Below are 72,089 nucleotides of genomic sequence, written 5' to 3' on the forward strand. Positions count from 1 at the left end.
ACTTTCATGGGAACTCTGGTGCCCCATTTTTGACCATGTCTCCTTGATGGGGAGGCCTGGTGGCACTCAGAAGAAGGATGGCAGGTTACCAAGAAGAGACTTGATACCCTATGAACATATACAGGAGGAGGAGGTCCCCCTCAGTCACAGACATAGGGGAGGGAGTAGGGGAAAAGCGGGAGGGAGGGAGGAATGGGAGGATAAAAGGGATGGGCTAACAATTGAGATGTAATAGGAATAAATTAATAAAAATTAAAATTAAAAAAAAAAAACAGAGAGAACCAACTAGAAATAGGATGAGGCTAAAACTCTGAAACCTGCCTCCAGTGTCACACTTCACCCAGCTTGTCTCCACCTGCTGAAGATTCCACATCAGGCCCTCCCCCAAACAGCGCCACCAACTGGGACCAAATTTTCAAATACCTGAACCGATGGAAGACAGTTTTCATCCAAACCTGCTAAGCCATTATCACTACCCATCCTGCAGTGGTTTGAATAGGAATGGCCTTCCATAGACTCATGTTTTCACAAGCTTGACACCATTAGGAGTGATGGTATTAGAAGGTTTAGCCTTGTTGAAGAAGGAGTATCACTTGGCAGTGGGCTTTGAGGTCTCAGAAGCTCAAGCCAGTTCACTTCCTGCTTGCCTGCCAATCTAGATGTAGAGCTCTCAGCTCCCGATCCAGCACCATGTCTGCCTGCACACTGCCATGCTTCCCGCCATGACAATAATGAATGAAACCTCCAAACTGTAAGCCAGCCCCAAGGAAATGTTTTCCTTTATAAGAGTTGCCCTGGCCATGGTGTCTCTTCACAGCAATAAAACCCTAACTAAGACACATAGGTATTTTTAATAGGGTCTCTCTTTGAGCCTGGAGCCCACCAATTGGCTACACCAGCTGGCCAGTGACCTCCTGGGATCCTCCTGTCTCTGACTTCCCAGAACGTAGATTACAAACACATGCCACTGTGCCTGGCTTTTTACATGGGTGCTGGGGATCAAGCTCAGGGTCTCATGCTTCTACCACAAGCTCTTTAGCAACAGAGCCATCTCCTAGCCTCTGATTTTTATCTAATTACTTGTGGTTTTTTAAAAAAAATCCATGTTCTGGCTATTATGTATAGAACAGCTATGAACATGGTTGAGCATATGTCCCTGTTGTGTGGTAGGGCATTTTCTGGGTATATTCCAAGGAGTGGTATAGCTGGGTCTTGAGGAAACCCTATTCCCATTTTTCTGAGAAAGCGCCAGATAGATTTCCAAAGTGGTTGTACTAGTTTGCATTCCCACCAGCAATGAAGGAGTGTTCCTCTCTCTCCACAGCCTCACCAACATGTGGTGTCATTTGAGTTTTTGATCTTAGCCATTCTGATGGGTGTAAGATGGAATCTCAGTGTCGTTTTGATTTGCATTTCTCTGATGACTAACGAGGACGAGCATTTCTTTAAGTGTTTCTCGGCCATTTGATGTTCCTCTGTTGAGAATTCTCTGTTAAGTTCCAAGCCCCATTTCGCAACTGGGTTGTTTGGTTTTGTGGTGTTTAATTTCTTGAGTTCTTTATATATTTTGGATATTAAACCTTTGTCAGACGTAGGGTTGGTGAAGATCTTCTCCCATTCTGTAGGCTGTCGCTTTGTTCTCTTGACAATGTCTCCTGCCTTACTGAAGCTTCTCAGCCTCATGAGGTCCCATTTATTAATTGTTGACATTAAGGCCTGGGCTGTTGGTGTACTGTTCAGGAAGTTGTTTCCTGTGCCTATGTGTCCCAGGCTCTTCCCCACTTTTTCCATAATAGCCAGAACATGGAAACAGCCTAAGTGTCCCTCAGTAGAAGAATGGACTAAGAAACTGTGGTATATTTACAGCTCAGCTACTAAAAACGAGGAATTCCCAAAATTTGTGGACAAATGGATTGATCTAGAAATTATCATAATGAGTGAGTTCACCCAGAAGCAAAAAGAGACAAACGGTATATACTCACTTATATCAAAACACTAGTCCAAGGGATACGTACCATGAAAATCTTTACTTACCAAGAAAGTGGGTCAGAGGAGAGGATATCCGATTGAGACTTTAGGCAAGAGTAGCATGGAAGAAAGAGGAAATATTAGGACCCACAGGGTCCTGGAAACCTACAAGAAGAACTTTATGACAGGCAGATCTGAATCCTGGGGTCCTCCTCAAACTAAGGCACCAGCCAAGGAGAATATAGGCAGTAAGCTTTGAACCCCTACCAAGACCTAGCCGACGAACCTGACACTCTCCACCGTTGAGTGGAGAGTGAGATCTGACTCTCACACGAACTCTGGTGCCCCTTTTCTGACCATGCCCCCCGGATGGGGAGACCTGGTGGCACTCAGAGGAAGGATAGCTAGTTACCAAGAAGAGACTTGATATTCTGAGAGCATATATAGGGGGAGGAGGTCTCCCTAGGTCACGGACATAGGGGAGGGGAGAAGGGGAGAAATGGGAGGGAGGGAAGAATGGGAGGAAACAGGGGAAGGGCTAACAATCGAGATGTAATATGAATAAATTAATAAAAAAATCTATTGAATATCCAAAAAATTAAAATTAAAAAAAAAATCCTATCATGCACTGAGTCATCAAAACCAACCTGGAAGAAAACAAAATAATACGTGTTATAGAAATGTAATATTTAACCCAAGTCCAAGATCTTATAAAGCTTTAGCGTGTCCCACTTATGCTATATTAAACACAGAGGAAAACTCTTGCTTTGTTTGGTTTGGATCCCAGCCCACTTTGAAAGATGGTCTCACCACATAGAACAGGCTGGCCTTAAACTCCTGACCCCTCAGCTGCAGCCTCCCAGTTCTCAGAGCACAGGCACGAGTGGCCACACCAGGCCACTCCTACATCCATTTTTTAAAAGATTTTTAAGAGGTTTCTTTATGGGGTACCTGGATTCCCATGGATTACTTGAATCACTAAATAGATAAATTCCTGCTGCTTCCACTCTGACCCCAGCTTGCTCATGGGAGAACACTTGGTAGGGCTCTGCAAGATGGCTGCCTCTCTTTAAAGGACATATCTCTTCAGGGGATCTTAAATTTCCTTTACCCTTTATTTTTAAATCGAATAATCCTAAGCATGCTTTTCTTGCTTGGTAAGAATAGATTCTACATTCACATTGGATGCAACTTCGTTTTATCTCCCGGAGCAATACTGTCCTGGACTCTGGGCAAACTGAGGTCATCAGCAACACACACCCAATGTGTGCAGGCTTTATTTTAGCTAAGTGCCAGCTGCCCTGCGCTCCCTTAAGCTGGGAGATCAGACCAGAAAGCTCCCTCTCTGCAGAGGAGGCCTTCTGCTTGACTGGTTCTAGGGACAAAGCCTTCCTGAGCTGGCCTCCTGAAGGCCCAGCCTGGCCTCCCTGCCAGTAGAACCCACAACATCCATCACTACTCTATGTGACCGGTTCGCAGAACAAGCTTCAGCCGGCTTCCCCGCCAATAGAGCCTACAAACCCAGTACAGTAAGAGCTTTCATGTGCAATGCTGGATTGGTGGTGAAGTGTGATTTGGGGGACTCTGTTTTACTTTGGGGTCTTTTAAGATGGGGTCTTTCTTGGTAGCCTCCATTGGCTTGGAACTCACTATGTAGACCAGGCTGGCTTCAAAGTTGCTGTGGTCCTTCCGCCCCATGCTAGGACTGGGGATGTAGGTCAGAAATAGATAACTTACCTTTACTATGTACAAGGCCCTAAAGTAGAAAGAAAGTAGGGAGTTTGTTTTACATTTGTTTGTGTGTTTGTCTTATGAGACAGGCTAGCCTTGAACTCTACAAATTTTTAATCCTCCTGCCTCAGCTTTCCAACAACCACAACTAGTTAGCCAGCATGTTCTTGAAGAAACAGCTTTTATCTGTCCTCATAGCCCCAGGACCCAGTTGGCTTTAATACACATTTACTGATTGTGGTTGTTTGAATAACTATGGCCCCAAAAGACTCAGGTGTTTGAATGCTTAGCCCATAAGGAAGGGCAATATTAGGAGGTGTGGCCTTGTTTGGAGTAGATGTGGTCTTGTTGAAGGGAGTATGTCACTGTGGAGAGTGTCACAGTGAGGAAACACAGAAAGCTGCTGAAGATGTCATTGAACAAGGGTGTCATGTTCCAGCCCCAGAAAGCAGCAAAATTTGGTAGCTTCAGCCATGTAGTTCTGACTTTAGAATCAAGCATAGTAGAAAGGGGTTATGGAATCGCCTTCCAAGACTAAAAAAAATTGCTGACGCCAGATGTGTGTCAGTAGTGTCTCTGCATGGAGGCCCAGAGAGGTCATTGTGTGAAGCTGTGAAAGTGAAGCCTGGATTGCCTTGGAGATGCCAAGATGTTGGAGATGCCAGAGTCACGTGATACCTGCCAAGAAAAGCTACTAACTGGCATAGGAGCCAGCCCAAGAGAAAAAAGTATGTTGCAGTCAGTAAAGATGAAAAGAGTTGGCGATCTGAAGTGCAGCTTAACATCAGACATGAAGACGCAGAGTTTGGAGTTTGCCTAGCTGGTTTTTTGGTCTTGCTTTGGTCCAGTATTTCCTCATTATGTTCCTTTACCTATGTATTGGAATGATAATGTATATCCTGTCCTGTTATGTATTGGGAGTAATTTGATCTGCTTTTTTATTTTGATTTATAGGAACTACAGTTAAGGTTGCATGAACCTCAGAAGAGTTTTGAACTTTGGACTTTTAAAGGCTGTGACAGACTATGGGGACTTTTGAAGTTGGACTAAATGCATTTTGCATTATGTTGTGGCTATAAGCCCATGGGGTCCAGGGAGTGGAATATGGTGGTTTGAATAGGTGTGGCCCCCATAGACTCATGTGTTTGCATGCTTGGCCCATAGGGAGTGGCACTATTAAGTGTAGCCTTAATGGAGGAAGTGTTTCCCTGTGGGGGTGGACTTCGAGGATGTTATGCTCAAGCTATGCTTAATGTAGCACACAATCTACTTCTGCTGCCTGTGGATCAAGATGTAGAATTCTCGACTCCTCTAGCACCATGTCTGGCTGCATGTCACCTGCTCTCCACCATGATGATAATGGACTAAACCTCTGAACTGTAAGCCAGCCCCCATTAAATGTTTTTCTTTATGAGAGTTACCTTGGCTGTGGTGTCTCTTCACAGCAGTGGAAACCCTAACTAAGATATTGATTAAATAGCATATTAATAGTATGAATATTTTATGCCTGAGATTATCTAGGTTAGAATTAGTCCACTGTAATTACTTAAGAAGCACTATAAACATTTATACACTATTGAAAATTACTCTTGGGTCTTGTCTTAGTCCCACTGTGTATGTATAGAATTCAATAAACTCAAAGCATGACCATCCTGTAAAACCACTGTGTGGACCATCTCCATCCTAGCCCTTGGCTCATCCATTCTCCAGCCACAGAAAAATTTTAGGCATAAATCCTTGTGAAGTTCAACAGCCTACCTCCAAACCCTTACCCAGTGGAAACGTCCCTATGCCCCAAATTGGGAGCGCCCTCCACTGAGAAACTGGCTAGCCACAAGGAGACAGTTAGACATGGTCAATGTATTCTGCGCCTTCCCACTCCCATTCCTTCAGCTCTCTCTAACATCTCTCTAGGATGAGGAAATGCAGGAGGAAAAAGAAGAGGAAGCGACATGAGACATGTTATTTTTGCTATATTGGTCAAGTGAGCAGCAGACACACAGTTATTGGACCTTTCTCCACTCTCTCTGAGAACCTCCAGTAGACGCCCATAAGGGTAGGTCCTCCTCCAATGGCTACTGTTGCTCACGTATGCTCAGCCATACCATATTGGATCTGCCTTACCTACCCTTCAGATCTTTTCAAGATAACATAAGTCCCTCTTCTGGTCCTGAGTCCTCACCTGTCCACACTTTAGCCCTTTACCAGTGAGATACAGCTCTTCCTACTTCTCCTCAGGTCCAGTCCTCACAACTGTAGACCTCCAGAGGCTCCCTCCCGCAACCCTTGAGCAAATGGTTTCCCCAGAGAAACAATCCTCATTCCACTGCGGGCTGAATTCTTCACCTTGTCCCTCTTCACCCTCACCTGGAACAAATCAGAAGCTACTTCCAGCAAAGCCAGTATCATAATCTCTTAGCAAGTGTCACACAGTGTTGCCAACATTTAATGAGAAAGTGGGGACATTTGTCATCTGTCAGGGCTCTAAGGAACAACTGGAAAGTCGGGTCTAGCATCCTGTTACAATAGTCAGAGTCAGTTTCAAGCGGAAAAGCACTCACTCAGTCTGTCTTCATTAGTGGGCATGGGGATAAGAATGGCATTGGAGACAAGGAACAAACTAGCATGGCACTGCAGACACATAATGCACCTAATCACAGGCTATTCTCATCACCCAAGAAGCAAAGACGCTTCCAGGCTCCCTTTAAAAAGGGCCTGTTGCTGCTTTGCTGTTTGTTTAATGGAACACAGTGTTGTAAAACTGTATTAACAGGTTAGAATCCCCATTGTCCAAGGAAGCCCCTGAAAGGATGGAGTTAACACCAGACTAATGTCTTCTTTCTGGATTTACATCTGTTAATGTGCAAAAGAGTTGTGGGAGGGGACACTTATATGGCCCAGAAAACTCTATTTTACAGAACTTCTCTTGACTTGAGCTTGCTGGAGTTTTGAGGATCTATGGCAGCTTCAGACTTTATATGTCTTTTCAGCTCCTAATCCAGAGTGGGAGAGGGAGAGAGGGAGGGAGGGAGGGAGGGAGGGAGGGAGGGAGGGAGGGAGGGAGAGATCCAGCTTCTATGCACCTTAGTTCTCTTTGGACTGATCAGGAAGAAAAAAATGAAAAAATGATCATCCCGCCCATAAACCCTGGAAAGAGCACCATGGTTGACCACACAATATACACTTCAGTCTCACTAACCCCCTTACGGTAGCAGGCTACAGGAAGAAACCACTGACTCTGTGCCTTTAGCACTCTGCAACTTCCCCACCGTCACTCATTTGTAACAGGGAAACTTAACATTGTTCTAAGTGCCTTGAGCATCCTCCTAGCCTAAAATCCACATTAATTCCTTTCTTTCCATTTCTCCACCGAATACATGAGCCACATTTAAACTAGATATAGCAGATACACTGGCTTTCTCCATTAGACCACTACACACAGCTCATATATCAAGGCTAAATTATATTTTGATTGTTTAAAATACTACTTACCCGTGTATTTATGGTCTCTAACAGCTAATGGCAAATAGCAAATTACTTAAACAGTATAAAGAGGAAAAAAAGGCAAGATTATTTTAAAAGTTGTTTTCAGTGCTAAGAAATAGCCTGAGGCTTTGTGCATACAGACAAGTGTTATAGTGCGGAATTTCGCCTCCAATCATTGGCCTCCTGAGTAAGTGGATCATAAACTCCCCCGCCCCCACTTTGCAAATATACATTTCTAACACTACATTTAAAATATGCATAGATTCTGTGTACTGTGGTACAGAGGATCTTTGTGAGTTTGAGGCCAGCCTGGCCTACATAATGAGTTAGATGCCAGCCTGGTCTACACAATGAGTTAGAGGCCAGCCAGAGTAGCACCTTCAGACCTTGTCTCAAAAACAATTAAGTTGGCCAACGTGACTGAGATTGACTGAAAAAGCCATGTACTCTTCCAGATCCCCCTTACTGGAGTCATTTGTGAAGGACAGCAAAGCAGAAGACTCCCCCAGTAAGACAAAGGTTGTCGTGGCATAAAGTGAGTGTGCAGTAGAAAGCATATGGGCCTGGAATCCAACGGACTAGCTCTGTGACTTCTAGCTAGTATATTATATTTTCCAAGCCTGTTTCTTACTCCATAGAATGGCACCATATTCATTAGCTTTCTATTTTTATTATGAGATACCTGAGTTCACAGTTTGGGAGGTCACAAGACAGGGTCACAAGAGAAAGAGCAAAGAGGGAGGTCTCACTAACCCTTCTAAGGGCATATTTCTAATGACCCAAGACTCGACTGAGCCCTACCTCTTAAAGTTTTCACCATCTCCCCACAGTGTCACCTTGGGTAACATTACTACATTGACTTTTGGGAGAAAGGAAGGGCACATTCCAATCTAGACTACCCGGGGACTGTCATACATAGTTTTCTGAAAGATGCTACATGCCTGCAGGAACTGCCCTGCGCCAAGAACACAGCAGTTTCTCCATTGCCAGCCACGGGAATCATGGTAGAAGAGTGGCAGTAGTGGTAAGCACTGGGGTGCTAATACAGGCTCCTTGGATATTTTTCCTCTTCCTCTTTCTCCTCCTCCTCTTCTCTCCTGCCTGTTTACCATGGCTTTTTTTTTTTTTTTTTTAAGAACTACCTCCTCAGTCCTGTGTGGTTCTAGAGGAAATGCCAATCAAAGTGCCTACATTTTAACCATCTTTGTGTTTCTTCCTCTTGGTCCCAGGGATGAGGGACAATGTGGCAGGGAGGACACATGGACATCCACATTTGGTTTGGTTTGGTTTTTTCCCAGACAGCATTTCTTTGTGTAGCCCTGCCCTAAAACTTGCTCTCTAGACCAGGCTGGCATCATACTCACAGAAATCTGCCTGCCTCTGCTTGCCAAGTGCTAGGATTAAAGGCATGTGTCACCACTGCCCAACGTATATCAACATCGTATAGAGAGACATTGAGAGATAAACCATCTGGTTCCTGTAGGGTGGCTGGGCCAGAAATGATCTGGGCTTTGAGCTCAGCAGCCATACTAGCCTTTACTCAATACACACAGGGACACATCTCAAAATCAGAAAAAGTATGACTGACAGAGGAAGCAGAAGGAAGGTAGGAGGAAGGGAAGGGAGGGAAGTTGGGATTTACAAGCCTGAGTCCAGCTTTTCTCCTGGAGTTCATTATTAGATAAGTCAATAGATTGTTATTTTAGACTTACTTCACATTAAAAGTCCCTATCTATATCAATATACTTTTCTAAAAACAAGTAAATACAAAGGAATGAAGGAATTGCCCAACTTAGAAAAGAGCACAGATGCAATATCAGGAGTCATCACACATTGCTTCCAAGGACAAAAATGAAGGCAATGGTGTCCGTTGTCTCTACAGTCCAGTAGGGCGGCTCTTGCATCCCAGATAGAACCAGGTGCTGATGTAGATGACCGCAGCTTGTAGAAGCAGGGATTTGAACTTAGGTTTTGTCTTCCTGGCCAGAGTTGCTTAATCCCACCCCTAACCCTGATGGCTGCCATCTTAGATGACTGGCTATCATTTTCGTCCTGCTCCAATCAGCAAAACAGAGGTGGGGAAGGATCTGCCCTCTGCTCCTAAAGTCACAGTCTGAAATTTTCTATGCCCCTTTCCCTCATATCCCACTGGCTGAAATGTACTCACATAGTCCCACCTATATGAAAAGGGGAGACATGTGCCTCAGCTCAAACCAGAAATATCATCATCATACACAAGAGAGGAAGAGGCTGAGGGTGTCCATCAGCATCAGTCACTCAATGTGTCCATTTGTATATTACATGTAAAGCCTGAATTCCATTCCCAGCACCCAAAAGAAGAAAACGGGAGGAGGAGATGGATATTGATAGGAACTAGCACCGTATTACAGCAGACGTTAGAAAGTAAGAAAGAAGTAAGAAAGAAAGCTTGAAAGAATAGGAGCAGCATACCTCAGCCTGGCATGGTGGTACATGCCAACTGCAGAACTTGGGAGATGGAGGCAGAAGGAATAAGAGGTCAAGGTCATCTTCTACCACATGGTGAATTTTAAGCCAGCCTGGGTTACATGAGATCCTGTCTTCAAAGGGCCAGGGGGAGGAGGTGGCTAGAGAGATGGCACAGCACTTTAGAGAGCTGCCTGCTCTTCCAGAGAACCAGGGTTCAATTCCCAGCACCCACAAAGACAATTCATAATAGTCTGTAACTCCAGTTACACAGACAGACACACAGGCAAAATACCAATACATGTAAGATAAATAAATTGTTTTTTTTTTAAAGAATAATATAAATAAAGCCTTGGAGCTTATAATCTCTAAACTGAAGCATTTGTACATGATGTCTAGATGTGGCAGGATGGGAGCAGCTAGAGAAGTAAAAAAGCTACAGGAGCAGAGACAAATCAGTAATTGTTAAAGTTGAGAAAGAGAGTGATTGTTTACACGACCTTCACCCACTGGAATGTATGTTCTATTTCCTTCTGCATTACTTTAGTTTGTATATTTCTCATGAATTTGTGGAAGAACCAAACTAAAACTTATTTTCCAAGAGACTGGGGAAATCTACCTACAAGAAAACTTCTGAAAGGAAGGAAGAAATCAGACATCATTACTTAACACACCTAAAAAAAAAAATCTCAGCTATGTTGAGTAGGGCTTGTGTCAAGAACGGAACAATGTCAAACATTTGGACTTAATGGTTAAAATAGTGGGCTTTAAGGGCTGGAGATATAGCTTAGCTGGTAGTGCACTTGTCTGGTATGTACAATGCCTTTGGGTCAATCCCTAGCACCATCAAGAGAGAGAGGTGAGGGGAGAGAGGGAGAGAGAAAGATGAGAGGAGAAGAGAAATGAAGAGAAGAGAGAAGGAATAAAGAAAAGAAAAGAAGGAAGGAAAACAGGCAGACAGCAAGACATGGTGGTCAATACCTGTAAATCCAGTACTTAGGAGCAGAAGCAGAAACATCAGAAGTTCAAGATCAGCTTTACCTGTAGGCATAGCAAGTTAGAGGCCAGCCCAGCTACCTGCAATCCTGCCCTTAAAAAGAAACAGGGAGGGGCGACAGTAAAGAGAAAGAAAGCAGCAGAGAGAAGAAATACTCTACAGACACCTTTGCCAACTACACATCTGGCGAAGGATTAATGTGTAGAGTCTCTAAAGAACTCAAAGAGTAAAATAAAACAAATGCTTGCTTCAGACAAGCCAGAGCAGGAAGACTTTGACTCAGGACTCCATGAATTCATGTGATGATTCAGTTAAGTGGAGGAAAGCAAACTATCCCATCTTTGTTTCTGATCATGACTAAGGCATCTCTCACTTGTAGGATGTACTGAAAAAACTAGTTTCTCCTAGCATAGCTCTAGAGGTTTAGTGAACTATGCTCAAAAGCATTACAGAGGGTTACCAATAAGATACATTTATTTTTCTCTCAAATTCCTTAAAAGGGAGACCAAATGTCTTGGTTGAGGAAAGACCTGACCCTCTACTAAATTTACAGCTGAAAGCTCCTTTTGGCCTAACCCAGAGTTGCTCAAATCAAAAGGGAAACACAAGGCCATGGCTTTTGCAGATAACAAATTGGTTCAGTCAAGGAAAGACTGCAGATCTGACAAGGGAAAAATGGTATGCTCAAGAGAAGATAAATTTACACCATATTTCATTATAGACGACCACACTGGAAGAAAAATGGCTTCATTACTCCTATTCTAGGGGCCCTAGTGAGGCTAAGGATAAAAGGAGAAAGTCACTAGGAGTGACTTCCTCTCATGCAAGTTGAATCCATCAATCCCAGGCAACTTCAGAGAGGTGCAGGAAGTCATGGCTGACAGTGGGGGAGTCACAATTATCAAGACCTTATTAGCTATTGCCCTGGAGTTAAAGGGGGTCATTTGCCTCCAGAGGGTAGCCATCAATTGCTTTATATGGGCTACAACTTCTAAGGCCAAAGTCAAGGTACGGTGATGGAAAATTGGGTTAGGCATCATAAATCCTCCAGCACTGATCCTTCCTATCTGAACAAGAGTGCTATAAAGCACCAGGCCAAAGACAGCTGGCAGGAAATTCATCAGAATCCCAAGCCACAGTGAACTTTCTGATGGATAATTCAGTCTGCCACAATAACCTACAGCACTGAGCTTTTTCTATTTCACAAAAAGAAAAAAGCTTACCCTGGCATGATGCAAAAGTGTGGTTAATTTTACCTTTTTAGAGACGGTGATTTCTTTATTCTTGATAATTTCATATAGGTATACAACGGAATACGAGCATGTCTGCCCCTATTCTCTACCCCATCACCCTAACACTCCCCAATCCAATTTCTTGTCTTTTTTTTTTTATGACCCACTAAGCCCAACTAGTGCTACCCAATGTGCAAGGGTGTGGCAGTTAATTTTTTACAGCAGCAAGTACTTGTCCAAAAAAAGTGGAAAAGATACTTTGTAGAAGAAAGTGTCTCTCATTTCTCCTTTTCTTCTGATCGGTTTACAGTCCAAGAAAGCCCATGCCCTACACCAAGGAAAATGAATCCAATGGCCCAGATGCCATAAGGCTGACAAAGTCTGTGGGCAACAACTAACTAATGGTTGTTTCTGGTTTGTTTGGTTTTAGGGGGGCAGGGGGAGTTGTTTTGGTTTGGTTTTTTTTAATGTGGGATACTTTGTTTCATCTTTGTAACTAATTTGAGGTGGCAACTACAACCAAAAAAAAAAAACCAATTATATATAAACTGGGTACGGTGCCACACTCCTCTAACCTTGGCTCTCAGAGGCTAAGCAGAGACAAAAAGATCACAAGTTTTGAGCAAGCCATGGTTATATAGTGAGACTTTGACTCAAAACACACATGTTTTTCTCTCAGCTTTCCAAAATAAAGTGTTTGAATTGTTAGAACCAAAATTAACATATCTAGAGTAAGTCTAGTAGTGAACGAGGAGGTAGCAGCTCTGAAGGGCATTTCCCAAGAGGCGACTTTGATGTCCATGTTCCTCCCACACTGTTTAGAATGACATCGCTTCATGAGTTATGCCGTTCACATGAATCCTGGAAGAGAGTATACACCCACACTCAGTTCAATGTGTGTCCCATTCCACAGCCTACACCAAAAACTAGATAAGAAAGCTGAGTCTTTGCAAGCTGAAGAAAAACTATCCTGGAGGCTAGAGCCACAGAATGGTAATCTTCCTTAAAAAACAAAAAACAACAACAACAAAAACAGCTGAGGAGAGGGCAGGCAGAGTATGTCCAAACAAACCAGGCTAAAGCCACATGACATGGGTGGGGCAAAAGATACCCAGAGGCTCAGGAGCCACTGAAATGAGCAATTGGCTCATGGAGAGATGGGAGGGAAAGAGGAGCAGACGGATGTGTGGAGACTTGAGAGTAGTGAGAAACAGCAAGAAGGGAGTAGCCTGTGATGCCACCTGAGGCCATGGTGAGGCACTGGCTGGTACTGCTCCCCAGGGCTATGTTTGTGTCTATGGCCATGCAACAATGGGGTTCTCTGTCGATGTCTGTGGCCCATGTTACCACCAAAGGCCATATCGATGTCCTGGATCTGGGCTGCTGCCTGATCAAAAAATTCTATTTGTCAATGCAATCCCTATCAAAATAACTACACAATTTTTTAAAGACATTGAAAGTTCAATTCTGAACTTCATATGGAAAAACAAAAAACCCAGAATAGCTAAAACAATCTTGTACAATAAAAGATGCTCCGGAGGAATCTCCATACCTGATCTCAAACTGTACTATAAAGCAATAGTACTTAAAACAGCATGGTACTGGCACAGCAACAGGCTGGTTGATCAGTGGAATCGAATCGAAGACCCAGATATGAATCCACACACATATGGTCACTTGATTTTTGACAAAGAAGCCAAATCCATTCAATGGAAAAAGGATAGCATCTTCAACAAATGGTGCTGGTCTAACTGGAGGTCTATGTGTAAAAAAATGAAACTGGACCCATATTTGTCACCTTGCACAAAACTCAAATCCAAGTGGATTAAAGACCTCAACATAAAACCAGAGACACTAACTCACTTAGAAGAAAAAGTGGGAAAGAGCCTGGAACATATTGGCACAGGAGACAACTTCCTGAACAGAACACCAACGGCCCAGGCCTTAATGTCAACCATTAATAAATGGGACCTCATGAGGCTGAGAAGCTTCTGTAAGGCAGGAGACACTGTCAAGAGAACAAAGCGACAGCCTACAGACTGGGAAAAAATCTTCACCAACCCTACATCTGACAAAGGTCTAATATCCAAAATATATAAAGAACTCAAGAAATTAAACACCACCAAACCGAATAACCCAATTGAGAAATGGGGCTTGGAACTAAACAGAGAATTCTCAACAGAGGAGTATCAAATGGCTGAGAAACACTTAAAGAAATGCTCAACCTCCTTAGTCATCAGGGAAATGCAAATCAAAACAACTCTGAGATTCCATCTTACACCCATCAGAATGGCTAAGATCAAAAATTCAAGCGACACCACATGCTGGCGAGGATGTGGGGAGAGAGGAACACTCCTTCATTGCTGGTGGGAATGCAAACTAGTACAGCCACTTTGGAAATCTATCTGGTGCTATCTCAGAAAAATGGGAATAGGGCTTCCTCAAGACCCAGCTATTCCACTCCTTGGAATATACCCAGAAGATGCTCCAGCACACAACAAGAAAATTTGCTCAACCATGTTCATAGCAGCCTTATTCATAATAGCCAGAACATGGAAACAGCCTAAGTGTCCCTCAGTAGAAGAGTGGATAAAGAAACTGTGGTACATATACACTATGGAATACTACTCAGCTATTAAAAACAAGGAATTCCCGAAATTTGTGGATAAATGGATTGAGCTAGAAATGATCATAATGAGTGAGTTAACCCAGAAGCAGAAAGAATCAAATGGTATATACTCACTTATATCTGCATACTAGCCCAAGGGGCATGTCCCACGAAAGCCTTCACTTACCAGGAAACTGGGACAGAGGGGAAGGCATCCTATTGGGACTCTAAATGAGAGACGCATGGGAGAACAGCAAAATAAAAGGATCCAGAGGGTCCTAGAAATCTACAAGTAGAACAATATGATAGGCAGATTTGGGCCCAGGGGTCCCGCTCAAACTAAGGCACCAGCCAAGGACAATACAGGAGGTAAACTTTAAACCCCTTCCCAGATCTAGCCAATGGTCAGAATATTCTCCACAGTTGAGTGGAGAGTGTGATACGACTTTCTCACATACTCTGGTGCCTCACATTTGACCATGTCCCCTGGAGGGGGAGACCTGGTGGCACTCAGAGGAAGGACAGCAAGTAGCCAAGAAGAGACTTGATACCCTATGAGAATATATAGGGGGACGTAATCCCCCTCAGGAACAGTCATAGGGGAGGGGAATAATGGGAAAATGGGGGGGGAGGAATGGGAGGATACAAGGGATGGGATAAACATTGAGATGTAACAAGAATAAATTAATAAAAAAAAAAAAAAATTCTATTTGTATAAATTCCAAAACTAGCAAAAGTAAAACTGTTATTTTTATGGATATATACACAAATGGCTTTTAAAATCTAATAAAAGGAGTGGGGGGCAGGGAATCATCAAAACATCAATCCAAAGAGAATAAGGCAGAAAATTGCTGAGCCTTTAGAAACATCAGGCCAGCCTAGGCAATGTAGCAAGACTCTACCAAAGGAAAGAGGCTGGGAAACAATACAATGCACATCACAAAAGCAAAATTCTAAATCTGGAATGTCCATGCGTCCAGCTACACCAGTCCTCAGCACATAAGCAAAGCAAGCTGAATCAGTACACCAGCAAGATAGCAGCAAGCAGTTTGCTTGTTCCTGTGCTGTTCACAACAGTCAGAATAAAAACTAGCCTAATATTACACCAAGATACTTTATACTATTTGTGGCTGTTGTGAAAGGTGTAGTTTCCCTAATTTCTTTCTCAGTCTGTTTGTCATATATATACAGGAGGGCAACTGCCTTTTTTTAGTTGATTTTGTATCCAGCCACTTTGCTAAAGGTGGAATTTTGAGGGCCACTTATGTACACTATCATATCATTTGCAAATGGGCATAATTTGACTTCCTCCTTTCTGATGTGGATCCCCTTGATCTCCTTTTGTTGTCTTATTGCTCTAGATAGAACTTCAAGTACTATATTAAAGATCTATGGAGCGGTTGAGCAACCTTGTCTAGTCCCTGATTTTAGTGGAATTTCTTTGCGTTTCTCTCCATTTAATTTGATGTTGGCTATCAGCTTGCTGTATATAGCCTTTACTATGTTTAGGTATGTGTTTGTACCTGATCTCTCCAAGACTTTAAACATGAATGGGTATTGGATTTTGTCAAATGCTTTTTTAGCATCTAAGGAGATGATCATGGGTTTTTTTCTTTCTTTGTTTATATGGTGGATTGCACTTATGGATTTCCATATATTGAACCATCCCTGCATGCCTGAGATGAAACCTACTTAATCCTAGTGGATGATATCTCTGCTGTGTTCTTGGATTCAGTTTGCAAGTATTTTATTGAGTATTTTTGCATCAGTGTTCATAAGAGAAATTGGTCTGAAGTTCTCTTTCTTTGTTGGGTCTTTGTGAGGTTTAGGTATCAAGGTAACTGTGGCTTCATAGAATGAGTTTGGTAATGTTCCTTTCATTTCTAATTTGTGGAGTAGTCTGAAGAGTATTGGCATTAGCTCTTCTTTGAAAACGTCTGGTCCTGGGTTTTTGTTTTGTTTTGTTTTGTTTTGTTTTGTTTTGTTGGGAGAAATTTTTATGACTACCTCTATTTATGTAGGAGAAATAGGACTCTTTAATTTGTTTACTTGATCTTGATTCAACTTTGGCAAATGGAATGTATCAAGAAAATTGCCCATTTCCTTTAGATTTTCAAATTTTGTGGTGTATAGGCTTTTGAAGTAAGACCTAATGATTCTTTGTACTTTTTCACTGTCTGCTGTTATGTCTCCCTTTTCATTTCTGTTTTTGTTGATTGGATAGTGTCTCTCTGCCTTTTAGTTAGTTTGGCTTGTATGAAAAAAGCTTCAAGTCTCTGAAAAGGGAAATTGAAGATATCAGAAGATGGAAAGCTCTCCCATGTTTGTGGATCAGGAGAATCAACATAGACAAAATGACCATCTTACCAAAAGCAATGTACAGATTCAATGCAATCCCAATCAAAATACCTACACAATTTTTAAAGACCTTGAGAGATCAATTCTCAGCTTCATATGGAAAAACAAAAACCCAGAATAGCTAAAACAATTCTGTATAATAAAAGATCCTCCAGAGGAATCTCCAGCCATTAAGAGCACAGACTACTCTTCTAGAGGACTTGGCTTCAAGTCCAACATGGCCGTTTACAACCATCTGTAACTCCAGTTCCAGGGCATCTGATAGCCTCTGAGGGCATTGCATACATACACAGACAAAAATGCAGGCAACACATACACACACAAATAAAAATAAAAATAAATCTCAAAAAATATTTTAAAAACATAATAAAAAAACAGTTCCTGTGAGTCAGAAGCAAGTCTTAGCTGGGTCCTTCACCCAAGGTCTCATAAAAGTGCATTCAGTGTGCAACTATGGTACATTCCCACTAGAGGTTTGGCCCTAGTGAGAAGCTCCTCCAGGTGTATTCAGGTTTTTTCGCAGAAAGTATTGCCTTGGGGTTATATGAGCGTCAGCTGGAAACCAACCCTTACACCCTAGAGGCAGCTTGCAGTTTACTTAGCTCCTCTCTATATGCCTCTCTGTCTCTCTGTCTTTGTCTCTCTGTCTACCTCTGTTTGTCTCATTCGTTCCCTCCTTCTCTCTCTACCTCCCTCTAAAATCACAAGCAATATAATGTGATCACAGGAACAGCATCCCCGTTGTCTAGAAGCAAAATACAGGTCTTACCTACTTAGCAGGATAAGGGACTCTAAAGGACATTATTCCACCAGATAACAGAGATCACAGGCCATCTCTGAGGATGCTAGATGCCCCTGCCCACCCTAAGTTATCAACCTCTACTAACCAGAAAGGCAACAAAAGATTGCTTGATTTTATAGCATTCTTTCCCTACTAATTAAACTAGCCACCTTTTTTTTTTCCCCCTTTTTAAGTAAAGGCAGGGCCTCAGTTGCACAAAGACACAACCATAGAGGTGACCTGAAATTTACCAGGCTGGACCAGAACTTACATGTCCTCCTGCCTCAGCCTCCCAAGTGGCTAGGATTAAACATGTGCCACCACAGTTGGCCCTAAACACATTTTTATAGTGCATATTTTCTGATATGCACCATATTTATATGCACATACCTACAGGGTGCATTTTTTGGGTTGGGTTTGGTTTTGTTTGGTTGTTTGGTTGTGTTTTGGGGGGTTTTGTTTTGTTTTGTTTTTGGTTTTTCAAGACACAGTTTCACTGTGTAGCCTTGGCTGTACTGGACTCACTTTGTAGACCAGGCTGGCCTCAAACTCACAGTGATCCACCTGCCTCTGCCTCCTGAGTGCTGGGATTAAAGGCATGTGCCACCATGCCTGGCTTTTTTGCTTTTTTTGAGCCACTTACTTTGTGGCTGACTTGCTTTAAACTTTTTTTTAAGATCTATTTTAAATTTGTGTATGGGTGCTTTGTCTATCTGTATTTATATCTCTGTACCACATGCATACCTGGTACCAGAGGAGGCCAAAAGAGGTTGTCAGGTCCCTAGGAATTGGAGTTACAGACAGTTCTGAGCTGACATGTGGGAGGGAGCTTGGAATCAAACCTAGTCCTTTGAAAAAGCAACCAGTGCTTTTAGCCACTGAACCATCTCTCCAGCCCCAAGACTTGAGCCTCCTGTCTCCACCACCCAAGCGCTGAGTGCTGGAATGATTGGTGTGCAACACCATGCCAAAGCCTGTTTTGCTTTTTGAGACCAAGCTAGCTTGATTGGTCAAGTTTCATTTTTTTTAAAAAAATCTCAACAGATACACAAAGAAATGCAAGAGGCCCACTAAGAGCAATCACCCAACATGGCCCACAAGTTCTACAATACCGTGTGGTTTCTATTGTGTTGTTTCCATATCCTCTTTGCTTCTAATAATTTCTCCATAATTATCATGCCCCTCTACCCTAACTAATCTGATCAAGAGAAGCTAGGAGCAGCCCAGGCATGATGGTGCACACCTTTAACCCTAGCACTTGGGAGGCAGAAGCAGGTGGATCTCTGAGTTCTAGGCCAGCCGGGTCTACAGAGCAAGTTTAGGGACAGCCTATTAGGGTCCAGAGGAAGCCATACAACCCACTCAAATACCAATTTAAATTAGATATGGGTGGTTTATTGAACTCAACACTCCAAAACTGACCATATTCAGGACACAGAGTGGTCTGGGGAGCCAAACTGTGATGTTGAATATTATTTGAAATCAGTTATAAAGGTAAAAAACTGCAATTAGTTCATATGGGGGGGTGTACAGTGAAACAGAGTGGTCAGCTCTGACTCAACTTATTTTTGCTAACTAGACAAGCAGTTCCAATTAACCTTGAAAGTGTGCCTGGCATATATTGGACCAAAAGGCTGAAAATGATGCTCCAACATTATAGAGAGTTTTGGGTGACTGCTCAGATCTCTATCATCTTCTCATTTGGGAAGCTGCTAACCTGTACCCCCTGTATACTCAAGTAATCAATTTTATTCTTTCTCAAGTCTCTAATGGGGTTAAAGACCAAATAGTTTAGTTTTACAATTAAGCTTAGTTGTTTAGGGGTTAAGACGTTTTTATGTCTAGATAGATGTTTTAAGTTGACAAAGATGAGATATGATAGATATTGATTTATATTCAGAAATTTAGACACACCAAGATAGGAAAGATGTTTTCTTCAAGGCTGCCAAATACAAATAGCCAAAACACTAAGAATATAACATTTATATAATTCCTGATTGTTTCATGGTTCTTCTTGCTATAGGTAGTTTATTATATATATGTGTAATAATATCGATGGAAAAAAGAGAAAATAATAAATAAAACGTAGTGAAAATGATCCTTAGTGATATTCTGCTATACACATAGATTGTGCCTTATTGAATCATCATCAGAAAAGCTTCCTTCTGCAACAGATAGAAACATAGAGACCCACAGGTAGACATGCAGAGAGTGAAAGGCCCTGGAATAGTCAACCCTAAATGGGACGCCTCCATCAAATCCCTCACCTCAGAGCCCAGGGAACCCCAGAGAAGTCAGAAAGAGTGTAGGAGTAAGAGGAGATGGAGGACACCAAGAAAATAGCCCTTCAAATCAACATGATCAAAGATCATGTGAAATCAGAGTTTGAAACAGCATGCACAGGGCCTGCACCAGGTCCTCAATATATATATTATGGCTTCCAGTTTAGTGTTTTTATGAGACTCCTGCATGTGTGAACAAGGTCTCTGACTCTCGTGCCTTCTCTTAAGCTTTTTTCCTTCTGTTGGTTGGTTCTGTCCAACTTTGATGTGATGGCTTTAATTTGATTATATTTTATTGATTTTTTTTAAATGAATGAATGAAAACCTAGCCATGGGGTAGAGGCTCGCAACTGAACTGTCATGTATTACCTTTTGGGAGAGAAAAAAAAATCCATTTTCTCCAATGAAGTGACACTGGATAGATCTGAGTCACTCCAGGACAGGCCTCATGTTCAGGAGTAAGCGACCAACATATAATAGGACTCCAGGATTTTTTGCATACTTTTATTTGGTTACAGTTTGGTAGGGGGCTGTTTCTGTTTTCTGTTTAGGTATTTTACTTTGTTTTCTTGGTTTGGAGAAGTTTTGTTGTACTGGGCTTTTGTTTATTGGAGGGAGGAGGGAGAGAGAAAGAAAACATCTAGAAGGACTTGAAGGTGGGGAAGTATATGATAAAGATATACTTAAATTTAAATTTTTTTTGAGACAGGGTTTCTCTGTGTAGCCTTTGCTGTCCTGGATTCACTTTGTAGACCAAGCTGACCTCGAACTCACAGCGATCCACCTGCCTCTGCCTCCTGAGTGCTGGGAATTAAAGGTGTGCACCACCATGCCCAGCTAATAATAAAATAACTAAGAAAATTGGGGATGGGGAGAAAGAAATAGTGAGGTTGGGAAAGAAGTGTGTGGATAAAGATAATTAAATTGTTGTGATCTAGCCTTAAAGATACAATAATAAAATGAATTTTCTAAATATAAGAAAAAAATCAGGTGCAGGAAGAGTAATTTTTTTAGCATTTTCAAACATGTATATATTATATTGACCATACTCCTTCCTCCTCATACTCTCTCCCTCCCATTAGGAAGTGCCCTTTGTCCCCCTGGGCAATATGATTTCTACTTGTGTCTTCTGTTGTAACTATGTAAGTTTGAGAAAACACAAGTAAAAGAAAAAAAGTTATACATCTTTCTAAGACTGGCTCAACACAGTTTTTTTTTTTTAACTTAGAAACTTGTTTTACCACCTACTTTGACCTGCATGGTTAATTCTCACAGCATTGTACTCAACCAAGTAAGTAGTCATTGACCTTGGGGTCATACAAATCCAGCAAGAATTTGGGTAAGACAGCCAGAATTAGTGTGAAATTCCTATGCCATACCAGCCCAGGCTATACTTAGTATGCAGGGAAACACAGTGCCCAGGAAATGTAAGGGGATCCCAATTTCTAGGAAAGCAGTAGGCTGTCTTAATCAATAAGCAGAAATATCCCAGGTGATCTCTCTCTGAGGTACTTTACTGACCAAACTGCTTGATGTGAACAAGGAAGGAGTGAGGAGAGATTTACAGTCAGAAATCCACTTGGCTGACTTTTGGCTTCTTTCTGCTTTTTTTTTTTTTTTTTTTTTTTTTTGGAGAGAGAGAGAGGGAGGCAGGGAAGACGATGTCATTGTGCCCATGTGGGGGTCAAAGAACAACTTGTGGCTCTCTCCTTACACCATGTGGGTTCCCGGGACTGAACTCAAGTTGCAAAGCTTGGTAGCAAGCCATCTCTCTAGCCATGTTTTGTTTTGTTTTGTTTTGTTTTATAATAGGTCCATATCTCAAGTTGGCCTCAAGCTATGTGTCTAAGGATGACCTTGAGCTCTGATCCTTCTACCTTCATCTCTCAAGTGCTGGAATTACAGGCATGCGCCACACGCCCAACTTGAGCTGACTTTTAAAGAGGCCATTCCAAAGTTTAGTAGTATCTGACATCTGACTTAGAGTGTGAACTTCCCACTGAGAATTGGGCTGAACACATTCTTGAGTGCCCCTCGGGGGGCAAAAAACAGAAATTATGTAATTAGCAAGCTGCAAATGGCCCAGAAAACCAAAACCATGACAGACTCACTGCAAAGGATTGAAAAACGTAGCTGGAGTCTGCTGGTCAGTCTGGAGCAATAATGCTGTAACCTGAAAAGGTGTCAACACCAGTGAGTCCCAGGAGACAGCTATGACAGGAGGGCATGGTCTGATGTGCTCATTTTTCCAAGAGAAAGATGGGAGGGGGGCAGATGTAGGCTTAAGTATTGTGTAGTTCAAATGCTATTCCTGTACCCCATCCCATTATCTGGCTCAATCTTTGTTCTGAGAATTTCCTGTCTCAATGGTGTGTTAACACTGCTCCCCAATTGTCCCCTGATATGCCAATAAAGCATCTTATAGCCAGTCCCTGAGCAGGAGAGAGAATAGGGTTGGACTTCCTGCCAGCCAGGGGAGGAGGAGCTAGAGGAGGAAGTAGTGATTGAGCCACTGGCAGAAGTCCAGGAGGGGGAGAGAGAGAGAGAGAGAGAGAGAGAGAGAGAGAGAGAGAGAGAGAGAGAGAGAGAGAGAGAGAGAGCTGGAACAGAGAAAGCTATAAAATGCAAGTGTCTCTGGGATGTATGCTGGGAGGAAATCAGATTAGCTTAGAGAGTTAAGAGTAAACTAATAACTGCTCAGGTATTGTGTTGTGAAGCTTACAGTTAAACAAACATAAAAGAGTCTCAATTATTTGTGTGATAGCTGCATTAAGAGAGAAACTGAGAAACAAAAAGAAAAAGTTTTATAAAGATAACTCTAACAGGCAGAAGTCATACCTCACCTTGTGTGACCTCTTCACTGACATTTGCATAGGTCTGCCTTGTAGTCACCATTGCACCACAAACATGGTCCTTTCTGACACATCTATAATGGTGGCTATTGCCAGGTACAGCAGAATGATGCGCCAGAGTGATACTAATTGCAGTCTTTTTTTTTTTTTTTTTTTTTTTTAATGTATATGAATGCTCTATCTGCATGTACACCTACATACCAGAAGAGGGCATCAGATCTCATTATAAATGGGTGTGAGCCACAATGTGGTTACTAGGAATTGAACTCAGAACCGCTGGAAAAGCAGCCAGTGTTCTTAACCCCTGAGCCATCTTTCCATCCTACTAATGGCAGTCTTAAGTAGTATCTTGAAAGCTTGCCCTTATGGTGAATAGCTACATGAGTGACCCAGATAGTTCAGTGGGCTATGTTATTGCATTTTGTGGTCCCAAAAAGGAGTGTCACTAACCAGTCTATAGTGTTTCTTAAATTTAAAAAAAAACTAAACTTTTAGGCCAGAGATGAGTAAAAAACCTTACAGGCTTTAGCAAAGGGACTATCAGCCAGGGACTATGGCCACAGCCCTGAATTCTACATTGATAGTTCTAAGCAACTATCTCCATATTTGGTTTTGTAGGGCTGATACCGAGGAGGCTGAGCTATAGCCACAGCTCAAGGGATACCATGACGGCTAAGCCTCCAAATTATCAGTGAACCGGGCCCAGCATGGATATGATCTCTTAATGGAGGTCCTCACCAACCAGCAGTTTTGTAGCAGGTGAAGTAGCGAAGGGCAACATCCATCACTTCTGGTAAAACAGAGATGCTGATGGAGCTGTCATTTGTGTTCTTGAATATAACATTTCCACTTGACAATGTGTTTGGTGCTTCCTACCTTAAGTCCAGGTGACACATCCAAAAACATTAATATCATGTCAGAGTCAGAAGGCCTCCATGGGTCAGCCCAGAGCAGTTTTTCAGAGGGGACAACGAGTCGCCGAGCCTCCGGGTACATAAATGATGTCTCTTTTTGCCAGACTAGTGGGCTAGAATCATTAGACTTAGAACTCAAAGGAGCCATTAGGGTGTTGGGACCCAAAGGTACTAATGCGTGTTTCTCTCCACCTATCCCTTCCAGTCATTAGAATCACCTCTACGATTAGGCAACCTGTTTCCTTCCTGCTTTTCACTAATACGCACAGCCCCTAGTCATTAACTAACCCATAGGCTACAGGGAGATCTGTTTCTCCCTAACCCTAACTCTTGGTCAGAAGCATTTACTTCTAGATCTTAGAGAGTTGTCTCATCTCCAAATCTGGCTTGTGGCGCCACTACCTTCCTCCTCAAGGTGACCATCTGTCAACATCCCACCCTCATCCCCTAAACTGGCGAAGGCTTGGGAAGCAGCTGGGATCTTATTCTATTTGCAAGCTAACACACTTTAGCCTGATGCTGGCAGAAAACCTGAGGTCCTGGAGTTGGAGACAGAGGACTTTGCTCTAAGTTTCAAAGCATTAAAATGTTCTTGTTCCGGTTTCTGCAGCCCAGTTCCAACTGAGTCACTCAAATAGGCAGATGCTATCTACACTACAGTGAGCCTCATGCAGAGCTCCTCCCCGACGTTGTCTTTCATAAAGGCTTTTTGCTCAAGAGGAGATACCTTTTATCCTCCAAAGCTCTGAGCAAACCTGCCCTTTGCTCTGGTGGAAGATACTGTCTCGCCATCTTCCCTATTTATCTCTGAAAACATTATAGTCTGAAGGTAGTCAGAAAAACAAGCAGGCATGGTGACCTGTCTAATGAATCCCTAAGTAAAGAAAGTGGGCCTCCCCGGGTGTTATTCACGGACAGACCAGACTCTTGCACCAGCTGCTGAGCGTGCATTTCCAAGCACCCTCCTTTCTTCTTCTAACTCATCTTGATTTCCTAGGAGGGTAAGCATGTCTTGCATAAGGCCCGTGTTGTGCCAATCATCAGCTACACAACGGCAATTTAAGAGATGTCAGCAAAGAACGGGGATAATTTAACATTTCTAAGACGATGATCAGATAGGTGATCTGGGTACCTGTCTAAAACCAGTGAGTCTCGCCACCTATCATTAACTCACTAGAGGGACATGAGGCATCCACTTGTCAGCAGTTCTTAACGGGCGATAATGGACATTAACTGAACAAATCCTAAACTAAATGTTCTTATTCCGTTTTTAGTCTGAATACAGCTCGCACATAATCACACCCATAATATCCTTATCATTACAAGCTAACAGCAATAAGATTAACCTACTTTTGATAAATACTGAAAGTTTATATGTTACTTGAAACTTTGGGAATTAAATACACTTAAAAAAGATCTTGTCGGGCTGGAGAGATGGCTCAGCGGTTAAGAGCACTGACTGCTCTTCTAGAGGTCCTGAGTTCAATCCCCAGCAACCACATGGTGGCTCACAGCCATCCATAATGAGATCTGGTGCCTTCTTCTGGCCTGCAGGTGTACATACAAGCAAAATACTGTATACATAATAAATAAATATTTTTTAAAAAAAAAGATCTTGTCTTTAAAATTCAGGTCCAAAAAAATACTTTTTGAAATAGAGTCTCTTTGTGTAGCTCTGGCTGTCCTCAAACTCACTTGGTAGACCAGGCTGGCCTTGAACTCAGAGACCCATCTGCCTCTGTATCCCAAGTGCTGAAATTAAAGTTGTTGCACCACCATGCCTGGCTCTGAACATAAAAGTTCTAGTAGTTAGAAAATGCACTATAGCCAGGCATGGTGGCACACACCTTTAATCTGAGCACTTGGGAAGCAGAGGCAGGGGGATTTCTGTGAGTTCAAAGGCAGCCTAGTCTACAAAGGGAGTTCTTGGACAGCCAGGGTTTTTGCACAGAAACCCTGTCTTTAAAAAAAAAAAAAAAAAAAAAAGTTCCTGCTTATCTAGTGCCCCAGCAATCAACCACAAAATAACTAACTACTCGATCAATATTAACCATAAAGGGCTAGAGAGATGGCTCAGCAGTTAAGGGACGGGATGCTCTTCCAGAGAACCTGGGTTCAATTCCCAGCACTCACATGGCAGCTCACAACTGTCTGTAACTCCAGTTCCAGAATCCGACATCCTCACACAAATACACATGCAAGCAAAACACCAATGCACATTAAAAAATAATAAGGAGCAGTACGAGGAAGCAGCGAGAGTGACCTCGAAACAGACCAAACCCGTGCACCACTGTATTCCCACATTTAGCGCCGATTCCCCGACCGCCACCACGCCCAAAGGAAAGGCTGAAGGGGGTGCTAAAGGAGATAAAGCCAAGGCGAAGGACGAGCCACAGAGAAGAGCTGCAAGGTTGTCTGCTAAACCTGCTCCTCCAACGCCAGGACCCAAGCCTAAGACGGGAGAGAAGGTGCCCACGGGGAAGAAGGGGAAAGCTGATGCCGGTAAGGATGCGAATAACCCGGCATAAAATGGAGACGGCAAAACAGACCAGGCACAGAAAGCCGAAGGTGCTGGAGATGCCAAGTGATGTGTGTGCATTTTTGATACTGTGTACTTCTGGTGACTAGAACAGTTTGAAATACTATTTTTTATCAAGTTCTATAAAAGCAGAATTTTGTTTTACTTTTTTTTTTTTTTTTAAGGCTATGATGTTAGCACACAGAACACTTCATTGTTTGGGGGTGGAAAGGAATGAGTGTCACTAACAAAATGTCTCCCAAGCTGGATTGATGATGGAAAACATCTTTCCCTGGTAATTTTGAAAGACTCCTGTTGGCTCCCAGGGGAGATGCCCGGGTGTTGACATATGTGGCCACCATGGCACAAAATGCCCTATGGTGTGGGAAAACTCTAAATTCACTTTTTGTATCCTCCTCCCCTGTACCATCAACATAGATTTAACTCCCTTAAAACCAGAGACTTTTTGGAACCTGACCCCCCAAAAATTGTTTTTCCACTCTTTTGGGCGATCTGGACTTTGCAGTGACGTCACTGAGTCTCCTCAGAAGGGTGGCGGTTCCTTTTATAAAAGACTGTGGATCTTCATATTGATAATTGTGCCAATTTCATTTCATTTCCTGAAAGTCAGGGTCAGCTTGTGAAAAGTTGTTAAACAACATCCTTAATGTGAAATGTCAACCCTCACTCTAAGCTACTTCCCCCTTTTCAAAGCATTGAATGAAGATTTCATTAAGTTTTACAGTGGCTTTCTCATTTTGGTAGTCTATACAAGAAGGGAGTTTGGAAGTTCTTGTATACTGTTAATGATTGTCTGCCCATGTTCTGCCTGAAATACCATGATTGTTTATAAAAAGTATCTTTTATAAAGCTGGATACAGTTAGGCTTGGAAATAATAATAATTAATAATAATAATAATAATAATAATAATAATAATAAAAATGCTAGTGTCCCTTCACCTTCATTATTTCAATAAAATAAACAATTTTTTAATTTAACCATAAAAGAAAAGATACACTGCTACATTTTTTCTTTCAATTTAATGAGTTTACATCAAAAAAATTAAGTAGTCATTTTACATCTAAGGAATAAAAACCTTTTTAAAAAATACAAAGAGTGAAAGAATTTTAGGCATGTCTTTTGGCTATGGTTCTGAACAATTCATCTCATTGTATCTTATCACAATGTGTGAATGCATTTCACAGCACCTGTTACAATCGTCAAAATTAACTCAAGCAAATACACTGTCAATATTGCCTCAGAGAAAACTGATTTGCCTTCTACGAAAAGCTCTACGGTATTACCTAAGTATTACACAAGGCGGCCACCAACCATCCACTCACAAGAATCATCACCAAAGGTGGTTGGAAACAAGTCCACATAAGAATTAAATATCTAAAAGGTGAAATGTTCCTTGTATTAATTTTAGCAAGGTCTTTACTTTTTCATTACTAAGAAACACTTCAATAGTTTTAGAGCAAAAGCTGTTAAGAGTCTAGGGAGCTAAAACCATACTCCTGAGTTCAAGCTTGCAGATAAATCTTTTTGTAAGTGATTCTCAAAGTATCCTCCCTCCCATCCCCAAATTCAGTATTGTTTCTTACAAAACTTTGGTCAAGAGTAGAAATATATCCAGGCAGATGTATATGCCATACAATAGCAAGAACAGTTAAACCCAACTAATGACCTTGGGTTTGAAAAATAGAAGGCAATTAAGATGTACTCAAAGTTACAATAAGAAAAGCTTTCACTGAATAATATTGAAACAGTCACAAAGGTTAAGAAAATACTGATATCAAAGTACAAATGACTACAATGTTAAAATAGACAAAAGCTACTATACAAGAGCCTCTTGTAAAATCAAAAAGAAAAGACACAACACATGAGTCAGGATGATTTTCCTGTTCTACTCATGAATTTTAGTCTCTGTATTTATAAGGTTGGTTATGTTGACATCCGTAGAGCATCTTACATCAGATGAGGTCTCATTCCAACTTCACAAGGTTATCTTCCCCAGGAACCTCTGGATCCTGGTCACATCTTCGTCACTGTACAATTTCAAAGTAATGCAATATCGCCATGATGTGCTGGGGCATGAAGACATAGCCGGTATACAGTGCCATCCCCACAACAGAAACCAGCATCGAATCTGCATGATGGTTAAGGAAAGTTGTTTTTCATAGTCTATTCAAAAACTAAATCCAACAGTTTTGTTTTTTTTTTAAGCAAGCGACCATCACTAGTAAAGTGTATATTCACATAGTATGTTTATATTTATCAAGTCTGTATAAAAAACTAATATTGCAGAGATGAGATATTCACCATTACGACACCCTGAGTGGGGTCAGCCCATTTCACCTCTATCAGCATCACAAAAAGTCAGTACTGTTACTCTCCCTATTAGACCGAGGTGAAAACATTAGATGGCTTAAAATTAGGTATATATAGTGTTCTAACAAGTGCATATTGGCGCTGGGAAAATAGCTCGGCTGTTAAGAGCACCGGCTGCTCTTCCAGAGGACCCATGTTCAATTCTCAGCAACCACATGGCAGCTCATCCCTCTTCTGGCCTCCATGGTGCATAGACATACATGTGGGCAAAATGCCCATATATAAAGAGGAAAAAGAAAAAAAAAGAAACAAGTGCAGAGAGTATGATTATACTTAATAACTCCATAAGTGTTCCAATTTAAGTAACAGCAAGAAAGAATGTCTGATCTAAGTATTTTAAGTTTAAACTACCATGTGGCAGAAAACACTGACTTTGAAATTTGGGTCTGTCTCACCAGCACTAAGAGTTTTTTGGGTTCTTTGTTTGTTTTTTCAAACTCACAGCCATCTGCCTGCCTCTGCCTCCCGGAGTGCTGGGATTAAAGGCGTGTGCCACCATGCCCGGCTAACCCATAGCTTTTTGATTTTTACTTTTTTATGAGATGATAGGGGTTAAGTAAGCAGTGTGCTCACTACAAACTAATATTTTTATAACAGTTCATCTGGCAAATCTCTTCATGAAGAGCTTTTGTATGGGATGTTTACTGTAGTTATTACTCATCAGAGACTGAGAAAACAGGCTCGCCTTGAACTCACAGAGACCTGCCAGCCTCTGCCTCCCAGTGCACCACCACACTGGCATCTGACCTTGCTCATCCTTAAACCTCTACTTTTCTCTTTATCATCTCATTTCTTTAAAATGAACAAACGAACAAAATGTCCACTTACTGACTCCCTGTCATTAGCTCCGACCTCCACCTATCCACACTAACTGTAGCTCCAGTGGCCTCCTATCAAACCAATGGCCAACTGGGACACTAGCTTGGTCCTTGCAACACTAACCCTCCTCTTCTGGGCTGAGGTGTCTCTCTGAGGCTCTCATCTCCATGACCAGCTCCCGTGTGTTCCCCTGTCCATGCCTTGTGTGTAGGATGATGAGAGTGGAGTCTGCTTTTCTTCCAAACACCCATCTGAAGTCTGATGAGTTAAGTTTGGTTTTTGGTTTACTGCTGAAGGTCGAACCAGGGCTGTGGGCATGCTAGCTCACTTGCACTAAGCTTCATCGCCAGCCTGTTAATTTCTGCAGTACACGTGTGTAACTGTTTGCCTACTCAGGCAATCAGAAGCTCCTCTGATCCTTCTTTCCACATTCAAATTACCAAAGACTTCCCAGTTCTCCAGTCCCTACCAAAAAAAGTGCCATATCTCATCTCTCCTTTCCTCATCAATGATAAATGATGAAAGCAATTTTAGTCCTTACTTGTTTGTATATTTGGACCTACTATAGGTCATAGCTCTCAGAAATAGAATAAACAACCATCAGTTCTGACAAAGGTAAACAGAAATTATTGAAATTCATCTGAACTTCTTCGTTATAGGTTTTTTTTTTTTTCTTAAGACTTATTTGTAGGCTGCTGGACGTTATGACTCACACCTTTAATCCCAGCACTTGGGAGGTGGAGGCAGGCAGATCTCTGTGAGTTTGAGGCCAGCCTGGTCTACATAGCACCTGAGCCACAAAGAGAGACCCTGTCTCCAAAAGCCGATGTCAAACATGGTGGCAAATGCCTGTAATCCCAGCACTCAGGAGACAGAGGCAGATGAGTCTCTGAACTCAGGGTCACTGTGGTCTACAAAGTAAGTTCCTAGACAGCCAAGGCTATATAGAAAAGCCCTCTCTGCTTTACTGCAGAAGGCAGCATAGTCCTCAGTAAAACTGCCCTTCGAGGGTTGAACACTTGCTACCCTAATTCAGACCTGTTTGGCATTTCCCACAGCTACCCTGCTTCCTAAGTGTTATGATTTGTAATATAATCCTGGGGTGCCACTGGCCTTCTGGATTGGGTTTTTAAATACAAGAGAAAAAAAAATATGAGATTCCTCTTTCTTCATTATCATTTTAGGATCCTATTTATTTGGAGAGGGCATTGAGTTATCACATCTCAATCATCCTTCAAGTCATCTTCTATTGGAGACATACACAAAAGGGGGAAAAAAAAAGCAGGATGTGGTGGTACACACCTTTAATCCCAGCACTTGGGAGTCACAGGTAGGTGGATCTCTATGAGTTCAAGGCCAGCCTGGACTACAAAGAGAGTTCAGACCAACCAAAGCTACAGAGAAACCTTGTCTTGAAAAACCAAAACAAACACACACACAGACACACACACACACATACCAAATGTGTGTGTGTGTGTGTGTATATATATATATACACACACACACACACACACACACACACACACATACATATATAGAGAGAGAGAGACAGAGACAGACAGAGAGAGAGAGAGAGACAGAGAGACAGAGAGAAAGAGACAGAGAGGGGGCCTCTTATGAGTTAAGATGTAACCATAAAAGCTGGTCTCTGCCACTGGACCAGATCTTGCTGAGCCCCTGCTCCTAACTGCAGGACACCATATGTTAGAGCCACCCCATAATCACTACAGCATCAGCAGCCATGTGCCAGGAAGTATGCAGGCTGTGAAGACAAATGTTTGTACAAAGGCTGAATGAAAACAAGTTCCTTATAAGCAAGAGGTAACATAAACATGTTATTACGCTCATGAATATGAGCAAATGCAACCAGGCGTAGACAGCGCAAGTTCCAGGAAAGCCAAGGCTATACAGTGAGACTGTCTCAAAAAAATCATGAGCTGGTAAGTTTTCAGCCAGAGAAAGAGAAGAAGAAAAAGGAGAGAGAGAGAGAAAAAAAAAAAAAAAAAAAAAAAAAAGACTAGGCTAATCCCAGCTGCTTAAAAAAACAAATCCTGTAACAAAGGCAGGAAATGCAGGAAGGCAAGCATCCTTCGGTCAGAAGCAAGGCCAGCAACTAACACTGCCTGCCCCAAACAATAACCCAGCCCTTGCTGTTCACAAGACTTGGAAAACTGGAAAGCAGTTTTCTCTCTAGGAAAGTAGGGAATTCTATTCGGCGGGGAAGGGTCACCCTGCTTTACCACCATACAGCCACTCAGTGCTTTGAGTCTCTGATCACACTGCTCAACTCAGAAAGCTGTCAAACAATCCAGTCTTTGGCGGTTTTTTGTTGCTGTTTTTGAGTTTTGAGACATGGTCTTTCTGTAGCCCTGGCTATCCTGAAACTTCCTCTGTAGACTAGGCTGTCCTCGAATTCACGATCTGCGTGCCTCTGCCTCCCAACTGCTGGGGTTAAAGGTGTGTGTGCCACCACATGTAGAGCAATCTAACTTTACACGGGTCTAAAATTTTTAGCCGGGCGTAGTAGCACATGCCTTTAATCCCAGCACTTGGGAGGCAGAGGCAGGTGGATCGATGTGAGTTCAAGACCAGCCTGGTCTACAAAGTGAGTCCAGGACAGCCAAGGCAACACAGAGAGACCCTGTCTCAAAAAACAAAAAAAAAATTTTCTAATTATAAAATGCTACTTACCCTTTAAAAGTATTCAAAAGTTTTGATAAATGCAAGTTATTTTAAAGAACTATCTGGGGAGTGGGGGGTAGGGGGGGGACAACACTCAATTACTAGCAGAGAATACTTAGTGAAAACCAAAGCCCTACACAAAAGCAACTGCTGGCTACACACTTGAGCTCCAAACAGGAAATCTTCACTTGACCTCTTCACCGCAAACAGCCGGAGATCCTCCCCAATAGAAATATTAAGAAAGTTTCTTTTCCTCCAATGCATCTTGATACTTTTCTGGCTACCTTCTATGTCAGCAAAGGTATGAAACTGATAGTGTTACAGGCCTGTGTGGGCCACCTGATCAGCCATTCTCAGATCATAGTAAATCATATCACATCAGCGTCAGGCATTAGCGTTCAGCAAGAAAAGCCCATCCCCTGAACTGTCTGCTGTGTGCTGATGACAGGACCCGGGAAAGAATATCATTTTCACTAACTGGAACTTTACAATGAACTCTTCACAAACTAAGAGAACAACAAAATCTATATGCTGCTGGGAAGGTGGGTGAAAGCCCTTGCTGCTAAGCACAAGAGCTGCTAATCCTGATGCCCTGAATTGGATCCCTGAAACCAACATGGTAAAAGGAGAGAACACGCTCCCAATAGGTGCCCTCTGCGCATGCACTAGTGCACACACACACATACAAGCTCATAAGCCCACACAAAAATAAATAGCTTTAAGAAAAAAGAAAAATCATACCCCTGAAATGAACACTGGGCATGCCCTTAAAAAAAAAAAAAATCCTCACCTGAAACAAACCCCTGGAAATCATCTGTAACTCTGCTTCCAGACACCAGTTTACAAACAGTTGTATATTTTCATAATTACAACTGTCTATTGCCTTCACAAAGATTTAAAGCCCCAGCAGTGGGGGGAAGGGTTGTGTGGAAGTGAGGTTCCCCAGGGTTCTACTACAATCCATATGTCTAAAATACCAGTTAGCTTCCATGCCACTGGTTCCGTCCCGGTTCTCATGGGACCTTCTTTCTTCCTCTTTTTGGGGGGAAGCAGTTCAGATCCTCCCTGGAACTGGAGTTACGGACAGGTGTAAACCCCCTTGTGGGTGCTAAAAACTGAACCTTTGTCCTTTTGAGAGTAGGAGGCGCTCTTTACTACTGCCTCCCCCCCGCCCCAGCCCCCATCTCTCCAGCCCCTCAGATGGGATGCTTCATCTGTGAGGGAAGCCAGTCTAGAGGGCAAAGACAGACAACCTTCAGCAGGAACAACCATCTCTGAGCTCAGCTGCTGCACAGGCAGCAGTCCTTTGGATTCTATTTTAAGAAAATTAGAAATTAGCACCCGCAGCAGAGCTGCTCCTGGAGACGCATCTCAAGACCAGCCCGGCTCTCAGCTGACACTGACGGTGCTGTACCCCACAAAGCATCTATGGCAGCCTTAAGTCCCTGTCACAGCCAATATTGCCATGGGTCACTGTCCATGCATTTCTAATGAACCCTGGGGCAGCTTTCAGCCACGCTGGGCTAATCAGGTTGGTCCCCAAGATGACAATGAGTGTTTCTGTTAGGGCCTATTCAAGAAGTTCAATAAGTGGCCTGTCTAAATACTGCCTCCCAAGAAACCCTGTTATTTGGGGATTGTTAAGAACACACATAATGTATGCTGGCCAAAATGTATGAGTAAAACTTCTACTTACAACTACTGATCATAAGTTTTCTTTCAAACACTCCGTAACTATTTTAAGCATTCCAACATATACTCTGTCTGGTAGCTCTGAACCCTAGCTTTTAATTATTAAATATGAACATCTCTATTCTTTATTAAAAGAGAGAAGAAAGGAAGAAAGCAAGCAAGCTGGAACCTGGCAGTGCACAGCTTTAATCGCAGCACTCGGGAGGCGGAGGCAGGCAGATCTCTTGAGTTCAAGGGCAGCCTTGTTTACAGAAGAAGTTTGAGGACAGCCAAAGCTGTACAGAGAAACCAGGTGTGGTGAGACACATATGTTTCTTTAATCCCAGCACTCAGGAAGCAGCGGTAGGCAGATCTCTAACTTTGAGGCTAGGTAGTGAGTCCCACGCCAGCCAAGGCTGTATGTTAAGACCCTGTCTCCAAAATAACAAGGGAAAATAAAAGAATGAATCTATCTTAGTTTTTCTCAAAAGAGTGCCAGCACTCAAGGCTTAACAAGACCCTCGGTCATTGCTACTAACAAAAATGGCTGGTATCCCAAGCTGACTTACTATGAAAGACAGACCAGGGGTCACACCTAGGACTTCCCAGACCTTCAGCATCATTTCCATTATCTTACACCTTCCCTAAAAACTACTAAAGAAAAGGTTACTTAATAGCCTCAGGAGTCCAGCTTGTAGATCCTCTAACATTCTCAAGACAAAAGCAGCGCAAAATAAACCAAAGCTTGGAAACTGGGAGGGGAGGAGACAATCTCCCAGGAAGTTAGAACAGTTTATGACAATCAGTTATTGGATCTTCTAAGAGGATCTGAGAACTGCCCTTGGCCACCAGGTCTTCCCATCCCCCTCCTCACACTCTCCAGTGTTCTTCAACCTCCTGGGGACACAAAGAACCTCTAACACAGCAAACAAAGGAATAATAACTAACTTGGGTTTTACTTTCATTCAGATAATAGACATCTGGCACAGCACCAAGCCCTGGAGACAGGAGTGTTTATATTAACACAATATTCTTTTGGGTTGGTTTGGTTCTGTGTTTTGGGAGGACAGGGGTTCATGAAGCTAAGGCTGGCCTCAAACTCATGAAGCAGCTGAAGCTAGCCCTTAACTTCTGATGCTCCTGAAGCTACCTCCCCAAGTACTACGATTACAAGCATGCACCACCACACCTAGCCATGCACACAGTTATTTGAATGGGGAAACAAAACAGGCACTTTTTTTTTCCTGATAGAAATTAAAGCTGAGTCCCCTCCCTCCCACCCCCACCCCCACCCTTTGAAAACAGGGCTTCTCTGTGTAGCCCTGCCTGTTCTAGAACTCACTCTGTAGACCAAGTTGGCCTCAAACTCAGAAATCTGCCTGTCTCCACCTCCCCAGTGCTGGGAATAAGGACATATGCCCACATCGTGCAGCTTAAAGCTAATTGTTTCTGTTGGGCTTCACAGTACAGACTGGTTTTGCCAATCAGTTATGCATTGAACATTTTCAATGAATTATATGAGAAAAAATATTTTAAAAGTATACAATATTGGGCTGGAGAGATGGCTCAGAGGTTAAGAGCACTGACTGCTCTCCCAGAGGTCCTGAGTTCAGTGCCCAGCAACCACATGGTGGCTCACAACCATCTATAATGAGATCTGATGCCCTCTTCTGGCATGGAGGCATACATGCAGGCAGAGCACTGTATATATAATAACAAATAAATTTTTTTAAGTATAAAATATGAAAATATGTGTACAAAAAAGTTCTTTCTAGGTATCTACACTTACTATAAAAGACTCATATGTCAACATAAATAAGCAAGGGAATACATTGTCCACCTTTTTTTTTCTCCTTTAGAGGTGTTACATGAGCCAAGTCTGAAGACCATGGTACTAGATGGTTTCACCATAATAATTTGTGGACTGCTGCTGCTATTGTTTTAGGACTTCTATTCTATCCACTGGCCCTTCCTAATAATAGGAAACCCCATCCATTCCTACACTGGGAAAGCCAAGTAGAAGTAAAGGCAGAAAATACACAACAGCAGGCACAGTGGCCCACACCCACCAGCACTCAAGAAGCTAAGGCAGTTTGAGGCAAGTTTGGGCAACATAGGCAAGCCTGGCTACATAGCTAGATTCTGTCTCAAAAACACTCAAAATTTAGGACAAATTTAAAATTCTAGCATTCAACTGATTTCAGTTCTCCATAATCTAGAAAAGTGTGTAAATCCCTTTAGTCACGTTAACCAATTAGTTTAAAACATCAAAACCAAAACCTGGGGCATTAGGTTTCCTTTCACAATTTCTGTCTCCATCTTCAAAAATAGGACACTATTTCTATTACAATATAGCACAAAAAAACCTTACACTGTTGCCAAGGTAGCATTTATTCACATACCAACAAATGTTTCAAAGCATACAGGTGTATACTAAGCTCTACCATCAACCTCTGACTTAAAGAGTTTCAAACTTTACCTCAACACTGTTTCTCTCTCTGTTGCTCTGTCTCCCTCTCCCTCCCCCTCTACCCACCCGCCCCCTCTTATGTAGCCCTGGCTTAAACCCTCTTGAATCAGCCTCCTGAGCATTAGTCATGAACCACCACACCTGGCTTTAACTATTGTTATTTTACGGGGCTTTGCCCACTTTTTTTTTAATTGTAGTAAAACGATTTTCAGTCAAGATTACCTGCTGCTATTGAGAAGTTCCAATTAATCATGCATTTAAATACACATTTTACCTGACCTATCTACGAAATCAAAAGACCAAACGGAAGCTACAGCTAAACGATGTGGGAACTCAGCAAAATATCTTACAACCAGCTAATATTTTTCAAGGGTCAGCTCCAAACAACCTCATGCTATTTCAACAACAGCACCCTTGAGAAAGCTCGAGATGAAGCTCTTGCACCTCGGCCATCAGAATGCAACGATATTATTTGTTGAAGTTGTTTCTACGGAAGCTAAACCACAACGGGAAGCTGAGCCTGGACGAAATAAACATGTGACTTGAAATATTAAATTTATATTGGGGGGGGAGGGGAGGAAGAGGAGAAAGAATGCATTGTTAGCATTTAGTCCACATGAATAATGTCAGAGGATATCAGCACAGACATTGGGTGACAACAAACATCAGACTTCACAACCGTGAGCTAGTCGCGGGGCTGTTAAAATTAGGCGAGGTAAGGTACACACAAAGTGCTCCTTAGCAAAGTCATCACAATTCTTAACTGTTTATAAACTATACAACAAAGCAGTTTGAAACCCATCTACAACTAACCACAAAGTCTTTTCCGGGCACAGCTCGTACCTATGATGCAAAGTCATAAAAAAAAAAAAACACATCTTTTTAAACTGTCTGCTTCCCAAAACTATATCGGAGTGTCACGACCACGTACTCATAACCTGGTGAACTGGTTAGAGTTTTATCGCTCCAACGCCAATCAAATCATTAATAGCTAAGGGTTAAAGACGCCCAAGCCCGGAGCGATTTGCTTCACCGGCATCATCTCTGCCTCCTATCAGAGGACTGAAGGAAAGACAGGCTCGGCCGAAGCAGGGAAAGGAAGCACCAGAGGAGAGGTAGCCCTCTAGATTGCCTGCAGAAATCAGGACGACTCCACCTTGGGCAGGGGAACTGCGCCCTAGACCCCGATCTCCACGGTTCCACCTCCCGTGGTCCCCAAGACCCCCTAACCCGGCGCGCGCGCCCCTCCACGTCCTGACCAAGCCAGGCCAGGCCACACAGGATACTGAACACGGTCCTCTCCCAGGGCTCCAGCATGTAGAGCGCGGTGACCAGCAGATACTGGTAGTAGAACCAGGACATTTGCTTCCAGGCCCGCGCCAGCGCCATGCCAGCCATGAGCCTCCCGCGATGAAGCAGCGTCAGGCCGACCCGCGGCCCGCTCACCTCCTAAAGTCCCAGGCCTCGGGGCCCGCCCGCCACCACCCCGCGCCCATTGGCCCTGCCGAGCCTGTGCGTCACCGTGTACGCCCAGCCCCGCGCGCAACCCAGCGGCCACCGCCCGCCCCGCCTGGCCGTTGCTTATTGGCCAGGCGGCCACCTCGCGTGCTCCGGTTCCACCCCGCGCCTCCCGGGAGAGAGCGCTCTCTACCCGGGAGGAAACAGTCTGGGTTTGGGCACCTGTTCTGCATCCCGACACGCCCGGGAAACTCGCTTCAGTTTCCACCAGTGTCTTGCCTTAAGAGGTGGGTTCCTTCAGACCAACCCAGAAAGGCTCCTCTAGGAACCAGTGTGTGTAATATCTCTCCTGCCTCCTCTGGGCCAAATGATCACAGGTCTTGGTGAGAATGCAACCAAGGAGTCCTGTGCAAGACGGAATGAGGGATCAAAGAGAAGGCAGATGCCAAGTGTCACCAAGCCAAGGAGGTGTTGAAAACTGTAGAAATGACGTGTGAATCAACTCTTCCCTTTGCTCAGGCACACGCATGAAAACACACCTATACCACATACCCTCACCCCAAGTATTTCTTAACCTAAAGACAAGAGAACTGACCACAAGCAGCTGCCCATTTTTCCGTGGCTGCACCCAGGAAATAACCACGTAGGTCAGGATCAAGAGAAGCGCACTTGATCTAACAGGTTCTAAAGACAGCTTGACATAAGCGGGTGAGCTGTCTCCTAAAGATGCACTCCTAAGATTTTTCTACTTGCAATGATACCGGCTGTATTCCACTCTTCTGGAAGTTCATAAACTGAGTGTGAAATAACATAATTAAGTGACCTGTAACTTACATGTTTAAAAGTTTTAAGTGCACTGATTTATTTATTTATTTATTTATTTAAGGTTGACAGATATTACTTAAAAGTATCAAGTGTTCTTTATGAGCAAAGGCCTTACAAACAACAATAGACTCAGCCGGGAGGTGGTGGCACACGCCTTTAATCCCAGCACTCAGGGAGGCAGAGCCAGGCAGATCTCTGTGAGTTCTAGGCCAGCCTGGTCTACAAATAGAGTCCAGGACAATCAAAGGCTACACAGAGAAACCCTGTCTCGAAAAACAAAACAAAAAACAACAACACAACACAATAGCCTGAGATCTGCTTTCACAAAGAGGCTAGTGTACAAGAGAAGGCCGGCAAGTCACTACAGTGAATACAAGATGTCTGCGTTCTGTGTATTAGGTTGGAAGGGTAAAGGTTTCTGGGAAACAGGGCATGAACTAACTGCCAGAGGAGGAGTACTAATGCAAACGTGAGTGGGTTAGAGAGAAGAGGGTGACAGATGTTTCAAGCACAGAAGAAATAACACCCCTACATGAAAGTCTGGTGTTTGGTTCCAGAGCTAAGGCTCCCACTTAGTCCAGTGAGTAAGCCTAAGAGAGCCATTACTCAGTCTCAGGTCTTTTGATGATTTTTGGTTTTGGTTTTTGGAGACCGTATGCTCTAGTTTGTTTTCCTGGTGCTGTGGGAAACACCATGAAAAACAACAACTTGGGTAGGAGTTCTATTTCACCTTACAGTTTACAGACTATCACTGCTTAGTAGCATGCTCTCTCTGGTTTGCTCTGTTTTCTTTCTTAAACAGCCTAGGCTTAACTGCCTAGGAATAGCACTGCCTATAGAATGCTGGGCCAAGCCCATCAATTGTCAATTGAGACACTTCCCCCACAGACCATTAACAGTTCCACAACTGAGGTTCCCTCTTCCCGGGTGACTCTAATTTTTGTGGAAGTGACAATAAAAACTAACCAGTATACGGAGCCTCACTATGTACCCCGGGCTGGCCTTGAACTGACAGTAATAATTTACCTTTCTCAGACTCTCAAGTGTTGGGATTACAGGCATGCACCAACCACACCTGGATTTATCGTTCAGATACATGATGATAAGAAGTAAGCTCAGAAATCAAACTAGATCTGAGCTGGAAGTTTCTTCATTCTTACTTTCTTTTTTCTGTCATTCATTCTTTCTTTCTTTCTTTTATCCCTTCAAGACAGGGTTTCTCTGTGTAGTACCGGCTGTCCTGAAACTTTTTCTATAGACCAGGCCAACCTCAAACTCACAGAGATCCTCCTGCCTTCATCTCCTGAGTGCTGGAATTAAAGGTATGCACCACCACTGTCCTGGCTGCTGGCTTGCTCCCATTGTGCCAAAAGATATAAACCACTGAGGGAGAAATTCCATCAATGGTTCTACCCAGTTGTGAACCTTGTGAGCTACAATACTAACCTGCCAGGCAAGACAGGCTTACTGGTACAATAATGGCATGACTATTATGGGGATAACCAACTACTTTCTAACAAGATTTTATGCCTGTTCCACAAGAGAGAATTCTGATACTGTAAGTCTGTTCAAAAGTCCATGGCTGGGGAGGTCATAGGCCCAAGGAAGAAGCCTACTACTGTTGTTTGCTAAACAAGCTTCTAATTAAACTGGCTTTACATAATTACATTCATACCCAGCCTCGGTCAGAGAAACTTTGGTTTGCAGAGAGTAACAATCAATCAAAGACTCCTAACTAGTCAAAGTGCTGAGAATAAGTGCCTGTGGCGTGCTCAGTTGTTGCAGGATATTTTTGATACCATTGTGAACCCCAACATTGTGAACTGGAAAAACCTGTTTCTTGTTTGGTGTGGCTCAGCCTTAAACACACCTTTAACTCAAGAGCTTTCTGTTTACTGTAAACAAGTACTTGTGGTGGGGCTCAGCCCTAGCACACACCTTTAACCCAAGAGCTTTTCATAAACAGGATTAAATAACATTGAGCCTAGGTCAAGAGGCAGAGAAAGCACCCACCTGATCTTCCAACTCAGCCAACATCCCATAAGAAAAACTCTTCCTATTCATCTCATGTCCCAGAAGGAAAAAGTTCTTTCTCTTCTCCACACTGTCTTAAATACCCTCAATTCAATGTCCCTCCCTTCTGTTACTCCTTGTCAGCTAGTTTTTATACATACACACAAATGTAATTTTGAAAAAAAAAAAAATTAAGAGCTGGGCATGGTAGAGCGCCACTTTAATCCCAGCATTTGTACCAGCCTGCTTTACATAACAAGTTTGAGAACAACCAGAGCTATGTAATAGAGAGATCCTGTCTCAAAAATAAAATAAATTTTTAAAAAGATGAAGTGTTCCAAGAACTGGGAATGGGCCATGTTTGTTTCTTTGTCTTGTTTTTAATGTAGTACTGATGATTCAGCTCAGTACTTCACATACTAGGCAAGATCTGTGCCACTAAGCCACATCCCTCCAGTCCTTTTTTAAACTTGGTTATTTTGAAATCTACTACTGCAAACTGTTTAGTATAATTAAGAGATGCAAGTTAGGGGCTAAAGAGATGGCTCAGTGGTTAAGAGCACTGTTTGCGTTTCCAGAGGTCCTGAGTTCAATTTTTAGAAACCACATGGTGGCTCGCAACCATCTATAGTGTGATCTGATGCCCTCTTCTGGCATGTAGGTGTAGATGCAGATAGAGCATTCATATGCATAAAAATAAGTAAATAGTTTTAATAGAAATGCAAGCTCATCTGGGATGTGAGCTAAGTAGGTAGGTCAGCTGGGTCCCTTCTCTGCCTCTCAGAGCTGACAAGTTTTCACCCCAGCATCTGGCTCCCAAGTCTTCACTGATAAAAATCAAACAATTTGGAATTTTCTGTTTTTATAACAACATTTTGGCACTCCAACTTGTGGCATGACCCCACAGACAGATCACTCCAGCTGCATACAACTAAAAAGCCATCAGAATTGATATGTCTTCTGGGAAGTACTCAAGGAGAGAGTTAAGGATAGAAAGTATCATAACAAAAGGCTTTAGAACCCTGTATAGTGCTACTTGAAAAAAGAGGCAGAAAGTGAAAAGCTAAATGGCTTAGCTGAAATAGTCCCAATACCAATTATAATTATTATCATTTCGGTGTTTTATACTTTATTCTTAATAGCCTTAATGGCTCTCTGTACTTACTCAAAGAAAAAGTGAATTGATAAAATACAAGCCTTAGAGCCAACGCGCCGCAAGTGCGCAGGTGTCGCCACTCTGCGGCTCTTCCTTGTCCTTGTGCTCCTATGTGGCTAGGGAGGCCGACGGAGGAACAGCATGGCCAGGAACCCCTAGGGCCCGACGCCTTGCAGTTTGATCTCCTTGAAGATATGACACAGAGGAAGAGGGACCAAAACAAGAGTTGGGTGGCCGGCACCCCAGGGGCGCAGGTAAGGAAGGAGTCTGTGTCACCAACCGGTTGGAGCTGATAAACATCACGGATCTTGAGGATGACCTTGTGGTAAATGGGAAGGAGGTCTGACTGTACCCGGCCAGACTCTGTATCATCAGGGAACAAATGAAGAGTGCAACGTGGAAACCCAGAGACTAAGCAAGATGGGCACACGGCCAAGGCAGGGTTCCCAGAATAGAATAATGCAAGTGGCAAACTGCGAAAGAAGAAGAGAGAGCGAGAGCGAGAGCGAGCGAGAGAGCGAGAGGTGGGGGGGGAGAGGGGGGAGAGAGAGAGAGAGAGAGAGAGAGAGAGAGAGAGAGAGAGAGAGAGAGAGAGAGCCCTCAGAAAATGGGCTAGAAGATATTGATCACATATTAGTGAGGATTGAAGACACCAGTGGGTCCAGGCCCCCAAGACCCTCCTCTACTGAGATCCAGGAAGTACGTACTGTGTGCAGGACACAGACACTTGAATCCAGATACAGAACTTAAAAGGTATGTTGGTGCTCGAGCGGTCCTGGGAGAGCAGAGGCCTCAATAGAGACAGCGTGTGTATCCCAAGTTTGCATGGCTAAGAGCACTTAGCCCTGATACAGCAAGCCAGGTCTATCAACGCAGCTGCTAGAATCCAAGAACGGCCTTTCTTTCTTCGCCTTTGAACACAGTGAACAGTACTAACCGGTTCAGCCCAAGCTCCTGGTGGCCGTGGAGTCCTTGAAGCCAAACAACATTGTGGTTCTGCGTCAGTCCAGCCCCCTTCATGTCGACTCACATCTGCAGCTCAGCGATGGTTGCGGATTCCAGGGGGATCAAGAAATGGCTCGAGATCTTATGGAGAGAGCACTTTACAGCATGGAGTGTGCATTCTACGCCTCCATCAGTCTCACCAGTGAGACTCGCAGGCTGGATTACCACAGACCTGAGAACAGGCGCTTCTACCTGGCCCTACAAGCTGATGAGTTTCCTGGAGAAACGAAAACGCCCCCACATACCGCGGCTGGAGTTCTGCAAGCTCATCCTGAGTCTTGAGCCAGATGAGGACCTCCTGTGCATACTGCTGCTTACTGACCAGCTGGCTTTACGAGCCCAGAACTATGAGTGCCTGATCCGCCTCTTCCAGGAGTGGGCGGCTCATCAGAACCTGTCCCGGTCCCTAAATTTTGCCTTCTCGGTTCCGTTGGCACATTTTCTTCTGAGTCAGCAAACAGACTTGCCTGAGCATGAGCTCACCTCTGCCAGGCAGTAGATTTCCCTCCTGATACTCATCATGTTCCCTGGAGTTCTTCTGCCATTGCTGGAGTGTTGCAGTGAGCGGCCTTGAAGCAAAGGTCTCGAAACACCACTTCTTTGGGCCAGATGCTGAGATAAGCCAGCCCGCTTCCCCGAGCCAGCTGGCGCATCTGTACCTTGGGGAGGTTACACTTTTATTGGAGAGAACCTGCCACTATGAGCTGGCTGGAGGAAAACGTTCGTGAGGTTATGCAAACAGTGGATGCTGAGGACCCTGCGGTGGAGGCCTGTGAGAATAGGCAGAAAGTGTTGTACCAGCTTGGACCCAGAAACAAACACAGCCATGTGATACTCTCTAGGAGAGTAACATCAAGGAGGCTGCCGCTGCCCTTCCCTAGGATGTGACCACACAGTCTGTGATGGGGTTTGATCTTCTGCCCCCCATAAACACAATCTACTCATATATCTGACCAGAGAAGCTGAGTCCAGGGAGCCAAGGAAACACAATTGCCTTCTTCTTCTTCCGGTCATTATTGCTCCAGAGGGGGAGAGGCTAGAGGAAGGAGTGGCCGGAAGTCAGGACCGCAATGAAGACTTGAACAGGATGATGTTGGCCGTCCATGACAGGACGGGAGGACAATCCTCAGAGCAAGAGGGACTGGGACTGAGCTGTCCAGACACTGTGCCCAGAGCTGTGCAATTATGTTCCTGATTTCTTTCCTGGCTGAAATTAACCAGCTCCCTGAGTAGAAATGCTAAAGGGGGAAGGAGAAAAAAAAAAAAAAAAAGATACAAGCCTTAGAAGAAAAATTAGAGAGACATATAAACAAGAATAAGAAAAATACTCAGACACAGACAGGGGGATTTAGACAAGCCTTAGAAAGACCTGTAAATGATAATTAGAAAAATATTCAGACATAGACAGAGAATTTTAGAAAAAAAAACTGTAAATGAGAATAAGGAAAATTCTCGCGACACTGAGAGGAATTTAGACAAGAGCCCACCACACCTCTCCATAATGAATCTGAAAGAGGACAAGAAAACCAACCTTAGTTTATCCAGTTATTATACAGAGCCTACCAGGAGACAATAGGTACCCCCAAGGTTATAATGAAACAAAATGGAATCCTATAGACATATTAGATTTGAGGAGATTTAAGGAATCAGTCATTTCCTATAGTATGCACTAATCCTATGTGAAACATTTTAAATCATGGGCAACTCAGAACAGGATTATCGCCCTTGGATAATCCTCAAAAGATTTGGCAACAGCAATATTAGAAGCTAGCCCTCAGTTCCAATGGCAAACATGGTGATCTATCCCGGGATCAGTTTCTAGGTGAAGGTAAATATGCTGATATACAAAGGCAGCTTGAATTCAATGATCTTAGCACTATGTCATTTACCAGCTTTAAATGCTGGTAAAAGGTTGAGGAATCAGCAAAGCGGTCTGGGTCGTTTACTAAAATCATACAAGGCAAAGATTAACTTCAGCTGTAATTAGAGTAATATCAGATTCAGAAGTCAGGAAAATGCTGATTGGCTCTTTAGCTTTTGAAAATGCTAATTCAGAATGCAAAAGGATGACTAGATCTCTAAAGGGAGGATCAGCACCGATAGAGGAATGTGTTAGAGCTGAGGCTGATATTGGGTCTCATGCTTATGATGCTAATCTAATAGAAGAAGTAATTTCTAAAAATCAAAATGGCAGATGTCTTAATTGTGGTAATCAAGGCCATTTGAAAAAGAATGGTAGGCAAGGCGTTCCTAGAAACAATGGTTTTTTTTCTAGAGATAATCCAAAAAGAAGGCCCCCACCTTCTGGAGTATGCAGAAGGTGTGTCAAGGGCTGGCATTGGACTAATGAACACAGATCAACAAGGCATAGGTAAGGTAACCCTTTGTTGATGAGAAACACCTCCGCGGTGCCTCCAACAGGCCCCAACATCAATTTTTTTTTTTTTTTTTTTTTTGAGACAGGTTCTCTCTGTGTAGCCTTGGCTGCCCTGGACTTGCTTTGTAGACCAGGCTGGTCTCGAATTCACAGCGATCCACCTGCCTCTGCCTCTGGAGTGCTGGAATTAAAGGGGTGTGCCACCATGCCCAGCCCAACATCAAATTTAATTCAATCATTTCCTGTCAGTGTAGGAATGTTCATCCACAGAGCACTCAAAAAATTTCATGCTTTTTATTAAAAAAAAAAAAAAACAGCACCACTCTGGGTACAATCATGGATTTGAACAGCTTCAACAGGTAAAAAAAAAAAAAAAAAAATTAAGGAGAGACCACAAAATAAATATTTTGGCAAACAGCTATAAATAGTCAGAGATCTAAGCTGGAAATACAAATAAATGGCATTGGAATTGAAGGTTTAGTAGACACAGAAGCAAATGTAACAATAATTTCACCTTAATCTTGGCATCCAGGAGGTAAATATCCAGCTTCTAGGGATTGGACTTTTATCTCGGGTTAAAAAAAAAAAAAGTGCAAGATGAGTAGAGCGTATAGGGACAGGAGAACAAATAGAAAAATTAAAGCTATATGTGGCTAACATAGCAATGCATTTATGGGGACATAATTTGTTGCCTCAATGGATAATATGGATTAATAGTTCTCCAATCTCAGAAACAAACTGTAAAATAAAAAATGCTTCTGAGAAAAATATTAAAAGGTATTATCAAGAACAGTCACAGACTGTCCAGATTGTCCATAGCAAGACAAAAGGGTATTGGCCTTTCAAAGGTACCAACTGCTCTACATGTAAAACTTTTAATTAGACATGAAAAAATAAAAAATAATAATATTTTCAAATGATAATTTACCAAAGGCACACTATGGGAGGTAGTTTGGAGGACTGATATCTGCCCTGCCCCAGGTTAACTAAGGCTATTTTAAAATATGATAAGTGAGTGTGTCTTGGTTGACTGCTAGCTGGACCTACAGATAATACTTGTAATGTTAAAAACAATAATTGGCGCCCAATATGGGGCTCAAACCCATGACCCTGAGATTAAGAGTCTCATGCTCTACTGACTGAGCTAGCTGGGCATTTTCTAGCTGACTCTCTCACATCTGTTAGTTGCTTGCTTCTGCCTTCTATCTAACTAACTTCTTTCTTGTCACAACCCCTCCAGTGGAGTCTGTGTAACAAACGCCACTGCGACCCCTACTCAAGGGAGAGCCTCCTGGAATGGGTCTAATGTTCTTGCCGGGAGTAACTAATTGCAGCCCTCCGCCTCCTTTTTTCTTCTTACTCGTTGTTTTGGAACATTCTGCCTTTGTTTTTACTTTCTTATCAAGAACTTTTCAGACGTAACTGTGTTGCTAGGAGACCCTTAACTTGAAACTGCAGGCAAGGATCATTCAGACAAGTTTACCACTAAGTTCCGTTCCACTTGTTAATAAAAACATGGCTAAGAATTAGTCAACAGTGAATAGTTTATATTATGACTTACAAATAAGGTGTTTAAGAAAACGCCAGATAGTGACGGAAAAGCTAAGAAAAACAACTGTCCTGACTCACAGATATTTGGCATAATGAGAGAACACTGACCTTTGATAAAGAGGGCATATGCACTGATACCAATTTAATGACTTATGAATGATTGTTCAAGATTGATGACAACATTATTACACTGCATCCTGTATTTTGGATTGTATGGAAGAAAAAAATGTAACCACGAAAAAACATCCCCTAGCGTGTTTGCCTGCAAAATACACTCAAACTCAAACTTCCCCTGAGTTGGTCTGTCACTCACCTATCTTCTGCCCACTGCTTCGAGAACTCCTGACCCCAAGGACCTATACACAACTGAGACGATCCACGGCACATTCCTGCTTGTTTGCTGTCTGTTTGTCCAACTAACTCCTCCATGGGCCAACCCCAGTATTTTATTGAAATGAAGTTCAGGGGTTTTTGTAACACATTACATCATGATTTTTTTTTCTTCATGATAATCACTGGGGCAATCAAAAGTCAACAGAGTAATAAAGAAATACAAAAAGTTCTGTAACTGACAACAAAGCATACAACAAAAATCAATTAATTTCCAAACAACGGTCAGCATAACCTGCTTATTATCTTTTAAGCAATACACAGGAAAGCTTAATCATAAATGTCCCCAGGCTAAAGCCAGTGTGTTTACAAGATGGTCATAATAACAACATAGCCTGAGATAAATGTTCTCTAAAGAAAAAACTGGACCTACTTCCAATCCCAGACCAAAAGGTGTGCTATCCAAGCCTAGGCTAACTGCTAAGAGGTCCTCTGTTGTAAAATATCTGTACAGCATGACGTTCCGAGCCCACCCTCTATTTCTCTCAAAGTAGATTCTAAGGAAACATTTCTACAGGTAACAGTATCTAGCCAGGTACTGTTATGTCAAGATCATAACTTTCTTACATGCAGTTTCTGCTTGGGTGCTCACAGTCAGAGCAAAAAAACCTATCATTGTCTCAAGATTTGGCCAGATGCCTTCTTTCAACATTCTCTGTGAGGAAAAGTTTTTCCCTGTATGAATTTCCTTAGGGCTGAGAAATAAGAAGGAAAAAAAAAAAAACAGTTTTAGGAGAAATAGCATATTTCTAAACAAAATCACACCTGGACCATACATAATTTTTAAGGGTAGTGGTAATCAGCTGGAGATCTTTGGAACTTCGTCAAGCAAAACCTCAACAGCTGCTCTGGATGTCTAATGATCACGTTGGCCAGTTGGAGGTCTCTGGAACTTTGTCAAGCAAAACTTCTATGACTTATCCCCATTTCTGTGACATAGATGGTCTTCAAAAACTTCAGCAATCTATAGAATATGGCATTTAAAGATGTTTTATTAATTTAAGACTTTTTGACAATGAGACATGCCAACTCCTGGCAGCATCCCTATTCTACTTCAAAGAGCATCAAAGAACCTCCATATGCGGTTTGATTCATATGTGGCAAACTAGCCACTGGGAAAGAAGCTATCCTTGTTCCAACTGCAGACAGAATCCTGGACAAACTGGATGCAGGAAAGTCAAGTGCCAAGCGTTGCAAGGACAAAATAGACAAGCCCCTCTAATACCTGCTTCACAGAAAAGTCTGTCAGATATTCTGAGCCAGAAGGCTGACAATGATGCTCCAATGTTATAGAAAAATCAAGTCTTGGGTGACTGTCTAGGAAGCCAGCAATCTCTGTCGTTTCTATAGTTTTGGAGACTGCTTGCTCTACACTTCTTGTTTATTCAGATATTTAGTCATCTCAGGTCTCTGATAGGGTTGAAGACTAGATAGTTATAGTCTTGGAGTTAAGCTTAGTTCTTTAGGATTTAAGATATTTTAGGTCTAAAAAGATGTTTTTTGATTGATAATGCAAGTCACGCTAGAAATTGAGTTAGGAAGCCAGTCACGATGGCACACCCCTTTAATCCCAGTACTCGTGAGGCAGAGGAAGGCAGAACTTTGTGAGACAGCCTGGTCTACAAAGTGATTCCAAGAGAGACAAGGCTACAACAGAGAAACCCTTTCTCGAAGGAAAAGAAGAAGGAAGAGGAGGTGGAAGCAGAGGAGGAGGAGAAGCAGAGAGGAGGAGGAGGAGAGCAGAGGTAGAAGATAGGATAGATGAGAGCAGCACGCAGTAGTATGAACACAAGAAGGATAGATAAGAGAGTTCTTTCTTCAAGTTTACTAAATATAAATGGACTGGACATTGTAGATGTAATTTTTACCTGATAGTATATAGTTTATTGATGTTAAAGAAAAGCATTTTATTTAGACAATCAGGAGGAAATGTTGCAGGATATTTGATCACACTGTGAACCCAGAGATTGTGAACTGTAAAAACCTGTTTCTAGTTGTGGAGCGACTCAACCCTAGCACACACCTTTAATCCAAGAGCTTTCTATACATAGGATTAAATAAAGTTAACTCAAGGTCAATAGGTGGAGCAATAAACCAGACGACAGGGATTAAGCAGAAACGAGGGACATTGAGAGAAGGGTATTTAAGATGTTGTGGAGATGAAGATTTGAGCTTTTGGGCTTTTTCCTTATGGGGTGTGAGCTGAGTAGAAGCAGCTTTCTCCTTCTGGAACCTCAGCTGACTAGGAAGGTCGGCTGGGTGCTTTCTCTGCCTCTCTGAACTAGCAAGTTTTCACCCCAGCATCTGGCTCCTGAGTCTTCAGTGGCAAAACTGGACAATTTGGGGGTTTCTATTTTTATAACTATAGATAAGTCTAATGATCAGCAGATATAAAAATTAAAGCCAGGTGGTGGTAGCACATGCCTTTTCTCTCAGCACTTGAGAAACAGAGGCAGGTGGATCTCTGTGAGTTCGAAGCCACTCTGGTCTATGAAGCTGAGCTATAGGATAGCCAAGGCTACACAGAGAAACCCTGTCTTGAAAAACAAAAACAAACAAAAGATATTTTAAAAAATCAGATGGATAGCAAGGAGGTTACATATATATATAGTTTACTTATTTTATTTGCATTGGTGTTTTGCCTGTGTGTATGTCTGTGAGGGGGTGTCAGATTCTCTGGAACTAGAGTTACAGACAGTTGTGAGCTGCCATGTGGGTGCCGGGAATTGAACTCAGGACCTCTGGAAGAGTAGCCAGTGCTCTTAAGCACTGAGTCATCTCTCCAGCCCCCAAGGAGATTTTGTTGTTGTTGTTGTTGTTTTCTAGTTTCTAATTTTCTGATATTGTTTCAAGTATTTGATAGAGTATTCACTCCCCTATAAACACAGTCTCACCTTCCCTTTTACACCTCCTTGGTAGGTCAGTACTGGAAATGTTTTGTAAGTAACACCCTCTTGACCTGAGAAGACTATCTGAGGAGGAGACATCCCAAATATTACCATCCTGAAGACAGGAACTTCAGGCGACAGATGGGAGGCCCCAGCCAGCCTGGATCTCTACCCATTCCCCAACAGTGATCACTGCGTAGCTTTCATTTGTCACCAGACAGCTCTTGACATTCATACCATTCTTTCCATGAGACTTGGGAGTAATGGAATATAAAACCCCCAAGTTCAATCTTGTTTGTTTGTTTGTTTTTGCTTTTCAAGATAGGGTTTCTCTGTATAGCACTGGCTGTCCTGGAACTGGGTAGTTCAACCTTTTTTTTTAACTAAACACTTAATTTTATTTAAGAGCACCAAGTCTTAGAGTCATCTCCTTCTTGGATCCTTTCATCCTGGTTTCAAAGATGAAGCTTCTGGAACCCATCTGAAGGTCAGGAAAGGAACAATGTGCCCAGATAATATAGGACTTTGGCAACCCTCAGGGACAGTAACTGTAACCACGTCCTACTGTTTGAGGTTAATTCCTCCAAAAAGTATAGTGACATACACCTTTTGAGGAGGACAAATTTTTATAAGCCAGCCTGACTCCATGACAGGCTTCAGTTCTCCTCTCTGCCTGACTAGGCCTGAGTTTCTGTGTCTCAGGATTCAGGAAAGCATTTCCTGGAAAAGCCACAGCTCTCACATAGCCAATCAGCTTACAGGTCAGATTGACCAGAAACTATGTCTATATTACTTTATGGCCTTGCTGTTCCCCAGAAAGAGCACAGCTGGCCCTAACCAATAAAATTAAAGGTCAACTCCCGTGTAAAAGCCAAACCTCAATGACTCAACATAATCCCCAGTAACTAGGAAGAGTTCCCAAACAAGTAGCCAGTCCTGAATCCCTCCTCTACCCTGACTCACTTCTAACCAATCAGTTTAAAAGTCATCATAAGACCCTCTGTCTATAAATTGAGCCTGTGTGCTCACTTTGGGGTTGTCATTTTGTGAAGGTGGTGACTCCTACATGCTGGAAATCTCTGCAGAATAAATGGTATCTGCTTTTGCATTCTGCCTGAATCTCGGGTCTTTCTTCAGCAGCTCACCCGAACCCTAACACTGGAATCCTGGAAGCAAAGGCAGGTAGATCTCTGTGAGTTTGAGGCCAGCACAGTCTACGTGGTGAGTTCCAGGCCAGCCAGAGTTATATAAGACTGTCTTTTTTTTTTTTTTTTTTTTTTTTTTTTTTTAATGAACTTGAATTTCTGATGCTTTTATAAAGAGCTTTCACTGAACATTCATTAGACACAAGAGGATTGTGAGATGTAAAGGCCATTTTGCTTTCAGTGTAATTGGACTCCACCATGCTGGGCCCACAAGCTAAACATGGGACATGCAAATCACAAACAAAACGGTAACAGGGCAGAGGGAGTTCTTCCAAGCTCTGTGGTAACTGAAGAAGGAAACAGATCAGGGAAGGCTTCCGGCAGGGTGAACACGTGTTAAGGGTGAGCAGGTGTAAGACCTTCGTTTCAATTATTCAATGAGCATGAAATAAAATTCATGATTCATTTGGCTGCAACCTGCAAATATGAGGCAAATGTAGGGGAAATGGGTAGGAAAGTCTGCCAAGCTCAAAACATGGAAGGGCTTGACGATCTTGTTTTTGCATACAGATAGCGCCATTTGCAACGGCTCTCTGTCTACAGGATTGGCCTTGCAGTAGTCATGCTCTCTGGCCTGATTTAAGGCTTATGTGAACTGTTGGGAAGCAGGATAGTAAGATGTTCTGCCAAGTCTGCTTTCAAGGTCTACTGATTCCAGGAGGACCTGGGCCCTTGAGGTAACTAGTGCAGGTGTCAGCACTGAGTGATGAGAATGATTTTTGACCTGGTTCCCATGCCTGAAAAGTGTTTAAATATGCTCTTACCAATAAAGACGGGGCTGCAGGATTGACTGACAGTCCTCCTGAATCTGTCTCTTGTCTCTGTTTCCTTCTCTCCCCTCTCAGGAGCATATGAACTTCCTCTTTGGGGTCCTACAGTAAAAATGGAACTTAGGGAGTATAGAGAGATGGCTCTGTGGTTAAGAGCACTCTCTGCTCTTCAAGAAGACATGAGTTCAGTTCCCAGAACCCACATCAGATAGTTCATCTGGAGTTACAGGATAAACTCTAAGGAATCTGACATCCTCTTCTGACCTCCAAAGACACATGTATACATGTGGCATACCCACAAATACACACACATACACTTAATAAATAATTTCTTTCTTTCTTTTTTTTTTTTTTTTTTTTTTTTTTTTTTGATTTGTTTTGTTGTTTTTTTTTTTTGTTTTTTCAAGACAGGGTTTCTCTGTGTAGCCTTGGCTGTCCTTGAACTCACAGTGATCCACCTACCTCTGCCTCCCAAGTCCTGGGATTAAAGGCATGCACCACCATGCCCGGCCTAAATAAATTTATCTTTAAAAATGGAACTTGGCTTAGCTTGACCCGGTGTCCAACTTATTGGACCACAGTACCATTACTGCAATTATAGAATACCTATTAATACAGGCCAGAGCACCAACGTTAAGCAGGGTATAATTTGTGAAATGAGGCTTGGGTATAAGGTGATAACCTTCTGAATGAGGACATAAGATATAACAACCAATCCCAGGTGAGTATTTGAAACCTACAATATTTCAGATGTGATGGTCCCCTCAGTTCAGTCACTCACTTTATGTTCTCTATATAGATAAAGCCAAACTGAGCATTTGGGAGCCATATGAGGAACTAGAAATATTAAAACCATTGTAATGGGTGAGAGTAAGTCAGGAATTGGGGTATACACCTGGAATCCCAGACAGAGGAAGGTGAATCTCTGTGAGTTCAATAGCCAGAGCTAAATGGTAAGACACTGCCTCAAGCTCCCACTTCCCCCAAATAATAACATTCTTAGAACAAGATGGGAATCAAAAGACAAAAGAGCAAGGTGTGATGTCTTACACCTGTAATCCCAGCAGGAAAGCCAAGGGTCCAAGGCCAGCCTGGGCAACATTATGAGTTCTAGGCCAGTCAAGATACAGATTGAGATTTTTGTCTCAAGAATAAAGAAGGGAGAAAGAAAAGGAGAAGTGAAGGGAAAAGAAAAAATAAACAAGATCACCCAAATAAAACTAATATAAGTATACTAGAATATAAAATTGGGGAATCCCCCCAAAAGCAAGCAGACCACAACAAGGTATTGGACAATATCTTATCCTATGTAGGATAAATAAGACTGTTTTGAAGCTGGGCATGGTAGCACACACCTGTAATCTCAGCATTCAGGGAGGCAGAGGCAGGTGGATCTCTGTGAGTTTGAGGCCAGCCTCGTCTACAAAGCAAGTCCAGGACAGAGGACAGCTAAGGCTACACAGAGAAACCCTGTCTCAAAAAAGCAATAACTGTTTTTCAACAGAATCTCACATAGCCCACAAGGTGGCCTAGAATTCAACAGGAATCTAAGAATTGACTTTGAGCTTCAAATCTTTCTGGCCCTACTCCCCAGTGCTGGGATTACAGGCATGCACCACTTTACCTGGAAACAGATCTAAATAAATAAATAAATAAATCTATCCTTTTTCCATCCTTGTTCCTTTTGCACTTTAGTATGTGTATATGTGTGTGTGTGAGAATGGGTGTGCAAGTGTGTGTGTATGTGTGTATGTGTACATGTGTATATGTGTGTGTGTCTGTGTGTATATTGTGTGTCTGTGTGTATGTGTGTGTGTGTCTGAGTATGTATGTATGTGTGAGTGTATGTTTATAAGTGTATCTGTGTGTGTATGTGTATAAAATGTGTGTGTCTGTGTATGTGTGTGTGAGTGTTTCTGTTTATGTGAGTGTATGTGTATAAATGTGTGTGTGTGTGTGTGTGTGTGTGTGTGTGTGTGTGTGTGTGTGTGTGTAAAAAGGCTTTATATAGGCCAGACTGGCTTTGAACTCTCAGTTCTTCTGTCTGAACCTCCTGGTCAATGGCATTACAGACTTGTAGCACCATATCTGGTTCTCTGCTTTTTATTTTCTATTTTCTTCATCTTTTGTTGGGGTGATCTTTTTGTGCACCATGTAAAGGTTGTCTTTGTATATTCAAGTGCCAGTTTCTATAGCAGCAGATAGCTGACTACAGGCAGGCCAGACTTTGTACTGTTATTCTTTGGCTACGTCGTATTTCATAAACACGCCCTTCAGCACCTTCTCATTGGTTTAATAAAGAGCTGAACGGCCTATATCAAAGGCAGGAGAGGAAGGTGGGACTTCTGAGCCGAGCAGGCAGGGAGATAGGAACTCTGGGAAAGAATCAGAGGTGGAAAGAGTCCCCAGCCAGACACAGAGGAAGTAACAGGTGCCAGGACTGAGGCACAGTAACAGCCATGTGGCATAAAGTAGATTAATATAAAGGGGTTAAATGAAGTTAAGAGCTAGTTGGGGAACAAGCCGAAGCTAAGGCCAAAATTTTATAATTAAATAAAAGATGTTTCCATACTTGGGGCTCATGGACCATGCCTCCAGGGGAGTTGGCATGGACCAGCGAGATGGAGCATGTTCAAACTAAGAGCATGAAGACAGAGTTAGAAGGCTCTACTTCAAACAAATAGATCCTAAGAAAGAACAGACAGAGCCTAATGAAAAAATAGTTCTAGGAAAATAAAACACTTCTGCAACTGAAAATCCAACGTGAACAGGACACCTGAGGGTCCATTCTAGGAGCTTCAAAACAATCAGGAAGCTGAGAAAATGGCTCAGTGGTCAAGAGCACTTACTCTGTAATGATGATGACCTAAATCTGGATCCCACAACCCATCTAACAGTCTGGGTAAATACCTGCTACCCTAGCTCCAAGAAGGGAAGAGAGAAGAAGAAGAAGAAGAAGAAGAAGAAGAAGAAGAAGAAGAAGAAGAAGAAGAAGAAGAAGAAGAAGAAGAAGAAGAAGGAAAGAAAGAAGAAAGGAAGAGACAAGAAGATTGCTGGGACTTGGTGATCTTCAACCTGCCCAAGAAAACACGAGCCCCAGGTGTAAGGAAAGATTCTGCCTCAAAAAGGTTAACAGAAGGTGATGGGAATGGTTATCCTACTCCTTCCTATGGCCTCTGCACATTCACAGCTCACACAGACAAATAAGTAAATATCTTTTAACAACCCCCTCCCAAAAAAGGTAAACACGCATCACTATGAAATTTCCCAACAAGGAGAATAAACAAGTGGCTCTGTAAGATTCCAGGCGGCCTGAGCTCAGCCACCTTAACAACAGCATCATAAGCTGATAACAGGGACAGACAGAAGAGGTTAACACTGTTAGCTGAGCAAGAGCTAGCTCAGAATTTACTGCCTCTGCCTCACACCCTCATCAGAATTTACAGGCCTCTGAGAAAAGGCCATGTCCATATATCTGCCAGAATCAACTACCCTCAACCGCCAAAAGGTCACCTTTGTCAACCGATCTGTTGTTAACTAACCAGTGTGTACTGAGTTCTGCTTCTATAAACGGTATTTAAACCCTCAGCTTTTGCGGGACAAAGTCCCCAACTCTTCTGAGCTTGGTGGACCCCGGCACATCAGCTCAATAAAAGTCCTTTTGCTTTGCATCAACTCTGGACTCAGCCTCTCAACAGGTTCCCAGGAATAGACTCTGATGATCTGAGTTGAGCAGCTCTGTGGGGCTTTTCTGGAAAGGTTTAAGTCTGGCCCTTTTGGAGAGGCTCTGAGCTCCATATATAATGACAGACACCCTTTCTCAGCAAGGTCCCACTCTCCCTGAACCCTAAAACTCTAAGGAGACTCACATAGCCACCTGGGAGTCTAGCAGATCATCTATCTGGCAGAAGAAGTGGCACCATCGGTGGACCGAACTTGGAGGTATCCCCCGAGACCACCACTGGGGCTTATCCTGAAACTCCCATAGACTGCAGGAAGGAACCTCCCATCTCTCTCTCAGTTCCCTCCTCCCAATCGATGGTCGTTTTTTGCAATACAGTACCCCGGCCAGAGTCACCAGCCCTTTCTTTTGTCTTGGCCTGATACCTCCTCCTCCCAGTCTATCTAAGATGTTTATCAGTCTGTAGAGACAAAGTCTCAGTGGGGTCAAGCATCCCAAGACTGCTTTCACCTTGGGCCCAGACTAAGGCAAGATTACATTCAAGCATCCCAAGACTGTTTTCACCTTGGGCCCAGACTAAGGCAAGATTACATTCTTTTCCTACTCACCCATATGATAATTAGGTGCTGCTTTTTCCCCTCTTACGACATAGCTGTTTTGTTACATATAGAATAAGTATCCCTAGCACCGCTAGCCCTAATGAACAGACACACTCATCCTTGAAACTACTCCCGTTCCCCAAGGTCTATAAATGTCTCTGATTCACTAAATAAACTCTCTCTCTCATGCTCGCACCATTCCTCCACCAGGAACGTCTGAGACTCCATTTATTCTGCAGAAGGGAGGGCTCCCCTCCTTCCTGGGGAATTGGGGTTGGATGCCTCAACTCTGCTGCCAACTCTGCTGCTACCTTCTGAAGCAGCCGGGGGTTGACTGTCAGTCAGTCGGCCACGTGCTGCTGGATCAGTGCCTGCATCTCACCAGGCCTGCCTCTTGACAGTCTCCTGAATCCGCCCACATCCTCTGCCCCGCTTAGCACAGCAGCTTAACCAAGGGACTATAACACTTTGGTATCACCACAGGCCTTTGGAACGCTCCAGTTCCCACTGCCATCTGATGCCAGCCACTTCATTCTAAAAGAGCTAACTGTAACACCCAGTGGAAAACTAATTTCCACCACCCTAGGTGAGACTAGGAGCCTTTCCCAGTGCACAAGCCTTACCCTGAGCACTCTAAGCTGCCCCTGGGGGAGAAAAGGGCACCTTTGACCTCCTAGTCCCCTGTTCCTCACCAAAAGCAAGCAGTGCCTGGAGGCACCAGCCTGTGGAACACAGAGGCCACCACCAGAAGATAAACAACATGGCTCTGTCTTAGATTGGTGGATTTTTAGGTATATTTGTTGGGTCTAAGATTTGACAGTTTCTTTGGGGAGACATATTAGTTTCTTTTAATCCCAACAGAGGCAAATGGGTTTCTGTGAGTCTGGGTCAGGCTGGTCTCCACAGTATAAACTAAAACTCCTGAAAAGACGCTGCATCTTGCAGCTCCCAAGGCTAATTACCTGTCTCAAAAAAAAAAAATTTTTTTTTAAATTCCTATCTGGGTTACTACTCATCCAACAGCCCATAAATACTTGCACATGTTTCTCATCTGGGCTGCTTTCTTCCATTTCTAATTCTCAGAGCAGGATCCTCCCAGCCATGTGTAGTTTGTTCACAGTCAGACTCTGATCGTCAGAGTCTATTCCTGGAAGCCCATTGAGAGTCAGAGTCCAGAGTTGATGCAAAAGCAAAGGACTTTTATTGAGCTGATGCACCAGGGTCCACCAAGCTCAGAAGAGTTGGAGATCCCGTCCTGCAGAAGCTGTGGATTTAAATACCCTTTACAGAACCAGAACTCAGCAACAGTGGTTAGTTAACAACTGATCGGCTAACAAAAGTGACTTTTGGGGGTGATGGGTTGGGGGCAGTTGATTCTGGCAGATGTTTGAGGTAAGATATATGGATGTGGCCTTTTCTCGGAGGCTGGTAAATTCTGAGCTGGGTGAGGTAGAGGGAGTAAATTCTGAGCAGGCAGGGTGAGGTGGGGGGCTTTTGCTCAGCTAACAATGTTAACTTGCTCTGTTCTTGTTGTCAGCCTACGATGCTATTGTTAAGGTGGCTGAGCTCAGGCCACCTGGAATCTTACATCGGCCCCTTTTCCTTGTAACTATTCCAATATTGGGATAGTCTAGTTAGAGTTCATGCTCCACTAGGGTGGTCCCATCATTTAGACAGGCATATTGCTGTCTCAGCATCATTATTTGGACGGTACTTATTCTTTCTCGGATGAAAGTCAGCAACTTATGTAGGATACACGGACCAAAGGTTAGAAGGATGAGAATGAGGAGGGGGCCTAAGGAAGTGGAAATTGGGGTGGTGAGCCATGGAGATGCGTTCTACCATGACTCAAACCGCCGTTGAGTGGCCTCCTGCTCCCATTTGCATTTGGCGAGACCCTCTCAGACCTTGGTCATAGAGTCCTTTATGACTCAGCATAAAAGCAACATTCTTCTTTGAGAGCTGTACAGAGGCCCCCCTGCTGTAAGAAGAGCAAATCCAGACCTCTCTTGTTTGTAATACCACTTCAGATAGGGAGGATAGGGAGTCCTCTAGGAGGGATATCGATTGCTCGAAGTGTTTTATGGCATCTATAGCACCTGAGGTCCTGATCATTTCAGCCTTGGATCACCAAGGCAGATGCCCCTGTTGTTGCTCCAGCTACCCCTAGCCCCAATAGCAAGGATACTGTTAGCCCAGTTATGAGTTCCTGGGGGATTCTAGGGTTATTTACATCCCAGATGTCTAGAAGGGACTCATACATGTGATAGTTGATATGGGGCACTAACTGAACCAACACACAGAAACCCTCATCTAGGGCTTCTGAATAAACCCAGGGAGTAACTCCTGATGAGAAGGCTTACCAGGCATTGTCTGTGGCCATGTAGTACACCCTTGGGTCTGGTCCTGACTCCTTTTCTAGTGTAGAGATGCACAGTCCTTTGAACTCACCAGTGATTTTGCCAATGCACTGACCTTGACCTGTGACAGATTGGAGGGATATCCAGGCATCCTGCATCTGATGCCACCTGCATCTTTGGGTGTTAGCGACGTTTGCTGGAAGAGAGGAGTTGGTGGCAAAAGCTTCATAGTATGGAGGATGTATGGGAGGGCAAAGCCAACAAGACTCAATCAGGTTTGGTCTGGACTCACTGAGGACTGAGAAGGTTTTAGAAGCCAACTGTAATAGGGGGTCAGGGTTGGATGAAGTAGAACCTAGGGTAGACTGAGGCAATAGATCTTTAGTCAATAGCCTTGGCCTGAGGGTAGTCGGAGAGATGGTTTGGGGGCCAAGACGCAATTTGGTCCTACTGTATACATCTTTTTTGAGCATAGTAAGTTTTATGGTGAACAATAGGCCATCATCACATGTTCTTTATAGAGACGCAAGCCTCATGTGTGTCCCTTGGTCCAAGACCTGTCTAGCTTACTTGGGGGTGGGGGAGGAAGGGATGGCGATTCTTATTAGAAGGGATGGCACCATCCCCAACAATTATGTTGGGATTGCTGGTTTACATGGGAAGTCACAGTATATTTAGCTTGTGCTGTGATTAAATCCCATGAGGAGGATGGCTTCCAGTAAGTGTTTCCAGTAGTTTCACAACTCTATGCCTGACAATAGTAATGAGAGGACCCTCCACATTTAGCAGCCTGTGATTTCCCTTGGTGATCCCCAGGACAGACATAAAAAGTAAGAGTCTGGAGCTACTTTCTTCTGAGGGTGCTAGCACACCCAAAATAGCTGGGGTTTAGCCTGAATTTTGTGTCCCCGTCCATGTCAGTAATCATCTGAGGGGCTGGCTGAGAGGGGTGTAAGTGCAGGACATCAAGGGCTGAGCCTGCTGCAAGCTTGCATAAATCGGGGTAAAGGTCTGGCTACCAGGAGAAAGGGGGATGATTCTCCATTACAGACCATACAGTGTCTCCTGATCTGGACAGAATAGACCAGGTTAGTTCCATGGGCATGTGCGGGGAGTAAGGTCAGAGTTTTCATGATGGAGGGATGGCTGTTTTTCTTTTGAAGGCTCCACACTGGCTTAACTGGATCCAAGGCTGTCTTCGGGGCTGCCTTGACATGGGAAGTATGGATCTAGGCCGTGACTCTGTCTACCTTGACAGCTGTGGGGGTTGTTAACAGGACAGTATGAGGTCCTTTCCACTGTGCTTGTAGGCGAGTGGCTCAGTGGTATCGCAGAGCACTACGTCTCCCAGCTGAAACTTGTGAGGGATGTCAGGAGTCCCTGGGGTATAAAGAACAGACAATTGGGACCAGATCTCTCTTTGTATACTCTGTAGGGCTAACAGCCAGGCCGTGATATCACAAGGATGATCCTTACACAGGTTAAAGTAAGGGCCTGTAGTCACTAGAAAGGAAGGATCCCCATAGATTATTTCAAAAGGGGTCAGTCCCAGCCTGTAGGGGGAGTTTCTTATATGGAAAAGAGCATGAGAAGGAGCATCACCCAATCTGTGCCAGTCTCCAAGGTCAATTTAGTTAAGGTCTCTTTTATAGTTCTATTAATTCTTTCTACCTGTCCTGAGCTCTGGGAGCAGTATGCACAATGTAAATTCCCATTGGTCCCCAGTACAGATACCAGTCCCTGACTTACCTGGGAGACAAAGGCAGGCCCATTGTCCAACCCTATTACCTTGGGGCAGTCCAAATCGGGGAAGAATTTCTTCAAGGATCTTTTTGGCTACCACGTTGGCAGTTTCCTGCTTCATGGAATAGGCTTCTACCCATCCAGAGAAGGTCTCTACAAAAACTAGCAGCTATCTGTAACTTTCCTGGCTTAACCTCAGTGAAATCTACCTCCCAGTAGACTCCTGGCCTGTCCCCACTGAATCCTTTTCCCTGGTGTCTGTATCCTTTACAACTATTGACCAGGCGGCAGTACTTACAGGCCTATACCACCTCTATGACTATCCCCTGTAGCTTTGGAACAAACATGGAAGAGGCCCCTACAGCCCATATTAAATTGTCTTGGCCCAAGTGGGTCCAATGGTGCATCTGAAAAATCCAGTCCACAGCCTGTTCCCAGGGAAGAATGACTTCTCCTTTTATGGTTTTCCATTGTTTCTCTTTTCTCTAAGTAATAATTAGAGCAGCATTCTTTAATTAGGTCATCTTCTTTGGAGTAGAAGAAGTAAGGCCATCCCTTCATCCAGTCATTAAGGGGCCGGTAAGTGGCCAGCGCAATGTTAGAAGATGGGGACGGCCCAACATTAGCAGCCAGAGCATTTAAACTGACCATGGGTTGCCTCTCTTGCTGCCTGATCTGCCCAGTTATTTCCACGGGCCATCAGGGAACTGCCTCTTTGGTGGCCCAGGCAATGGATGACACTTACTCTTTTGGGCAGATGTAAGGCCTTTAGGAAGGCCAGGATTTCTTGTTTGTTTTTTATTTCTTCTCCATCAGAGGTTAAGAATCCCCTTTGTTAGCCGGGCGTGGTGGCGCACGCCTTTAATCCCAGCACTCGGGAGGCAGAGGCAGGTGGATCACTGTGAGTTCGAGGCCAGCCTGGTCTACAAAGTGAGTCCAGGATGGCCAAGGCTACACAGAGAAACCCTGTCTCGAAAAACGGAAAAAAAAAAAAAAAAAAAAAAGAATCCCCTTTGTTGGCAAATGGCCCCATGCGCATGTGCAGTCGCAAAAAGTGTCCCTGCTGTCCATGTAAATGTTCACCTTTTTGCTCTTTCCCAGCTCGAGTGCCTTGGTTAAGGCGATGAGTTCGGCTCTTTGAGCCAACGTTCCTGTCCAGAGCTCTTCAGCCCAGATGACATTTTTATTGTTAACTACTGCTGCTCCAGCCCACCATTGTCCATCCTGTAAGAAACTACTCCCATCAGTGTACCATGTTATCTTGGCATCTGGCAGCAGGGTGTCCAGCAGGTCCTTCCTCCATCCATGAGCCTCAGCAAGGATTTGCAGACAGTCATGGTCAGCTGTCTCAATGTTGGGGTCCGGTAGCAAAGTGACAGGGTTGAGGCCCGAGGGCAGGCAGGAAGAAAGATACCTGATCCGGATTTAGCAGCAACATCTGGTAGTGGGTCATTCTGGCATTAGTGAGCCATCTGTCTGGAGGTTGGCGGATCACATTCTCAAGGGCATGGAGGGTGGTGACCACCAGTCATTGGTCCAGGGTTAGCTTGTCAGCATCCCTGACAAGTTGGGCCATAAGTCTTAAACAAGGTGGCCACCCCAATGCTACTGGGTCCAGCCTTTTGGACAGATAAGCTACCAGCCATTTCCAGGGGCCCAACTGTTGCGTGAGGACTCCCTTAGCGATCCCCTTATTCTCATCCACATATAAATGGAAGGGCTTAGTTAAGTCAGGCATGCTCAATGCTGGGGCACTCAACAGAGCTTGCTTGATTGCTTCAAAGGCACTCTGTTCAGTCCAGTGAAAGGGCTGGCCACTGTTAGTTAAAGGATAAAGAGGGGGCAGCCATCTCAGCAAAGCCTGCTATGCATCGGCAGCAGAAGCCAGCTGTCCCCAAGAACTCCCTCAACTGTTCAGGTGTCCTTGGGATCAGCAGATTTAAAATGGTCTGTTTTCTGGCTTTGACAGCCACCTCTGCCCATTCCTCAGAAGATCCCCCAGGTACATTACCTCTTGTTGGCCAATTTGTGCCTTTTTGGCGGATGCCTGGTAGCCCCAACTCTCTTGGTTCCTTTTAATCAGGATTCTTAGTCTTCACCTGCAATCAGAAAGTCATCTACGTACTTTAAGAGAGTTATCTGGGGGTTGTTGATCCAATAGGTCTGGAGATCCTGGTGGAGGGCCTCATCAAAGATAGTCAGGGAGTTTTTAAAACCCTGGGGCAGCCGGGTCCATGGAGTTGTCCAGTGAGTCCCTGTTCCAGGTCCTTCCATTAGAAGGCAAAGATCTCCTGGCTCTGTGGTACCAGAGCCAGGCAAAAGAAAGCATCTTTTAAGTCCAGAACAGTGTACCAGGTTCTGTCAGGTGGCAACATACTCAGGAGAGTATATGGGTTAAGGCACTGTAAGATGAATATCCAGCACCCTGCGATTTACCTCTCGCAAATCTTGGACCGGCCAATAGTCTGTTGTCCCAGGTTTTGTTTTTTTATTGGCAATAAAGGGGTGTTCCAGGATGACTGACATCTTTTTTAGGATACCCAATTGCAGCAGTCTATTGATGTTGGGCGTAATTCCTTCCTTGGCCTCTTTAGACATCAAGTATTGTCTGACAGCAACTGACTGGGTGGTGGTTTTTAGTTCCACCACCATGGGGGTTGTTGGATGGACTTTCCCATTCCCACAGTTTTGGCCTAGCCTTAGGGAGAAGTTTGAGTCCAATAGTCCATATCTTGGCCACTTTGGGTTTTACTAGGGGGCTCAAAGAGCTTGTACTCATCATCCAGTCTGAGAGTTAGCACAAGGATTGAATCAGCAGTGGGTCCTCAGATTTGGGGTCCCCCGGAAGGAAATGGATTTGAGCCCCCATTTTGGTGAGGAGGTCCCTTCGCAATAGTGGGTAGGGGCAATCTGGCATTACCATGAATGAGTGGGATACCCGGCCAGTTCCGAGGTCCACTGTCCTTCAGGTAGTCCATGAGTATTGTTTGGTTCCAGTAGCTGCTTGAACCCAAGACTTTTTATTTGACATTTTACCTACCTCTGTCAGAAGGATTGACTGTTGGGCTGCAGTGTCTACTAGGAAGGAGACAAGTTTCCCCTCCATAGTGAGAGTTACTCTGGGTTTGGGGAGGGGCTCCAAACCCCATCCCCACTAATCACTATCATCTTCCAGGGCTAACACCTTGGCCTTGGAACATGGGTAGGGTTTCTCACCTGGAGAGAACCAGCACCCAGGTTGACCCTTATTGGGACACTCTATGACCCAATGGCCCTCTTCCTTGCAGTAGGCACATTGGTTGCCCCGTAATTGGGGCCGAGCTTTTCTGTCTCCCCGTTTCTGCTCACTTCTGTCCTGAACTACTTGCTGCCAGTATGCATTGCAGGTTCTTAATTCTGTCTCTTTTCTCTCCCGATGTCACATTCCTCTCTTTCTCTGTCCCTTCTTTCTTCCCTTTCTTCCTCTGTTTCTCTATTATTATACACCTTTTCTGCTATCTGGACAAGGTCCTTGAGGCCAATGTCTTGGGTGCCTTCTAATCTCTGTAGCTTTCTCTTAATGTCCTTACTAGCCTGCTCCACATATGCCATCGTGACCACAGCTTTTGTTCTCTTCTTTACTTGGATCATAGGGAGTGGACTGTCTAAATGCCTGCATTAACTTTTCCAAATAAGCTGCGCGAGACTCCTTTTTTCCCAGGTGCACCTCTCTTACCTTGGTCAAATTGGTGGGCCTTCTCACGGCACCTTTGAGACCTGCCAACAGAGCCTGGCAATAGACCTTTAGATGCTCCCTACCTGCACCTGTGTTAGGATTCCATTCAGGGCAGTGCAGGGGAAATCCCTCATCAATGTCAGCCTGGAGTTGGGTAAGCTGCCTGCCCCAGCCTGTGGGGTCTTCAAACAGAACCTGAGAAGTGGTGTGGGAGTGAAAGAAGGACAGGAGACATGAAGAAATGAGGGCAAGTCTGAATTCTGATCAAACCCCATTTATTGAAAATTCTTACAGGGTTTATATAGGCAATATCTAGGGCAAGGGCAGGGTTGCTGTGGGAACCTAACGACAGATATCCCGCCATCTGTCCTTGGCAGGAAGAACTCCAGGATAAGGGAATGAGCTCTGAGGGAACGCAGCTATGGAAGCAAGATAAGCAAGCAGCCTCCCAGGATTGGGAGGAGCCTGCTATGTGTCAGGCAGCAGTTCCCAGGGTCCAGGTTGAGTGGCGTGGGCTGACCCCAGCCTGCTACATGCTGTCCAGGCAGAGGTATAGAAAATGGAGTCTACAGACAAAGTGGAATTGCCCAATGTTTTAAGCCAAGAGCCACTAAAGGTAGCTCCCCACAGCTGCCCATTGCCTCCTGGGACATTCTTTTGGGCCTCCAACAGGATTCTTTCTCACTCCTCAGTGGTAAACAGGATCTGTAGGTGCTGTTGACAATTGTCCCAAGTAGCCTGATGAGTAAAGAGAATGGATTCAAAGAGACGAGTTAAGCCACTTGGATTCTCAGAGAATGGGGGGTTGGGGGGTGCTGAGCCTTCCAGTTGTACAGGTTGGTGGATGAGAAAGACCAATAATTGAGTTGGTGGCCATCCTCATTGGGGAGGCCCACTGCTCTCAGCGGCAGAGTGATAAGGTTGGGTTCAGAAGGAACCCATTTACTTTGCATCCCCATGGCTGGCCCACCAGGAGAGATGAGCTGGTGGAAGGGAGGATAACGTTTAGGGGTGAATTCAGTAGACGCTGAATCTGGGGATGGAGGGGAAGGAGGTGGAGGAGGTGCACTGGGTAAGGACAGGGGAGAAGGAGATAGAGGACTAAAGGGAGGAGGCAGCAGGCTGCCAGTGGAGGGAGCAGAGAAGAGTGATGATCCCACAAGATGGGGGGAGGGAGATCTGGATGAATCAGGTCATTCATGGCAGGGTCTTCTTGGATGACAGGCAGTCCCTGGGGCCTGGGGACAGATGGTCTCAGCTTTGTGGGCACCGGAGGCTCCTGTAAGGCAAGAATCTGGGGAATGGGGTTAGGCAAGAAGGGGTGAACCCAAGTTGGGGGGGGGGGTCCATGATGAGTTCCTTCCAAATTGTGATGTAAGGAACCTGGTCAGGATGTCCTGACGAGTTAAGTCCAGAAACAATCCTCTTGACTGCCATAGTGGTGGAGAGGTCAAAAGTCCCCGTGGCTGGCCAGCCAACCCCAAATGTGAGCCATTTTGAATAGCAAAAAGTAACCATCCTGTCTTTCTTAACTGACAAAGATAGATTGTGAGTCCTAGTCCATTCTTCAGTTCAGTGATCAGTCACAACAGCCAAAGGAGTCATCTCAGCCTGTCCCATGTCAAGCAGTTTGTCAACTGTCAGGCCAGCAGAGACAATAACCAACAGACAGATAAAACCACACACAAACCAGCACCCCTGCCACAGGGCGCTACAAAACCAGATGTGCAAGAGGAGTCTTGTACCCTTTTGGGCAAGAGCAAAGCACTCACACACAGGTTGGAGGGGGGCCATTTCTCCCTCTTCCAGAAACTTCTGAAGCGTCCTCCAGGGCAGAGGACACTGTTCTCCTGGCAGGGACAGCTCACGCTGGGGACCCCAACTTTTGTGAGGACATTTATCGTGCCACTTAGGTAGTATGCTCACCCAAGGTACAGACCGATTGTTCTCAAATCAGAGTAAAAGTGAAAGTAACAGAACCACACAGACACAGACAGGAAACAAGACAAGCTGCGGCAGTACCTGATATCCTTGACCAGAGTCTGGTCCTCAAGGGGCCTCAGATCTCAGTGGAACCTCCAAATGTTAGACTCAGATAGTCAGAGTCTATTTCTGGAAGCCCATTGAGAGTCAGAGTCCAGAGTCGATGTAAAAGCAAAGGACTTTTATTGAGCTGATGTGTCAGGGTCCACCAACTCAGAAGAGTTGGAGACCCTGTCCTGCAAAAGCTGAGCATGTAAATACCCTTTATAGAAGCAGAACTCAGCAACAGTGGTTAGTTAACAACTGATCGGCTAACAAAGGTGACTTGTGGGGAGTGGTGGCAGTTGATTCTGGCAGATGTTTGAGGTAAGATATAAGGATGTGACCTTTTCTCAGGGGAGTGGGGAACTGAAGAGACGATTAAGCAGTTCAGAGCATGTATTGCTTTTCCAGAGGACCCGAGTTCAGGCAGTTCATAGCAGCCTGTAACTCTAGCTCCAGGGCCATTCAATATACATATTCACACACAGATGCATAAACATGATTGCAAATAATCAATTTACACTGAACTACATAATGAGTTCCAGGGCAGCCAGGGCTATGTCTCAAAAATCAAACAAACAAAAAGATTCTCAATGAGCCAACTTCCTAGACCTTCTTAGACCCCAAGCATCTAAAATGGACAACTCTTCTAACCCTTGAGATAGTTCTATGCCCTGTACAGACAAACATCTTTAAGTATTCATTAAGGATCTCCACTCCCCACACCTTCACTATGGCTTCTCAGCTTCCACTGCCACACTCAAGGCTTAATGATACAGAAAGTCTTTAACTCTGCATCTCAAATGCCATTCCTAACTCACCTGTTCCAGACACTTGGTTCCCTGTAGAGACTTTCACAGGCAATATATCTCACAAACTTCTCCACTATAAAATGATTATAAGCCAGGTGGTGGTGGCACACACCTTTAATCTCAGCACTCGGGAGGCAGAGGCAAGTGGATCCCTGTAAGTTCAAGGCCAACCTGGTCTACAAAGAGAGTCCAGGACAGCCAAGGCTACACAGAGAAACCTTGTGTCAAAAAAAAAAAAAAAATTATAACACTGTACAGTCGGTCTGGAGAGATGGCTCAGAGGTTAAGAGCACTGACTACTCTTCCAGAGGTCCTGAGTTTGACTTCCAGCAACCACATGGTGGCTCACAACCAACTAGAATGTGATCTAATGCCCTCTTCTGGCCTGCATGTACATACAGGCAGGCAGATCACTGTGAGTTCGAAGCCACCCTGGTCCACAACATCCAAGGCTACACAGAGAAACCCTGTCTAGAAAAACCAAACCAACAGCAACAACAACAAAAACAACAACAACTGTACAGTCATGACGCCATGAGGTTTGTTTTTTTCAGACTTCTTACATATTAAGGTAAAATACACTATATTAGGGGCTATTTCTGACCACTGAACTTTTTTATTTAAACTCATTTTTAGAGCTGGGCATGGTGGCTCACGCCTTTAATCCCAGCACTTAGGCAGCAGAGGCAGGTGGATCTCTATGAGCCTGCCTCTACAGCGAGGTCTACAAAGAGTTCCAGGACAGCCTGAGCTGATACACAGAGAAACCCTGTCTGGGGGGCGGGGACAGGGGGGAAGACATCTTTAAATGGCCACACTACCTGGATTTCAGATGAATTTTCAATATAGGACAAACTGAAGACTCCTCTCACAGTGACTAAGGGTTTGCACACCACAGTCCAAATGATGGCAGTAACTTTCAACTTTCCATTCCGATAAGCTGAAAGATTAGTGCTGTGACAGACCAGAACCAGGTCTGTCCCTGGGACAGCTGCTTGATGGTATTTGCATTTCTGTTATACCTTCCCACTCTTAGTCATGGTTGGACTCTGTGGCCTATAGTTCCAGAGGCTGGGGGAGGGGGAATCCGCAGGGGATCACAGCAGCATCTGCTTGCGTCTGATGAAGGCCTTCTGCCTGCATCATAATGTAGTGGTATTACATGGCAAGGCAGAGCTACTGCCAGGATGTCGAAGGTTTCTCTCCCTCTTTTTATAGAACCATAGATGGCAACAGCAGAACAGTTTGAGCATCATGAAGAGAGGCGGAACTGAAGATGCGAGGTGAGGTCACTGCCTGTGCTGCCACTGACAGTCATGTCTGGGTCCCTTGCCATCTAGCAACAGAGATCTGTGTCAATGCCAGTGGCTCACATTACCACCAAAGGCCATTCAGAGGTTCTGGGCTGCCGTCTGGGGCCATAGTGATGTCCAGAGCATCAGCTGGCCCAGCCACCCACTGGCTGCAACACTCGGGAGAGTGGACCCCACACCTCACCTGGGCAGTGTGGAATTCAAGGTAACCAGTGTGCTATCTATCAGCTTTAGCCAGAGTGCAGCCATTATGCTTCCAACTTGTGGAAGATTCCAGGTGGCCTGAGCTCAGCCATCCTAACAGTAACAATGTTAGCTAATCAATATAAGATTTCAGGTGGCTTGGGCTTAGCCAACATAACAATAGCATTGTTAGCCGAGCAAAGCAAGTTAAGAATTACAGGCTGATAACAAGGGCAAACAAGGCAACAGTGAACAAAGAACAAATGAAGAATTCTCCACTAGCCTCCATCTCAACCCTGCCCCTGGAATTTACTGGCCCCAACTCACCCTACTTGTAATTTACTACCTCAGACCCCCCATTCACCTAAAGGTCACCTATTGCTAGCCTATCACTTGTTAACTAACCACTGTGTGCTGAGCTCTGCTTCTGTAAAGGGTATTTAAACCCTTAGCTTTTGCAGGACGAGGTCTTCCATCTCCTCGGAGCTTCGTGGACCCCAGCGTGTCAGCTCAATAAAATTGCTTTGATTTTGTGTTAACTCTGGACTCTCTTAATTGGGCTTCCAGGAATAGACTCTGACGATCTGAATCTAACAGGAGGCCCAGCAGAGCTGGCTTTGATGGCTGGAGCACAGGTGAGCCACCCTGAGGGTGTGAGCACTAGAGAGCTGGCCCTGCCATTTGACTGCTATGAGGTGGCATGAGCCCTCCCTTCCCCTCACCACCTGCAGCAGGTAGAGAGCTGGCCCAAGGGCCATGAGAGTGGGAGACCTGCCCCTGGCTCTTGCCAGCTGAGGCATTAGGTGAGCTAGCCAGGAGTGCTAGAGAGCTTGCCCTGATGGTGTGGGTACAGGAGAGTTGGCAGGCTGACCAACTCAGCTACCATCCAGGCCAAGATCCAAGGCTTTTGAGTTGGCTCACCCCAACATCTATGCAATCTGTGAAATGCTAGAATGTACGAAGGGACCAGTCCTACAGATCCAAAGCTGCAGGATCTCCATGACAGAATACAAAAGGCCATATGAGAGGAAACCCCATCGGGATCCAGTATGGATAGCGTAGCAGAAGCCAGGAGGCCTCCAACCAGATCAATGACTCATTGCAATGAACATTTGCAAGTGAAGATGTGTAGGCAAAAGGGTGTACTGTGTGACACATTATGACACATTTCAGCTTCCATGACTAGATGTTTTTTGTTTGTTTGTTTTTGTTTTTTGTTTTTGAGACAGGGTTTCTCTGTGTAACCTTGGCTGTCCTGGACACACTCTGTAGACCAGGCTGGCCTCGAACTCACAGAGAACCACCTGAAGTGCTGGGATTAAAGGCGTGCGCCACTACACCCGGCATGACTAGATGTTTTGTTTTGTTTTGTTATTTTAGGGGAAAGGTTGCAAGGGTGGAAGGCAGATACAAAGAGATGGTGAGATGACTGGGATTAGGGTACATGATATGAAATTCACAAAGAAGTAATAAAAAGTTTGAAAAGATTAAAAAAAAACATAGCAAATGGGTGAGTCAGTGATAGTCAAATATCGAGAATGAAAAGAAGCCACTCCAAAAAAAAAAAAAAAACCCATTTACAAAAAAAAAAAAAAAAAAAAAAGGCATTCAGAGTGGGATGTAGGTACTTCGTAACAGTGCAGCTTCCCTAAATAGTGTCTTTTTACCTGTTCCTTCTGCTCCAATCACTGTAAGGACTCAGAAAGCCTAAGGCAATGACCCCTCCCAGGAGAATTGTGAAAAAGTAAAAGCAAAGTGCTTAGGAGTTCAGATTAGGAACTGAGAAGAAAAAAAAAAAACATAGCCAACAACTGCCATAGAGTAACACACAGCACAGGGCGGGTGTGTGTGTGTGTGTGTTCCTTTCAAACATAAAATACTTAACCAGTGAGATTTAATATTTTCTGTATTTCTACAACTGGAGGCAGGTATCCTCTGGGAACAGTTCCTGGCTTATCAGTCAGCACCGCCCCCTCCTCTCCCCTCCCCCCAAAAAAACAGTAGAAACTGTCAATCTCTCCTGGCTGACACCCAGTAAGGGAAAAAAGGCACTTCAGTCCTGTGGCTTTAAAGATGCATATTCTGCCAACAACCTGAGGCACTTGGAACAGATACTTGCCTGGCCACATCTCCAAGTGAGGACATTACCTAACCAGGTTCCATACAGCTTTTGTGAGTGGATGTTGGATAAATACCCTGCTTAACTGTAGCCAAGCTCCTACCTTTAAATTATGAGCCCGTGAATGTGTGCTTTTCTGTCTGTGATCACCTTACACCGCAATAGAACATGATACAATAAGCCAAGCTGAAGGAATAATTAGCTTCAGTGTAACCAGCAAACCTAACTCCATATCCAAATCTGTTTAAATCCCTTTAAGCAAATATTTTGTGCTCTATTTAAAAAGGAGTTAATGCTAAACACGCTAGCGAACGCCTATAACGGCAGCAGCAGGGAGGTAGGAAGAGGATGATCAGGTCAAGGTCCTCTGGAAGAGCAGGTAGTGCTCCTAACAGCTGAGCCCCTTCTCCAACCCCTCATGTTCAACTTTTTTTTTTCTGGTAATATTGCCATGATTATCTTGGGAGTTTGCAAATATCGTCTTAAACAAAGTAGCTCCAATGAGCATCAACTTAGCATAAATAGTACATAGAATTCTCCTCTCCATAGCTCTGTTCCTCTCCCTTGTTACGTCAAACTGCATATTTATACATTGTAATCTCCTGCTTGTTACAGAGTCATATTCTCACAGGGAGCAAGAGCAAGCTTTTTTTTTTAATTATTTTATTTTATGTACACCAGTGTTTTGACTGCATGTATGTCTGTGTGATGGTGTCAGATCCCCTGGAATAGGAATTACAGACAGTTGTGAGCTGCCATGTGGGTTCTGGGAATTGAACCTGGGTCCTCTGGAAAAACAGTCAGTGCTCTTTTTTTTTTCTCCCAAGACAAGGTTTCTCTGTGTAACAGCTCTGGCTGTCCTGGAACTCACTCTGTAAACCAGGCTGGCCTCGAACTCACAGAGACCTACCTGCCTCTCGAGCACTGGGATTAAAGGCCACAGTCTGGCCAGTCAATGCTCTTAAGCACTGAGCCATCACTCTAGTCCCCGCCCCACCCCCATACACACACACACACACACACACACAACTAAACCCATTGGGGACAGTTATAACAGGCCTTTCTTCAGACCACCAGCTCCCAAGCATGACAGGGAGACTTTTATTTATTTGTTTGTTTGTTTGTTTTTGGGTTTTTTTTGGTTTTTCGAGACAGGGTTTCTCTGTGTAGCCTTGGCTGTCCTGGACTCGTTTTGTGGACAGGACTGGCCTCGAACTCACAGCGATCCACCTGCCTCTGCCTCCAAGTGCTGGGATTAAAGGCGTGCACCACCACCACCGCCAGGCTATTTATTTATTTGTTTACTTATTTACTTACTTGGTTTCTGTTTTGTTTATTTGAAACAGGATTTCTCTGTACAGCCTTGACTGTCATGGAACTCCTGTAAACCAGGCTAGCCTCAAATTCACAAAGATCTGCCTGCCTCTGCCTCCCAAGTGCTGGGATTAAAGGCATGTGCTGCCACAGCCTGGCGGGAGGCCTGTTAATTATGAAAGACTGTCCTTAGCTTAAGCTTGCTCCCCAATTAGCTCCTCACTTAAATTATCTCATTTATATTCATCCCCACTGTTCCACGTGGCTTGTCACCCCTCCTAAGTCTCTCAGCCCTGGCACCCTGTTTTCTCCCTCCACAATCCTTCCCATTGTTCCCAGCGCTGCCAGATGCTGGCAGATGTCCTGCCTCTCCCCTCCTA

General features: G+C 43.8%; 1 protein-coding gene, 1 non-coding gene and 2 pseudogenes across 2 annotated transcripts; 2 read left to right on the forward strand and 2 right to left on the reverse strand.

Moving 5' to 3' along the window:
- Positions 1-22,795: 22,795 nt before the first annotated feature.
- On the forward strand, positions 22,796-26,242 carry LOC127187847 (non-histone chromosomal protein HMG-17-like; annotated as a pseudogene).
- Positions 26,243-27,669: 1,427 nt separating this feature from the next.
- Sptssa (serine palmitoyltransferase small subunit A) lies at positions 27,670-37,690 on the reverse strand. The gene is made up of 2 exons (XM_051146197.1): positions 37,493-37,690; positions 27,670-28,322 (listed from the first exon to the last, which is right to left on the reverse strand). Exons 1-2 carry the CDS (start codon positions 37,602-37,604, stop codon positions 28,219-28,221), a joined length of 216 nt encoding a protein of 71 aa, XP_051002154.1. The 5' UTR covers positions 37,605-37,690; the 3' UTR covers positions 27,670-28,218.
- On the forward strand, positions 37,617-43,858 carry LOC127187905 (transcription factor 25-like; annotated as a pseudogene).
- A 2,263-nt stretch (positions 43,859-46,121) lies between these two features.
- Positions 46,122-46,194, reverse strand: Trnak-cuu (transfer RNA lysine (anticodon CUU)). Its single transcript has one exon. It is a non-coding gene; the product is annotated as a tRNA-Lys (tRNA).
- Between the last annotated feature and the right edge of the window lie 25,895 nt (positions 46,195-72,089).

The sequence above is a fragment of the Acomys russatus genome, chromosome 1, assembly GCF_903995435.1.
Source record: "Acomys russatus chromosome 1, mAcoRus1.1, whole genome shotgun sequence".
Lineage (NCBI taxonomy): Eukaryota > Metazoa > Chordata > Mammalia > Rodentia > Muridae > Acomys > Acomys russatus.

What these genes read in the sequence shown, in the direction of transcription:
- Sptssa (XM_051146197.1), bottom strand. Translation starts at nt 37,604, where the DNA reads ATGGCTGGCATGGCGCTGGCGCGGGCCTGGAAGCAAATGTCCTGGTTC. An exon ending in CTGGGAGAGGACCGTGTTCA is followed by an intron (nt 28,323 to 37,492) that starts GTATCCTGTGTG and finishes ACCATCATGCAG; the next exon opens with ATTCGATGCTGGTTTCTGTT.